Source organism: Elephas maximus, chromosome 15, assembly GCF_024166365.1.
Source record: "Elephas maximus indicus isolate mEleMax1 chromosome 15, mEleMax1 primary haplotype, whole genome shotgun sequence".
Classification (NCBI taxonomy): Eukaryota; Metazoa; Chordata; class Mammalia; order Proboscidea; family Elephantidae; genus Elephas; species Elephas maximus.
Window position 1 is genome coordinate 23,240,079 of NC_064833.1, and position 72,089 is coordinate 23,312,167.

General features: G+C 40.4%; 1 protein-coding gene across 1 annotated transcript; it reads right to left on the reverse strand.

The window, feature by feature from the left end:
- Positions 1–29,708: 29,708 nt before the first annotated feature.
- On the reverse strand, positions 29,709–58,665 carry MAL2 (mal, T cell differentiation protein 2). Its single transcript, XM_049854177.1, has 4 exons — positions 58,441–58,665; positions 40,579–40,749; positions 33,948–34,103; positions 29,709–31,626 (listed from the first exon to the last, which is right to left on the reverse strand). The coding sequence occupies exons 1-4, from the start codon at positions 58,570–58,572 to the stop codon at positions 31,555–31,557; spliced, it is 531 nt and encodes a 176-aa protein (XP_049710134.1). The 5' UTR covers positions 58,573–58,665; the 3' UTR covers positions 29,709–31,554.
- Positions 58,666–72,089: the final 13,424 nt, after the last annotated feature.

Here is a 72,089-nt window from a genome sequence, read left to right on the forward strand (position 1 = left end):
GTGGACTGGTGGGGAAAGAAGAGTAGAAACAAAAATTACACTGATGTGGACAGAAGAACAAAACACTCTCTTCTTTATGATATCAACCTCTTTTTGCTTTTTTACTACTTCTCTAACAACTCTTTTCAACCTCCTTTACTACCAACCCCGCCTCTCTGACCTTCTCAACTGGGACTCTGCCAGTCCTATGTCTTAAGCCTGTTTTCAACCAATTACTCTCTTGATAGGCAACCTCACATTTTCCACGGTTTAAAACACTACCTATATGTTTATAACTTCAAGTTTTATATCTTCTGCATCAGCTTTTTACTGAGTTGCAGAGCCCATACATTCAACTCCCCATTTGAGATTTATACTTGATTATTCCTAAATTATTTATGTCCAGAATTAATGTCATGAGCTTCTCTTAGAAACTTCATTCTCCATTACTACCTCTATCTCAATAAACGCCTCATCATGCACTCAGTTGTCCACGCTAGATCCTGGGGAATATATTTTAAATCTCTGGCTCTCTCATCTTTCACATTCAACCAATTACCAAGTCCAGATTTATTCTATCTTTTGTTGCTAGTTGCTATTGAGTCGATTCCAACTCATGGTGTCTTCTGTGTAGAGTAGAACTGTGTTCCACAGGGTTTTCAAGGCTGTGGCCTTTTGGAAGAGGATCACCAGGACTGCCTCTGGGGGGTTCGAACTGCCAATCTTTTGACTAGTAGTCAAGCACTTAACCATTTACACCACAATGGGCTCCTTATTTTATCTTTTAACATTTCCTAAATCTCTCTTTTCTCCATTCTGCTATAATTACCCAAATCTAGAATACTTTTATCTCTTGTCTGTTCTTCCACAATAATTTCTCAGATGATCTTTTCATATCCTCTACTGCCCCAACTGTAGCCCATTTTGTACATAGCCTGCCCAGTAGTCTTTAAAAATTACAAATGTGAGTATGTCACACCGCCTTTAGAAACCCTGTAATGATTTCCCAAATCTCCTCTGACCAATCCTAACAGCTACAACATGCCCCACAAGGCCTACAAGATCTTCCATAACTACTTCTTCCATCCCATTATTTTTGAATTCTTTTATACCCTTTATTTATCTTTAGCCACACTAGCATCCTCTCAGCTTTTTCAACTTTTCTGAACTTATTTATTTTTTAATTAAACATTAGATGAAGCTTTACAGAACAAACTAGCGTGTCATTAAATAATTAATATATGTATTGTTTTGTGAATTTAGTTGCCTCTTTTGGCTTTTCTTGCCTGAAATACCTTATGGATTAAACCATTTACTCAATCCAGATTAGATTTGGTCCCTAATTTTCTGTTCTTCCCCACTGATGACCTCATCACAATTTTCATTAATTATGCTATTGTTTGTCTTCTCTGCTAAATTGAAAGTTCCATAATGGCAGGGAGCCTGTCTGGATTAGTCTCCACTGTATCTCTAGTGCTTAGTTTAGTGCCTAGCACTGAATATAGAAACAAAGATTAATTGCTGAATTGTTAAATAAACGAGGACCTAAAATGATGAGAACCTAAATTCCCTCATCAAGTTGCTGTTTCAGACTATGTGGCATGTGTCCATTTAAAAGAAAATTCCACTTTTCTCCCCAGTGGGCATGGAGAATCCTACTTATACCAAGTATTAGAAGACTTTGAAAACACCGTCTCTGGTGAGAACTTATGTAAGGACATGAAGCTTCTTCTAGTAGGGCTAGAATAAGGCTCATGCTACAAGCTATAAGCTCTTTTTCTCAGAAAGCCATTTCATTATGGTAAGTTTCACTAAAAAAAAAAATTGTAACTTTGTGGACAGGAAAAAAAAATGGACAAATGTTTCAAAGAAGAGGTTCCTTCATCATTCCAAAAGCATTCCTCATACACTTTCCCATCTTATCATCATTATGAATTAATACCTGGATTCAGTCCTGTTGCAGACCGTAGACTCAGAATTTGGTGGGGATAGAGTATTTGCTCTCACATCTAACATTCAGAGAAAGGAAGAGGGGAACTAATATTTATTGATTCTTATGTGCTAGGTGCAGTGGTGCAGTGGTTAAGCACTCAGTTGCTAACCGAAAGGTCAGTAGTTTGAACCAACCAGAAGCTCCTTGGGAGAAGGATACGGCAGTCTGCTTCTGTAAAGATTATGGCCTTGGAAACCCTCTGGTGCAGTCCTACTCTGTCCTATAGGGCCACTGTGAGCTGGAATTGACTTGATGACAACAGGTAATGGACAGGCATCTGTTGGCTATTTTTTCATACGTAATCTCATTTTAATCTTCACAGAAATGAAATGAGAATTATTGTAGCTGTTTTGGGAAATTGTTGAAAGTTCGTTTAGTGTCAGGAGGGGAAAGCAGGTTTCAGTGTCTTATTGGATTGCGGATGAGCATAGATATAATGGATGCAGAGCAGGACTGGCCCATTGTTGTGTGGTTTCAAGTAGAGAAAAAACAAAGTACCCTGAGTGAAGATATGTTTCAGAGGACAGTTCAACGAGAGGGAAAGGAAACTGGAGTTTCAAGAGACTATCACTTGTATTGATATTACAACATCAAATTTGGAGGGTAAATGGAAAGCATAGTCCTGAGAAATATCCTTAAGTATGGAGAATTGAACAGAATCTCTTACTGTTTGCCAAGGTTGGTGGAGAGCTCTTAAGGGCACCAAAATCATTCAGACTTAAGTTAAATAATTTTTCAAGGCCATGCCACCAGTGAGGGATAAAACTAGAATTTGAACCCACGTCTGCAACATCAAAGCTTGTTCTATGTTTCAGGGTTGAGTTTCAATGCATGTTCATGAAGTGGGACTGTATGAGAACATTTCATTCTTTTGCTGCTCATTTGAAAATGGAGGGCAATTAAGCCCTGAGTCATTTTCTTATTGTATCTACAGAACTAATTTGTGTTTTAAAACGTCATTATTGTGGCTATTTGAGAAGAAACTAAAAAGGAGCACAAGGGGAAAGCAGGGAAACCAGTTTGTGGCTATTTGAGAAGAAACTAAAAAGGAGCACAAGGGGAAAGCAGGGAAACCAGTTTGAAGACCAGTGGAATACCGCAGGTGAAAGATAACAATGACTTGGATAAGCCTTAACAGTGGAGGTGGTGAGAAAAGGTCTAATCCTAGTGGGTTCTGAAGGTAGAGCCAATGGATTTGAAGAGGTTGTGAGAGAAAGAAAGGAGTCAAATACAAGGATTTTGGCCCGGGCAACTAGAATGAAGGTGCCATTTATTATAATATTTTCCTCTTGGAAAGCTTCCCTGAGTTTTGACACTACTAACACAACATGCAAAGATGTCACTTTGAGGACTAAGGTGCACCTGACACAAGCCATGGTGTTTTCAATTGCCTCATACGCATGTGAAATACGGACAATGAATAAGGAAGACCAAAGAAGAATTGAAGCTTTGAGTATGGTATTGGCAAAGAATATTGAATATACCATGAACTGACAGAAGAATGAACAAATCTGTCTTGGAAGAACTACGGCCAGAATGCTCCTTAGAAGCAAGGATGACGAGACTTCATCTCACGTACTTTGGACATGGTAACAAGAGGGACTAGTCCCTGGAGAAGGACATCATTCTTGGTAAAGTAGAGGGTCAACAAAAAAGAGGAAGACCCTCAGTGAGATGGATTGACACAGTGGCTGCAACGATGGGCTCAAACATAGCAAAAATTGTGAGCATGGCACAGAACTAGGCAACATTTCATTCTGTTATACATGGGGTAGCTATGAGTTGGAACCTGTTCAATGGCACCTAACAACAACAATACAACATACACTGTGCTCCTTTGATCATAAGATTTTTATTCTGAATTATTATTTTTAATTTCTTTGTTTATTTTTTTAGTCTTTATGTATTTAAGGGCAGGCCTTGGGCTTGCTTACCATTTACATATTATCCTGGAAAAGTATGCGCTCAGATAAAATAAATGATAGCTTTGGGTTAAAACCCATAAAATAAAACAAATCCCATGAGTCCATTCTGATATAAATAATTGAGTAAATAAATGAATGAGAGAAATAAGACAGTTCTTCCTTAAAGTAGAATTCCAACTAATAAATGTAGAAGGAGTGAAGGAAGTAGAAAAATTATTATTAGGCAAAAATAACAATAATAATATTTGAAGGCAAGAACCATTGATAAATGGTAAAATTAGCCGGCAAAAATATGATGAAAAGGATGTTTGTATAATTTTTTTTTTAACAGTATCTCTACTTTACCATTAATTACAGTGGGAAAAATAGTAACTTTACCGTGGAGAAACCTTGCAGACACCATCTTAACCAAGTGATCAAAGTGAACATCACAAACAATAAGACATAGCAATATAATGTACCTCCTGATGTAGTGCACTGAGAAGGCCACAGCATGACTTCTGTGGTATTCTTGCCCCAAGTGCATAAATTCAATCTAAGTAAAAGGAAATATCAGACAAATTCAAGTTGAAGGATGTTCTACAAAATAAGTGACCAGTACTCTTGAAAAATAACAAGGTATTGAAATAAAAATAAAGACTCAAGAATTGTCACAGATTATAGGAAACAAAGGAGACATGACAGTGAAATTCAATGTGTGATCCAAAATTGTATCCTGGAACAGAAAAAGGACGTAGTGGGAAAACCAATGAAATTTGAAAAAACCTCATGGGTTAGTTAATAGTGTTGTATCGATTAATTTCCTGGTTCAAATAACTGTACTGTGGTTTTGTAAGATATTAACATTAGGGGAAGTTGAGTGAATGGCATATGAGAAATTGCTCTATTATTTATGAAACTATGTTGTAAGTTTAAAATTATTTCAAAATTAAAAATGTATGTACTTGGTAAATATTAGTTAATAAATGGATAAATAAGATATTTTTGCCTTACTTTTTCAAATATATATAATCTCTTTTAGACTCTCTACATTGTAGTTTATCTCTTTCTCAGTCTAGATTTTCCACTTAACTATACTCATCTTTTTCTAAGTTTTAACCTCACTATTTCAAGCCTTGATATGCAGCAACTCATTTTTCCAATTGTTCTCTAATTTATACTGTTTAGAGAGGCCCCCTTAATTTATTTACAACCAATTTTCTGCTACATGGAGGTGCAAAGCATAACGTTTTCCTCATCCAGATACACCCAAGTTCCTACGGGCTAAATCATGAAAGCCTTAGGATTTATCTTTCTTGAGCCCTGCTTGAGAGGTTTTTAAAATAATAAAGCCAAAATTTTAATCTCCACATTAAAGTTCCCAAGAAAAAAAGTAAGTCTAGGATGGCATTCTTCCTGACCTTTTATAATGGCAACTTTCACCAAGGAAAGCAAAGTATTTTATGGTGATGAATTGTGGTAATTAGGCCTGGCAGGCTGGGGAAGTCCTGTAATGCTTGTTTTTATGAAGGGATAAAATACTGAGCCCAGAGCTTGGGTGTTTCATCCAACACTTATAACAAACTGGCAGCAGGAGAGGTGGTGAAGCCTGCCTCCTGACCTCCATTTTTCTCCCCTCATTAAGACCTCAAAGCACTTTCCTTATTTTGAGTTTACTTATGTGCAGGTCGAGAGTTCACAGGCTAATGATTCTCTGAAGTCAGAAGAGAGAAGTCTTTGCCCCCTCCTGCCTCACAGATACAGCTGAATGAGGTGTGGAGGCAAGCTATGGGTTTGTTGTTTCTCACTCTGAGTAGTTCAGTTCCTCTATTCAGAAAGTAGGCTTTCAATTCATGTTTGCAGTCCGTTTGTTCTTGTTCTCAAGGAGACAGACTATTTTTCTTTTCTCCTCTTTGGTGAAGTGCACTACATTACAGGCACCACTTCAAAGGGAATATTTGGATCAGGCTACACTGAAAATCTCTAGCAACTTGTCATAAATTAAAAAATTTTCAGTACAGTCAATATTTTTCAAATGCTAAAGATAGGAAATGTGGTGATTAAAAAAACGCAGCAAATGTATTCCCCATGGAGCACTCATGCCTCCTCCTCATTCCCAGTTGCTGGCTTATTCAAGGGAATCTTATCTTAAAAATGCTGACCGTAAGAATGAGCCAGTAGGAGCTAGTTCCAGACTGAAGAGATCAGTATCTTGTGTGGGGACCTGAGGATATATACCTGAATAGAACTACCTTTGTTCACTCCATGTTATTTGGGTAGAATGAAAACGTCTAAGAGAAAACTACATTAGTATGCCAAGGATTCTGTTTATGTTGGTTTGTTTTCACCAGACTGAATATATTGCAACCTAAAAACTAGCTACAAGGAAAATCCCCTGTAATTTTCGGATATAGGATTAACATTCTTTCCCAGAGCAAAGTGTATAGGAATGAAAAAAAGCTATAAGATAATCACAGTAAAGATGTAGTTTCTTAAATCCAGTCCAATCAGACTAGGGTGATCCTGGCTGCATAAAAATCACCCAACAATCTTGGGAAAAAATACAGATCTCTTGACCCCAAATATCTAATATCCCAATTCGGTAATTCAGATACACAACCATAAAACATATCATCCAACCATAAAAGGTATCATCATTTGGATGGTACCTTTTATGGTTGCCCCACTTATAGCCAATGCTCATGAGTTTGGCCTTTTGACCAGGAGAAGACAGGTTGTCTTTGAAGAGTTTCAGCAGGAGAGTGAAGGAATCTGATTTCTGAGTTGACAGTCTCACTCTGGCTGCAGCATAGAGACTAGACTGTAGGGGGTACAGGATTGGAGACAGGGATATCGTTTGATGGGCAAGTATAGTAATCCTGGCAAGAGCTCATGGTGGCTTGAACATGATGGTGGTAATAGGGGTGAACAGGAAGTAATGGATTCTGACAATACTAGGGATGTAGAATCGCAGTGGTGACATAGGTTGCTGCAATCATCTTTCTGTTACTCATCCTCCCCTCCATTTTCAATCCTAGATACTTTCAGTGGCAAAGAAGGGATCTCTTTTGGCTCTTCTTCAGGAAAGACAGAGTAGCAATTTTGTCTCTCTTTTCCTTTTAATGTCAAATTTGTGTACCTGTGCCATTTTGGCTCAGGTAGAAGGAACCGTTTTCTCCAAACTCTTTTCGTAGTCATCGTTTTGGTACAAGGCACTTGAACACACATCTCCAATATATAAATATCTATTTAGTAATGCATTTTATACTAATGAATTAAGCATATTTGAACATATACAAAAAATAAAAAATTTAAAAGAAGAGGTTAAAATAATTATAAATTGAAGTTCTATTTTTTTTCTTCCTACATCCCAACAAATACCATTAGGCTAGAGGACTGCACAGACTCATTTCCTGAAACATGGCATACTTCCCTCCTTGTCTACATGTTTGTTTCTGCTGAGACTTTACCTGTCAAACCTTTGTGTCCACGTTTGCTCTGTTGAGCTGAATTTCCTTCTTCTCCAAGAAATGCTTTCATTTTCTGCTCTACCTGAAGTTGACTCATTCCTTCTCTGTCTCCCCTGCCCCACTTCAATCCCTCCAGCATCCATTATCTGAACCTCCTTCCATAATATGTGATTTTGCTCTGTCCTGATATAAACATTTTTGTATGTGTGCATGACTGATCTTACAAACTAGATTGAAATCTGCTGGTTAGGACAGTTTGTCTTACATACTCTTGTATCACTCACCAAATCTGCATAAACTTCACACACATTAAGTTATTGATGGATATGGTTTTAATTACATGAGAAATATTAAGAAAATTCCCTTATTACCCTTTCTCCTGGGCTTTTCTTTGCAGTGTCTAAGTAGCTCCCTCACAGTCTCGTCATCAGAATTCCTGGTTTGAGTTCTTGGGAAAGGTTAGTGTGTGTTATGGATTGAATTGTGTCCCTCCAAAATAGCTGTCAACTCAGCTGGTTCATGATTCCCAGTATTGTGTAAATGTCCACCATCTTGCCATCTGATGTGATTTTCCTATGTGTTGTAAATCCTACCTCTATGATGTTAATGAGATGTGATTATCAGCAATTATGTTAATAAGGCAGGACTCAATCTACAAAATTAGGTTGTGTTTTAAGTCAATCTCTTTTGAGATACAAAAGAGAGAAGCAAGGAGAGAAACAGGGGGACCTTATACCACTAAAAAACAAGAGCCGGAAGACTTGTGTGTCCTTTGAACACAAAGCGTGGATGGACAAGCTTCTCTACCAGGGAAGACTGATGACAAGGACACTCCCACAGAGCTGACAGAGAAAGAAAGCCTTCCCTTGTCGCTGGCACCCTGAAGTCGGGCTTCTAGCCCCCTAGGCTGTGAGAGGGTAACTTTTTCTTTGGTAAAACCATTCATTCAGTTGTGGTATTTTTGTTATAGCAGCACTAGATAATTAAGAAGGAAACCCTGGTGGCGTAGTGGTTAAGTGCTATGGCTGCTAACCGAAAGATCAGCAGTTCAAATCCACCAGGTGCTCCTTGGAAACTCTCCGGGACAGCTCTACTCCATCCTATAGGGTCGCTATGAGTTGGAATCAACTCGACAGCAATGGGTAACGGTAAAATAATTAAGAATGGAGATATGAAATACTTATTCTGCCTGTCCTCCGAGCGGTAGTAAAGCCAAATGAAAGAATGTATTACGACTTATGATGAATTTTGTTGAGTACACATAGAGGAAATATCAGTTAACAGATATATTTTTAAATAATTGACCTCACTATGGATGATACCCAATCTGATATTTTTTCTGTTTTTCATTGCTAATGAATCACTTCTCTCGGCAATTGGTGTTTGTCCTTAAACCTAGGGGAGGGGTAACCTGTATCCTGGTTTGTCTCTAAATATATGTAAGTCCAGGGGGAAAAATCATAGCACTCATTCTAATAGCTTAGAATTCTAGATATTTGATTTCTCCTAACTTGTAGAGATAATTTAAGATTCTAATGTTATTGGTAGAACAATTGTGTATGATGTAGTCATCTTCTTAAATTAGGCTGTGGGTCATGAAGACATGGTGTATGCTGCTTTTCTTGATGAAACTGAATGGAAGCTAAACAAAGGAAAGCCCCCTTGCCCTAACCCTAGCTAGATAGCTAATATACAAGCATACTAACCTTTCCTCTCTAGAAATAATCCTTTAGGTGAAAGGGAAATATTAGCAAAATAAGATGGAAAAGGAGCATACTTGTGCAATTTCATCTTTCACTCCTTTATTCACTTATTCATCCCACAAGTGTTTGTTTTTTGCACATTATGTGGCAGGCACTCTTCTAGGCACTGGAGATATAACAGTGAATAAAACAGAAAATTATCTCTGTTCTTGAGGCACTTATACTCCAAAAGGGAGAGATAGACAAGCAAATGTAAATGAATAAGCTACACACGATCATTATAACAACATTATAAATACCAGGAGAGTGACAGGGTGATATGAGAGAGAATAATAGAATGTGGGCTATGAAAACAAAAAAAAAACCACTGCCGTCGAGGCTATGTGAGATAGTATAAGCAGGGAAAGTTCCTCTGAGAATATTGCATGAATCAATTTGCAAAGAGCCTTCTAGTCAGTGGGAATGGCTAGTGCAAAGGCCCTGAGGTAGGAAAGGGCTTTACAAGTTTAAGATACAGAAAGGGGTCTGAATCATGGCTGGATAGGGATGAGCAAGAGGAGGGTGGTATGGAGTGAAGTTGGAAAAACAGGTGGCCAAAACAGGGATGAGAAAAGAAATGGGCAGGTGATTCAGTATCTGAATAAAAAGAGTGAAATCTCCTTGTTCCTTTTCTCTTAGACTTGAAATTGCCTTGTAGCCTTTGGCTTGCGTCCCCCAGCAGTGGTATATGAGCCGTCTTCTCCAACTCAGACTTTTCTCCATTGACCTGACTCAGGAAAACCCCCTGGTTTGGAGGCCATAGGAAGTCACTGTCCATATACAAATAAGGTAAATATTCAATAAAATGGCCCAATTTAGTGTAGACAAACACATTAAATATTATTCATTCCTCATGGGGTTTTCGATAAATCCAAAACTTTCCCTTTGGTTTATAAACTCCTGTGGATTTGAAGGCACACTTGATCCGGAAGTGTTCGATTCATTTAGCTCATTACCATGTTATTCTTTTAAAGTGGCTTGAAGTTTAAGAAACCTCTTGAGACTTATTTATTTAAAAAACAACTTATTTTATTAAAAAAAAATCCTTTTAACTCTTTTTGTCATTAGGAACAGGAAATTACGATTTTATAAATACAAATAAACAGAGAAGTCCAATGTTGGAGTTCAGTTTACAACATTAAAATTTATGATTGTGTAAGATTCAATTGGCCAGATAGATTTACCCACCCATAATATAATGAAAAAAAGTCAGACTTTGGTAGAGTGAGCAATGATTCCTTTTATGTAGAGTAGAAGACTATAGTGTATTACTGAGAGGCAAGACTTTTGCTCTGCATAGTTCCTTACCTTAATTTAGCAAGAAATCAAATTGCAGAAGTTCCAGAAATAGCAGACCTTGAGAAAAAAATCATCCAATCACAAACTGACAGTACTTGAAATGACTTTATGGAAGATCACTGTATTGGTTGAGGTACTTTGGTTGCAAGTGGCAGATAATCCACGCAGACTGGCCTTAAACAAAAGAAGAAATTCATTGGCTTATATGACTGAAAAAGTCAGGGATAGAGGGCCTTTTAGACATAGGAGAATTTAGGGACTCAAATAAAATTATCAGTATTCTGTCTTTCTACTTCTCACCTTTGGTTTCTTCTCTCAGCTTCCTGTAATGGCAAGATGGCTTTAAGTAACTTGAAGCCATATGTCTGCAGAATTCATTAAAGTATAATGGAGGATAAAAAAGAAAAAAAAAGTACATGCCCCCCTCTCAGTAATTGTATTAAAACTCTTCAGATTTTGATTCATTATCTCTGAGTCATAGGTTCACTTTAGAGACATCCTTGTGTTGGAAGGGTGTGCCTCTTTCATTGATCAGGTCCCAGTTATATGTCATCCCCAAAATTAGGGGTGGAGTGAATTTTACTTGAGCCGCAGTGATAGAGATAGGAAAGTGATATTCGAGAGGAAAATTGAGGCATTAGCAGAATAAACAACAATAAGTGATGACTGGTAAAGCAAACGAAGCCAATCAAAAATGTCCACTCCGTGTCCTACTGCATCCATGCATCTAATGCTCGAATTTCTTGAATCGGGGAAGTGAAAGAGTAGCCCAGACCTAAGTCCTAGCTTTGTCATAAATTAACTCTGTGATGTGGCCAAGTCCCTTCACTTCTCTGCACTTCCATGTCCACATTTCTAAATGAAGGGGATTGAACTCAATGCTCTCTCCAAGTTTTCATCCAGCTCTGAGATGGTGATGACCCCAAGCTTGCCAAATAAGAATGGGAAGATCCTCCTGGCCTGGGAGTTCCTGGAAAAGGAAACGGAAGCAGGCCCAGGTGCAGAGGAGAAAACGGAGCCAGCAGAACGAAGGGCCACAGAGCAAAGGAAGCAAAGAGAGTGCTCGGGGGAGTAAGGTCAACTCCAGGACAGGACATCGCTCTGAGAACTGAGGAGCACCCTCCAGTCTCTGCTGACTGCTTTGCAAGTGAGTACACTGGAGTGGTGGTGATAGGTGCCACAGAGAGGGATAAATAGACTCTTGTCTGGTGCAATAAGCTGGTTTTGGTCAGAACGTTTCCCACTCAAAATAAATATTATATATGGCACCAATCAGCAGTGCCTAACTCACAAAGACAAAATATGTGTATATATATATATACATTTTTTTTTCCCCTGAGGTGTTTTAAGTGCTATAATTCTACACATCAATAATTGCTCATCTAAAATCCTTGAAGGTATACGTGTTTTGGAATTCAAAGCTTTGGGGATTTTTAAAGGCCAATACAGAACATATACCATATATTAGCAATAGTGAGGTACTAGGCAGTGCCTTGTATTCATATACATCAGCACTTCTGTAGTAAAACATATGGATGTTCACACTGATAGATAGATAAAGGCTACGAATCACCTCCATCAGTTTTGGTAAAATGAAAGTTTTTAAAAAAAAAAACTCAGTTTTCAGACCTTTTCTGAATTTTGGAGCTGTGAATAAAGAGCTGTGGACCTGTAGATACCAGAGTTGATTGAGATCATTTTGGATAATGAAAAGAGGTGGAATTTAGAAAGGCAATAAATAAATTCAATTTTTTTTCTTGGTCAGAATTTAGCTCCTTACCTTTTGTCTTCCATGCCTAGTCTATAGGCAGTATTCACTAACCATTTGTGAAATTAGTATTTCCCTTAGCTGTATTCTCATCTCATTGTCTCAAAGAATAGTCCAAATAATCTACAGGATAACCACATCAAGTTCATGAATGGCTTCTGCAGCATTGATTGGTTCATCACTCTCTCTGGGTCTCTCTTTCATTGACTTCACCAAGCCTAGCTGTATCTAAATCTCTGGATGATCCTTCTTGATTTTTTTCTTGGGCTCCTTTTTCTCCACCTACACCTTATGTGCTGGTGTTACTTGATCCTTTGCAAATTTTTCACTGGTGAGCTAATAGATTCCCTAGGTATCTACTACATAACCTGTATGCTCATATCTCCAAAACCTGGATGGATCTAGCTCAGACGGATCTTCTAAAATCAGGACCCATAGCTGACAAGATGTTTCCAGACTCAAATGTGCCAAAGAGTCTCAACTTGAACTTATTACTCCCACTCATTCCTCCCACCTACACAAATACAGCCTGTCTTCATGAAAGTTACCACCATCCATTCAGGTACCCAAGACAGAACCCTGAGGATTATTACCAAAAACAAACCAAAACCTATTGCGGTGGAATTGATTCCAACTCACAGTGACCCAATGGGACAGAGTAGAGCTGCCCCATAGAGTTTCCAAGATCTTGAACTTGCCAGTCACTTCCAATCATGTGAGTGATTTCCTTAAAGTTTCTCTCTCTCTCTCTATAGATGACTAATGTGCACCTGCCTCAAGCCATGGTCTTTTCAATCACCTCATATGCGTGTGAAAGCAGGACAGTGAAAAAGGAAGATAGAAAAAGAACTGATGCATTCGAATTGTGGTGTTGGCAAAGAATTTTGAATATACTGTGAATGGCCAAAAGAACAAACAAATCAGTGTTAGAAGAAATACAACCAGAATGCCCTTTTGAAGCAAGTATGGCAAGACTGGCTCGCTTGCTTCAGACACTTGCTGGGAAAGACAAATCTCTAGAAAAGGACATCATGTTTGGTAAAGTAGAGGCTCAGTGAAAATGAAGGGGAAACCTTCAATGAGATGGTTGGCACAATAGGCACAACAATGGACTACAAACATAGCAGAACCACGAAGATGATGCAGGACTGGGCAACATTTTGTTCTGATATACAAAAGGTTGCCATGAGTCAGAGCCGAATCAGCAAGCAACAACAACATATATATATATGTATCTTACTGGTTCTGTTTCTCTAGAGAACTGTGATCTAGAAAAATCTGTTCACCACCTCCACTCTGATCTCATTTTCTCATTATCTCCCTGTGAAAGCCTTTAGCTCATGCAAAAGTGCTCTCCTTAAGCCTTCTCTTTCTTATCTCTACTGGTTTGATGACAATCCCAATCTCACAAGGTTGTCATGAAGATTAAATAAAACAATACATGAAAACCTCCTGGCATACTGCCTCACATACTGTTATCCCTTCATATCACAGTGATGCACTATTAAAAATACACATTACACCTTTCTGACACTCTAATTAAAGATTCCTCCATCACCATTAATTACCCCTGTGTCTGCAATGCCCCAGTACCATCCTTTGGTCCTTAGGATTCCCTGAGACCGAAGAGTATGCTAACCAACACGTGAACGCCAGACATTCATATTGGAAAACTACATATGTGTCTATAACTTAATTCTTTGCAACAAATAATTTCAGTTTTTATCATCTAAATGATGGCGTGAACTTATAGTCCTTAGTCTTGCTGAGTTTTGCTATGACTTCCAACAGTTAAGCAGCCATTGAAAGGTTTTATCAGCTCTGAGGTAGAAGAATATATTATTATTCTTATTATTTTAGCTGCCAGGGTCTCTTTATTTGACATAGAATTTGCAAAGAACTTTGGTTATCCTCAAGTACCGTGGGGTATTAGAAATCCAGTGTACTTTGTACTGTTGAAGGTGGCCAGTGGATGGTACACGAGTCACTGGGGCACTTGCTGCAAACAAGGAGTGGTATATTTGTTGAATCCCTATAAAGATGGTGTTGTGTGGCAGAAAGAATACTGGATAAGGAGTCTGGAAATGTGGTTTCTGAGATCTGTTTAGAGTTAATGGTGTGATTCATTAGCATCAGTTTATTTCTCTGTAGAATGGGAATAATATCTGTCTTCTTAGAAGACTGTTGTAAGTAACAAATTATATTTGTGAAAGTGCTTTAAGTTGATAGTTTTATTTCTGCATGCAATTTACACATACAAAATGTTGTGTGACATACAAAGTACCCAAGAAAGATTTACATTATGCTGGTAACATTTGCTGAAAACACTGCTTCTTTAAAAACCAAACTAGGTGCCTTCGTAAGAGGTAACTTTATACACACTCAGAGTTAACTGCAACCAGGGTAATGAGCACATTTTTTGCTATTATTTCATATTACTTTCGATGCTGGTATTCCAGAAAGGAAAAATAAATAGAAGAAAGGGGTTTTACATCAAAGAGGAAATTTGAGAAACACGACAATTTTTGAGGTGAATGAAAATAAAATTTGAATTTTGCCTCTTAATATTTAAAACTGGATAAGAATCATTTTTATTTGGCCTAATAACTGTCGTATCAGAACATAGTGAAGTCTCTGTTAATCTGAAGGGAAGTCAGTGGCTACCAGTTGTCTTGAGTTGACTCTAACTCATATATGTCAGGATAGAACTGTGCTCCATAAGGTTTTCAAAGGCTAATTTTTTAGAAGTAGATCAGCAGGACTTTCTTCCAAGGTGCCTCTGGGCGGACTCAAGCCTCCAACCTTTCGGTTATCAGCGGAGCATATTAACTGTTTGCATCACTCAGGAGCTCCAGTACTTGGCTACCAAAAAATCAAACCCATTGCTGTTGAGTCAGTTCCGACTCACAGCAACTCTATAGGACAGCGTAGAACTGCCCCAAGGCTGTGATCTTTATGGAAGCAGACCGCCACATCTTTTCCCTGCGGAGCAGCTGGTGGGTCGGAACCACCAACCTTTCTGTTAGCAGCCGAGTGCTTAACCACTGTGCCCCAGGGCTCCAGTACCTGGCTAGTTTGGTCAAAAACAACAGCAGCAGCAGCAGCAGCTTCTGCTTCAATTCATACTGCTTAGTAAGAATGGAGCAGTGCTCATCTTCCAGATGGGGAAAAAAACTGACACAGAAATTAAGAAAGTTGCCAGGAACTTCATACCTGAGCCAAAACATGAAACAAGTTCCACCTGGTTTCAAACCCTGCGCTCTTTTCCCTGCACCACCCGGCAAAGCTAGCTGTGAGGATTACTGTGACTTCAATGAAAAAGGCAAAGAGAAAACCCGAAGTTATATTACAAGATGTAGCACATTTTCTTCTCATTTTGCTTACTGCATGAGTTGTGCGATAATCTTAGCTGTGCGTTGTTAATAACTAAATCATCGCTAGGGTTTTAAGGGGAGACTTTAACCTTGGTAGAAACAGAAGCAAAGTTTTGCAACCACAGCTCAGTGAATACGTCTCAAAATAGTATTTTGATTAACAGTGAAAGATATTAAAAGGTGTTGAAAAGACAAGTTCTAATTGTAACAGAGTGAGTGTCTCAAGGGCATGAAAGGCACTGATGTCTTTGGTCCTATCTCTTCCCAGGGGAAACAGGCATTCTGACTGCATTTATTGCTATCTGTGCTTTTAATGATTAAGCCTTATAGTTTTAATGATTAAGCTTTAGTTAGTGGATGTGGTAGTGTCTTAAAAGAGGCCACGGTTCCCAGCTCCTTCTTAGAACAGCATGTTACATATGGCCTCAAACTTTGGATTTACACATTACCCTGAGGAAAAAGACTCAAGAGTACGTCATATTACCGTGGAAAGTCTTTCTGAAGTTTCCCACCCTTGAGCAGCTGCCTACAGAATCTCTAAAATGTATTCTGATTGCCCTCTCCTGGTTGGATAGAAGAACAGCTAAAAGAGCGATTCTGACTGAGTTTTACCATTGCATGTTCTTTGCCAAATTGGAATTTACTAGAAAAGGAAATGACCAAGTGATCGAAAGAGAAAAATTCTCAATTGTGACTTCCTAGGGGAAATATAAACCCAGACTAAACGGGTTCCACGAAAAAGCATTCCAATATTGGAGTAAAATTTTGCTTTGGAATCATTCGATCAGTAGCATTGTCCCACAGCTATTTACTCTGAGTGACCAGAGCTCATCTGAGTCCTGGACAGGTTTGGCTCCGGGCCTATAAGCTGTAGGACCAGACTCACTGGAGGCTGGGAACATCGGTGTTGCATTTGTTTGTTTTGTTTTGTTTTACCAGTTATACGCTTCATCACTTAGTGCCGTTTGTACTATCCCAATGGCAGATACAAAGGCAGACAGCAGGCTGAGGTCGGAAAACAGAAGTAGCTGGAGATCCAGGTGTCATGGATTGAATTGTGTCCCCCCAAAATATCTGTCAACTTGGCTAGGTGATGATTCCTAGTATTGTATGATTGTCTACCATTTTGTCATCTGATGTGATTTCCCTGTGTGTTGTAAATCCTATCACTGTGATGTTAATGAGATGGTTTAGTGGCAGTTATATTGATTAGATAGTGTTTTAAGCCAATCTCTTTTGAGATCTAAAAGACAGAATCAAGCAGATAGACATGGGGACCTCATACCACCAAGAAAGCAGCACTGGGAGCAAAGTGTGCCCTTTGGACCCAGGGCTCCTGCATGGAGAAGCTCCTACTACAGGGGAAGATTGATGAGAAGGACCTTCCTCCAGGGCCAACAGAGACAGCAAGCCTTCCCCTGGAGCTGATGCCCTAAATTTGGACTTGTAAACCTACTAGACTGAGAGAATAAATTTCTCTTTGTTAAAGCCATCCACTTGTGGCATTTCTGATATAGCAGCACTAGATAACCAAGAAACCATGTTCTGTTTTTCAATGTACAAACACTCTGGCATTTCTCTAGCATTTATAGACCAAATTCACACCTGTGATAAAATCTAAAACGTATATATCTACTCAAATCTTTCCCTCTGGTTCAGAGTTGTGACCTTTACAAAGGCTTCATGCACTACAAGTCAGCTCCCAGATTTGTTTGGCTTTCACCTAGCATCATTTCTAGAGTCTGAGTAAAGACTTGGCACATGATCGTACTGTATAATGCACTTGCTCTTGAATGTGTTAGCAAGGATTGAAAAGGAAGCAGGCCTTCTGGCCACTCTTCGTTTTAGAAAGAAAAAGGGATGGGTTGCCAGTTTGGAATGCCAAGTCTTAGAACACCCAGCAGCCAATCAATTGGGGAACTATTAGAGTGAGCTGGAAGAAAGAGGAAGGAAAGTGAATATAATGGGCTAAATAGCTTCTCCCCCTCCCAAAATTCATGTACGCCTAGGACCTCAGAATGTGGCCTTATTTGGAAATTGGTTCTTTAAAATTAGTTAAAATGAGGCCATACTGGTTTAGGGTGAGTCCTACATCCAATTACTGGTGTTTTTATAAGGAGAGACACAGAGAAATACTGTCACAGGGAAGACTGACATGTGAAGATGGAGGCAAAAATTGGAGTGATGCAGCTACAATCCAAGGAACGTCAAGGACTGCTGGCAACCACAGAAGCTAGGAAGAGGCAAGATTCTTCCCTAGAGACTTCTGATGAAGCATGACCCAGATAACACCTTGATTTTGTCCTTTTAACCTTCAGAACTGTGAAATAATAAATTTCTGTCACTTTAAGCTGCCCGGTTTGTGGTAATTTCTTTGGTAGCCCTAGTAAAGTAATATAGTGGGCTTAGTAAGGATGACGGGCTACCTTTGATTGCCTGAGGACAAATTGTTGTACCTCCTTGACATGAGGCACTAGAATTCTCAGACTAAAGTGATACAGCCCAGTTGTGCTGTAAGTCAAATATGGGCATTTAGCCAAAATCCATTGGTGACACCTAGAGAAAAAACTCCAAAACTCATAGTCCTTGAGGCTGAGAAAAATTCTAGGGGCAAGAAATAGAAACCATGAGAAAATAGCTGGTCAGGTGCAATTTGGATTGGAGTTGTTTCGAGCTTCTCAGGGCTAAGCCCAAACTCCTTAGCAAGATACAGAAGGGCCTTCATCACCGTCCCAGCTAACATCTCCAGCATTGTTCCATCTCATACTCCGTGCTACAACTTCACTGAACCATTTTGCTTCCTGAACACATCATCTCTTTTTCTGTTGGGCCTTTACGAAAGTGGTTCCCTCTGTCTGGAAGGCTCTTTTCCTTATTTTCTTTATTGACTCTTAACTTTCAGATCCTTCAAGTCTCATATATACACGTATGTAAAATCTCACTTCCACCTAGAGGCATTTTGACACCTCTTTCCTCCAAAACCAGGCTAGTCAGTCTTAACCTGGGCTTCCATAGCATCCTATGCTTATCTCTAAAATTAACTTCAACTTCTTCTATCTTAATTGTATGTGTACTTGTAGGTCTCCCACATAACAAGGCTGTGTTCTTTATGGGCAGGTGAGGAGTCTTGTTCACCCTTACAGGCCCTTCTCTTGTACAATACTTTGCTTGCCCTAGGAGTCCCTCAGAACTTCCACTTGAGATATTCATTTGGTGGAGGTTTCACTTAAGTGGTGAGGTCACCCTTCAGGCATTGTCTCAGGAGAATGTCAAGATTCTACAACCTCTCAACTATAACCATAGAATTCTCATTTTCTTTCTTTCTTTTTTGGTTAAATCTCCACCAATGTATAATTTGGTGTTATTTGTATACAGCAGCTGCCCTGAAGCAAGCTGCCATTTAGCTTTAAATATAAACCAATGATATAGTTAAGCATGGTATATTCCAAAGATACTTGTGCCAAATATGTGATAGCTGAAAGCAGAGAAGTGGACAACATGAGGGGCTTTGACTCACCTGGGGCTTGAAACTTCCTGGAGGCTCTCACATTCCTTGTCCCACATACTCTCACTAGCCCTTTAGAGGATGGGACTGTATTTTCCGGTTTTGTGGAGAAGAACATGATTGCATTGTAGTTTTCCCAGGTTGATCCAGTGAATAAGAGGGTGCCAGAGTTGACAATTTCAAAAATTCTTTAACCTGGACCTCTCATCTGAACTACAAACTTTACATATCCAACTACCTTCTCAACATGGATGTCTAAGGAATCTCAAACTGCCAAACAAAGCTGACAGGCCCAAAACCTAATTCCTGGTTCTGCTCCAAACTACTGTGGTCTTTTGTAAAGCAGTAAATGACAACACCTTTTTTGACGTTAGTCTTGTTCCTTCTCTTTTACTCACACTCTGCACCCAACCCATCAACACATCCTGTTGATTTTACCATCACAACATATCTGACTCCAACCTTTTGTCACCACCGCCACTGGGCCACTGTGGTCTGACTCATCTCTCGCCTAGTTTATTGCAATAGCCTTTTTTTGTTTTTTAAATTTTTATTGTGCTTTAAGTAAAAGTTTACAAATCAAGTCAGTCTCTCATACAAAAATTTATAAACACCTTGCTATATACTCCTAATTGCTCTCCCCCTAATGAGACAGCACACTCCTTCCCTCCACTCTCTATTTTCATGTCCATTCAGCCATCTTCTGACCCCCTCTGCTCTTTCATCTCCCCTCCAGAAAGGAGATGGCAACATAGTCTCCTGTGTCTACTTGATCCAAGAAGCTCATTCTTCACCAGTATCACTTTCTATCCCATGATCCAGTCCAATCCCTGTCTGAAGCGTGGGCTTTGGGAATGGTTCCTATCCTGGGCTAACAGAAGGACTGGGGACCATGACCTCTGGGGTCATTCTAGTCTCAGTCAGACCATTAAGTCTGGTCTTTTTACAAGAATTTGGGGTCTGCATTCTACTGCCCTCCTGCTCCCTCAGGGGTTCTCTGTTGTGTTCCCTGTCAGGGCAGTTATTTGTTGTAGCCGGGCACCATCTAGTTCTTCTGGTCTCAGACTGATGTAGTCTCTGGTTTATGTGGTCCTTTCTGTCTCTTGGGCTCATAATTATCTTGTGTCTTTGGTGTTCTTCATTCTCCTTTGCTCCAGGTAGATTGAGACCCATTAATGCATCTTAGATGGCTGCTTGCTAGCATTTAAGACCCCACAAGCCACTCTCCAAAGTCGGATGCAGAATGTTTTCTTAATAGATTTTATCATGCCAAGTGACTTGAATGTCCCCTGAAACCATGGTCCCCAAACCCCTGGCCCTGCTACTCTGGCCTCTGAAGCATTCAGTTTATTCAGGAAACTTCTTTGTGCAATCGCCTTTTAATTGGTGGTCCTACTTCTGGCCTTGTCCCTCTTCAGTCTATTCTCAACCGAACAGCCTGCATTATCCTGTTAAAACACAAGTCATGTCATGCCATACCTCTGCTCAAAACCTTAAAATGGCTTCTCAAGTCAGAAGAAAATTCATTTGATTACAAAATTCTATACGAGCTGCAGAAGCCCTGGTGGCGCAGTAATTAAGAGCTATAGCTGCAAAACAAAAAGCCAGCAGTTCGAATCCACCAGCTGCTCCTTGGAAATCCTCTGGGGAAATTCTACTCTGTATAGGGTTGCTATGAGCCAGAATCAACTCGGCAGCAATGGGTTTGGTTCTGGCTTTTTTATATGCGCTGCAAGGAGCCCTGGTGGTGCAGTGGTTAAGCACTTGGCTGCTAACTGAAAGGTCAGCATTTCGAACCCACCAGCAGCTCTGCAGGAGAATGTGTGGCACTCAGCTTCTGTAAAGATTACAGCCTTGGAAACCCTTTGGGGCAGGTCTACTCTGTCCTATAGGGTCATTATGAGTTGGAACTGACTCAATGGCAACAGCAACAGGTTTTTATATATATAAAAGTATAAAACCTGCTGCTCCCAGCACTGCTTCTGATCTCACTCATTCTCTTGCTCACTTCTCTCTAGATACATTACCCTTCTTGCTGAACCTTGATCACGTCAGGCATGCTCTCACCTCAGTCCTTTGAATGTGTCCTTTCTGCCTGGAAGGTTTTCCCCCTTGACTCCTACATGACTTCCTCCCTCACCGTCAGGGTTCTGCTTATTGATCCTAAGTTAGGCCTCCCCAACTCAAGTTTTCAGAATTGCAACCCCTCTTCCCCTGGCACCCCTACTCCCTTTACCTTGTTTTGCTTTCCTCCCTGGCTCTTATCAGGATATAACAACTTATATATGTGCTTTGTATTTGATTATTGCTGCTCTCCTCACATCAAAATGCAAGCCCTATGAGGACAGGGTCACTATGAGTCAGAATTGGCTTGAAGGCACTGGGTTTTTTATGAGGACAGGGGTATTTTTTTTTTCCACTGCTGTCTCTGTAGTCCCTAGAAACGCGGCTGACATACAACCCTAACCAAACCTGTTGTTCTCGAATTGATTCCAACTCATAGCAACCCTATAAGACAGAGTAGAACTGCCCCATAGGGATTCCAAGGTGTGGCTGCTGGATTCAAACTGCCGACCTTTTGGTTAGCAGCTGAGCTCTTAACCACTTCAATAAATATTTGTTGAAAAATAGATGACAGGGAGGTCTCTTGAATCAAAGTCTAGTAATTCTTCCATTGTACACAAATTAGAAAAAAACTAGTGAGAAATAAATGATAAACTATGAAACTTAAAAAATGAGCAAGTACACTCAGCACACTAACAATTTATTTGCATTTCTCAAAATTAACCACCATAAACTATCTTAACATTTTAAATACCCATGTCAGACTTACTTGAAATGACTAAAGATTCAAAAGAGACCAAGAGGAAAAAAAAAAAAAGGAAACTAGAAAAAACAGGCAGAAGGTTTTTTTCTGATTTATCAAGAGTACTCACTATTAAAATATAAAATAAACAAAGACCATTTAGGACTGAATGGTTCTAGGTTACATGGAGTTGTCCAAAAGAGAGTCAAGCTAATTTGTGAAAGAACTTTTTTTTTTACATTTAGAAACCAAATCCATTCAAATCTCTTTAGGTTTAAAAAACGCTAGAATTAGTTACTGGAATCTTAGTAAATTCTGCCATGATACTCTGAGTGAAATAGCTCTTTTTGGGGTTCATGGCAGTCAAAATTATATACATACAAGGTGTTAAAATTTTGTAACAATAGTCCATGGAACTGATAAGAAGCACAAGCACCTTATTGGGTAAATATAATCACTCTAACAGGGGTATACCACAAGGAACAAAACACTGTGGTCAATGTGATGGTGAAGCCATTTCAAGTACAGAGGGATCAGCACATTAAATAACAAACAACAAATAACCTAGAGATCTTTATGTTTAGGGGGAGGATAATGAGAAACTGAAGGTGGTTAAAAATAGTTAAAACTAATTGTAACAGCCTGAGGGCCTGTTTGGTAGCTGCTGAAGAAGATCTATCTTCTGCAGTAGGTGAGAAACACAGCTAAAGGGCACAGTCAAGATCTGATGATTTACAGAACTTAACAGGTGGTTGAATGCTCAGTCAAGGCAAATCTGTAATGATCTAGTCAGATCCCTGGTTGGTAAAGGTTGGGACCTTGAAACATGAGATGGGGGCATTTGAGTGGCTCTCCCCAGGGACTGTGGCTCTCCAAGGTCTCCTGAACTCCAGAAAAGCTTCAGAGGTGGCTTATACCCCCCTATTAGGGGCTAGTACTTTTTCACTTTAAGTGGCCTCTTCCCCAGGAGGAAACAGGAGTTTCTCTTCAGGACATGTCCCCACATCTTACCTGGCTGCTACAGCTGAAATCCTGTGATAGCCCTGCTAAGTACACACTGGGGCTGATAAGGGAAGAAAAAGATCACACCCCAAAGGAGTTGCAAAAATTAACTAGCAGGTACTAGCAGAAGACAGGCAGTACCAATGGGATTGTATTTTAGGGATCCTTGATCAAAAATCAAGTAGACTAGAACATAAGGCTGGACGAGCAAGAATTCATTAACCCTAGAGGATAGGGGAAACCCAGGGGGTGTTGTGGTTAGTGCTACGGCTGCTAACCAAGAGGTCGGCAGTTAGAGTCTGCCAGGCGCTCCTTGGAAACCCTATGGTGCAGTTCTACTCTGTCCTATAGGGTCGCTATGAGTCGGAATAGACTTGATGGCACCAGGTTGGGTTTTTTTTTTTTTTTTTTTTAAGAGGATGGTGCAAACTCCCAGCTGAATTGCCAAGGAAGACAGTTGAAGAAAGAATTTAAAAACTCAAGGAAGTGGGCATGTTGGGATGGATAGATTATCTGACTTGCTAAAATATTATATTCCATGGGAAGGCCTGGCAGGCACATAATCCACCAAGGCTATCAGAAGTGCACTGCTGACAGGGTTCCCAGCATCACTTAGAAGTCTGATGGCTCTCCTCTAAAGGCCAGGACTGATGGTAGGAGAGACATCAACAGAGCTCGACTCATCAAAAGTAATGAAAATGATGGGTCCCTGAGGCAACCGCTTGTAGACGGTAATAATTAACCATGGAAATCCAGGGGGCTGCACTTAGGGAGAGGTAGCCAAGGAACTTTGATCCACAGGGATTTAATGTGGATCATCAATAGAGCATGGCATCCAAGGGGCAAAAACAGGTATATCACCAACAACAGTGCTGCTTAATACATTCCACCAAAGAGAAGGCAAGAATGGATGAGCAGGGAACTGCTGGTAATTGCTCACAAGTTCTTACCCAGCTCCCAAATCTATACCAATTTTCAGACCTGGAACCTACTGACCCAGAACATTAATTAATCTTATTTAACTTTTCCATCAAACCAGCAAAGAGAGAAATCAGTTTCCAGACCTCTGAGTCATTCCTGAAACCTCCAAAATGGAGTATGTGCACTTTAAGAAATCTGCAAGATGATCTATCGCGTAGGGTGACAGAGGAAAATATTTTAATTGTATTTTATGATCTAAAAAACAAAATGCTTTGCTAATAGTTAAAATAGTTTGACAGTAGTTCATATAGTTTACATATATAAATAGGGTATGTATACTCAAAAATTGGGTGTGTTATCAAAGTTTAGTGACAACCGTTAAAACTGCCTAAAAGTAACAAATCTTTGGTCAATCACAGTTAAATATTTTTATATAGCTATGTACATACATAATGAGGTTATTCACCTACTCTAAAATTTCCACACAAATTTTTTGGTGTATTCACCAAGATGGCATATTTAACAATCAATAACATACATAATTTTCAATGAAAAGGGAGTGTGGCTCAGTAGACTTCTGATGCATCAGAAATTCATTGCATTAGCTAAACTATACACTGACTCAGGATATCAGGTATATTAGAAGAATTCGATAAAACTGCAGATAGGAAAGTCAATAATATCTTTCATCTTGAAGATCTCGCATACATATTTAACGATAAAGCTTGGAGATGGGAGATATGAAAACACAAAATACCCCATTGGCTCAACAGCAACTAAGAACAACATTGTACAGATACCTCTACCAGTTGTTAGGCTGAGAACAATGCCTATCCTAATTCCTCACCAAAACCATTAGCCAAGCCTTCCACTCTTACTATAATTATAGATAAATGACAGCCTTTGACAGCTAGTTTTTAGTTCTAGCTAAGCTTTGAGAATCAATAGCCATGAAAAAGTTGGAATAAAAGGTCTGTTGAGGTTATTTGGGATGCCTGATTTTTATGTGCACATCTCTGCTATAGTGGACTGATTATATAGCACTTTTACTACAGACATATATTTAACTACTAGAGAACCTGAAAAGTTAGCATTTATCCTAAATTTATCCAGAGTTAGGTTAAAAACACCTAAATCATTTTATACTAGGAATTTTTAAATGTTAAAAAGGTCAATTTTTATGGGACACATTAACTGGAAAACAAGAGGAAGGTATTGCCGTTAATATTCATTGATTTAATTCAACAAATATTCATTCTGTGACTGCTATTTGCTATGCCTTATTCTAGGCATTTTGCTATGATGCTGGAAGCTATGCCACTAGTATTTCAAATATCAGAAGAGTCACCCATAATGGACAGGTTTCAGTGGAGCTTCTAGATTAAGACAGATTAGGAAGAAAGGTCTGGGGCTCCACTTATGAAAATTAGCCAATAAAAACCCTATGGATCACCCCAGACCTTCTGCTGGCCCAGGACAGGAACCATTCCCGAAGCCAACTCTTCAGACAGGGATTGGACTGGACAATGGGTTGGAGAGGGATGCTGGTGAGAAGTGAGCTTCTTGGATCAGGTGGACACTTGAGACTATGTTGGCAACTCCTGCCTGGAGGGGAGATGAGAGGGTAGAAGTGGTTATAAGCTGGTGAAATAGACATGAAAAGAGAGAGTGGAGGGAGAGAGTAGGCTGTCTCATTAGGGGAGAGTAATTGGGAATGTGTAGCAAGGTGTATATAAGTTTTTGTGTGAGAGACTGGCTTGATTTGTAAAGTTTCACTTAAAGCACAATAAAAATTACAGAAAAAAAAAAAAAAAAAAAACACCCTATGGACCAAACAGAATATTGTCCCATATAGGTCTATGCAAAGGAGTCCTGATGATGCAGTGGTTAAGCGATCCGGTGTTAACTGAAAGGCCAGTGGTTTGAACCCACCAGCCACTCCGCGCAAGACGTGGCTGTCTGCTTCCGTAGAGATTGGTGGTTGTTAGGCGCTGTCGAGTTGATTTCAACTCATAGGTTGTGTCACAGCAATGGGTCAATACAAGTTCTTTCTGTAGCGCTCTTCTCTCTGGTGCTTCCATGGCTTGCTTCCTTACTTTGCTGGATCTTTGCTCGGTGGTAACCTTTGCAGTGTGGCCTTCCTTAAAAATGCTACTTAAAATTGAGTCCTACACCAACACTCCCTGGTCTCCTTTCCTGCTATATTTTTTCCTACGGCATTTAAGTCCATACAACATAGCATGTCGTTGTTAGATGCCGTTGAGTTGGTTCCGACTAATGGCAACCCCCCGTACAACAGAACAAAACACTGCCCAGTCGCGCGCCATCCTCACAATTGTAGTTATGCTTGAGTCCATTGTTGCAGCCACTGTATCACTCTATCTCATTGATCGCAGACCCTCTACTTTACCAAGCATGATGTAATTCTCCAGGGACTGGTCCCTCCTGATAACATGTCCAAAGTACGTGAGATGAAGTCTCATCATCCTTTCTTCTAAATCCGTAAAGATTACAGCCTTTGAAACTTTATGGGGGCAGTTCTCCTCTGTCCTATAGGGTCATTACAAATCAGAATTGACTCGATGGCAACAGGTTTACTGGGTTATAGGACCAGGCAGCATTTTGTTCTGTTACACATGTGATCATCGTGAGATAGGAGCCACATCAATAGCAGTTAGCAATTCTAGGCATCAAGGACAAAACAGTGAGCAAAGCACATGATTCCTCTCCACAAAACTTAAGATTCTAGTGGAGAAGATGACAAACAAAACAAATAAATAAAACATATGGCCAAGTGGCCAGAAGAGATTGATATTTGTACCCATTCCAAAGAAAGGTTACCCAACAGAATGTGGAAATTATAAAACAATATCATTAATATCACATGCAAGTAAAATTTTGCTGGAGATCATTCAAAAGTGGCTGCAGCAGTATATGGACAGGGAACTGCCAGAACTTCAAGCTGGATTCAGAAGAGGGCATGGAACAAGGGATATCATCGCTGATGCTAGGTGGATCTTGGCTGAAAGCAGAGAATAACTGAAAAATGTTTACCTCGGTTTTATTGACTATGCAAAGGCATTTGACTTTGTGGATCATAACGAATTCTGGATAACACTTCGAAGAATGGAAATACCAGAACACTTAATTGTGCTCATGAGGAACCTGTACTTAGACCAAGAGGCAGTCATTCGAACAGAGTAAGGGAACAGTGCACGGTTTAAAGTCAGGAAAAGTGTGCATCAGGATTGTATCCATTCACCATACTTGTTCAATCTGTATGCTGAGCAAAATAATCCAAGAAGCTGGACTACATGAAGAAGAGTGTGGCATCAAGACTTGTGGAAGACTCGTTAACAATCAGATGACACAACCTTGCTTGCTGAAAGAGTATTTGAAGCACTTACTGATGAAGATCAAACACCAAAGCCTTCAGTATGGATTACACATCAACATAAGGAAAATAAAAATCCTCACAACTGGACCAATAAGCAACATCATGATAAACAAAGATTGAAGTTGTCAAGGGTTTCATTTTACTGGGATCCAAAATCAAAGCACACGGAAGCAGCAGTCAAGAAATCAAATGACACATTGCATTGGGCAAATCTGCTGCAAAATCCCCCTTTAAAGTGTCAAAAAGCAAAGATATCACATTAAGGACTAAGTTGCCCCTGAACTAAGCCATGGTGTTTTCAGTAACCTCATATGCATGTGAAAGCTGGACAATGAATAAAGAAGACTGAAGAATTGATGCCTTTGAATTATGGTGTTGGTGAAGATTATTGAATACGCCATGGACGGCCAGAAGAATGAACAAATCTGTCTTGGAAGAAGTACAGTTAGAATGCTCCTTAGAAGATTGGTAAGAGTATGTCTCACTTACTTTGGACATGTTACCAGGAAGGATCAGTTCCTGGAGAAGGACATCATGCTTGGTAGAAGATCAGCGAAAATGAGGAAGACGGACTGACACAGTGGCTACAACAATGGACTCAAGCATAACAATTGTGAGGATGGCGCAGTACTGGGCAGTGTTTCGTTCCGATGTACATGGGGTTGCTATTAACTGGAACCAACTCCATGGCACCTAACAACATGCTATGTCATATGGTTGAGTCAATTCTGACTCACAGAGACCCTCCAAGACTGAGCAGGAGTGCCTGCTGGATTTGAACTGCCAGCCTTTTGGTCAGCAGCCATAGCTCTTAACCATTATGCCACCAGGGTTTCCATAAATGCCATAGTGAAAAATATAGCAGGAAAGGAGAACAAGGTGTATTGGTGTAGGATTCAAGTTTAAGTAGCATCTCCAAGAAGGCCACACTGCATAGGTTACCACTGAGCAAAGATCAAGCAGGGTGAGGAAGCAAGCCATGAAAGCATTCGAGAGAAGAGCACTCCAGAGAGAACTTGTATTGACCCATTGCTGGGGCACAGCCTAAACTGTACAAACAAAATGCTCTTCCTAAAAAGCTCAACTGTCAAAACACTGAAAAGTGTGTATGTTTTAAAGATGATCACCTCCCTCCTCCCCAAGTCTGGACTCTTTTCCCCATAATATCTTAAGTTGCTACTTGAAATGCTGGCTCAGTTAGCAAACTTGAAGTATGATGTTAAGGAGAGAACCTACAAGATGATGACTTAGAATTTCAGATTCCGGCATATACAGAGGTCGAAATTCATAGCCACATGTAAAGACTAGAGGATCCTTCTGAAGTCAGTTCCAGGAATGATCAAGAAGCTGGGCCAAGTCAAGAGAGGGCTGATTTGACATAAAGCAACAGAGACTATACTGAAGCCTCATGGTCTACGCCATAATTAACTACTATCTGAAAACGTAGTCCAGAGAAATATTAAAGCAGCCAAGCCCTCTGGGACCTTTGCACACTTCAGCTGTCTCACCTTTTTCCCCACCATGCAGGTTTGGTCAAAATTCTTACAGCTAAGCTCATGAGTCCTTGGTTGGTTATGTTTAAACAAAACCAAAAAGTTCTAAAAGATGACAACTACTACAAACAATTATGCTATTGAACATCCTGCCAAAAACTTTCTCGGGGAAAAAAGGGTCACAACAAGGTTCCATGATTTTTGGTATAGAAAATATGTAAAGTTTGGGGGAACTGAGGCAAACACAGCAACTAAGAACCGGGATTTTGGAGTCACACTGCCAGGGGTTAAACTGTAGCTTCACCACTTGCTAGGTATGTGATTCTGGGCATTTCCTAAGGTCTGTGTTTCAGTTCCCCCATCTTTAAAACAGGGTAACAGTATTTACCCTATAGGCTTGTTATGGGGGATTAAATTAGCTAATATTTAATAGATGTTTAGAACAGTGCCTGGCACATATTAAGCATTTTTTTTTTAAAAAACAGAATAGAATGCTCATTTAACCTTTCTTTGGAATACTCATTCTAAAGACTTACCTCTTTCATCTTCGCCAAAGAAAAAAAGATTTCTGACATTAAGTGGGTAGGCTTCTTTTAGACAGAAATGTTTAAAGCAGAATTCTTTTATGTAAGTCTAGAAATTCTAAATCTGTTATGTTTATATCACATTTTTAACTGAATTTCAAAGTGAATTGTATAAAAAAATAGGTGACTAAAAAATTATCAAATTAATACTTTATTAGAGTCATAACACTTATAAAATAAATTTCCTTCCAGCATGGAGTAACCAGATTTTAAAACCAACACGTTCTCATTTTTATAGCTAACATATATAAAGAAATTCTTAAATGCCACATTTTTTGTTCAAGTGCTTTGTCACTCAATTCACAAATCTAGAATGCAATTAATCTACAAATCTAAGTATTCACAGTTAGATGAGTTTTAGGCTTGGTTCTTAATGATCTGGAAGCAATCTGTTTACAAATGTGCCACCAAAGCATTTTAATAAAATCATCTAATGCCACCAAGCATGGATCTGTTATATCTTGGTAATGAAAAAAAAAAAAAAAAATCTCACAACTAAATCTAGCAGCCTAATGTTAAATAATTTCAACTAGAATGGACTATACACTCTTATGGCACATTTATGACTTTATAATATATAATTCCTAATGCAGATTTAGTGTGTGGTATGGAGCTAGAAACACCAAGAAAGTAGGATATTGTAGAAAAGATACGGCGTGAGAACAGAGTCATTAAGACTGATTTCGTCAAGTCACATATGGAAACCCATCTCTTGCCTTTAAAATCACATCACAAATAAAACTATAGCATGACTCTCCTTTCTGGGGGATTATTATTATAACCGGCGTGTGAATAATGCTACTCATTCATGGTGGTTCTATGTTCCATGAAGTCTGATAGCCCAACTTATTCATGGCACTCTTTGCGATTGTTTTAGCCATAAAGCAAAGGGTTGAAAGACCACAACAATCAAAAAGCCCTTTTTTCCCAGAGGCAGCCCTCCTGGGGCAAGGAGCATGTAAGTACCTTGCTTTGACAGAGTGGAGGGCACTGGGGCTGACTACCTTGTACTCCCATTCAAGCCATTTTGGCACCTTTCTATAACCAGGGTCTCTGCAGGTGTATTAAAATACTTTGTGTTATTCAGCCAGAGCCTGTGTTTGTGCTAGCTGCTCTTTTTTAAAAACGATTTTATGTATCTGTCACTAATGCAAAGGCAATGCAGATGTCTAGGCTATTATGAAAATATGTAAGAACCTATATTTAATACTCTATTCAAATTTAACTTAGAAAGTATTGCAAAATATTCAGAAGTAAAAAGTTAACTCTTCAGAAGTTCTATTTGAAAAAGCCTTGCATATCCATACACAGGTATTTGTATATTCATGCACAGAGCAAGCAACTGCACACTGAAGCATAAATAAGTCCAAAGTAAGACATAAGGAGCTAGATACCAGTTCCAGTAGTGATTAATGGTCTCTGGGCATTTAGTTTTAAGGATGCTCAATGAGAGTCTTGCCCTGTTGTTAGGAGACTATTAGTTAGATCAAGTGACTAGTTTTCCCTGTACCCAAGACTGTGCTTGAAATTGCTTGAGAAACTAGGTGCTCCTCCAAAGGTATTTAACCACTCAACAAAAAGGTAATGTGATTATTGCATAATGAAACCAATTATTAGGTGGCCTGTTGAATTGGTTATATAACTTTCATGATCAGTTCAATAAAATATAGAACACATAACTAGGGTTTTACATCGTAGGTCAGCAAACTATGGCCCATAGGCCAGATCCAGCCCGCTGCCTAATTTTATAAATAAAGTTTTATTGGATCACAGCCATGCTCATTTGTTTATGTGATGTCTATGGCTGCTCTCAAGCTACAATGGTAGAGCTGAGTAGTTGTGACAGAGACTGTACGGTCTTCAAAGCTTGAAATACTTACCATCTGGCCCTTTATAGAAAATGTGTGACGATCCCTGTCTTACACAAAAAGATTCAGTGGGAGCCCATTTGAAATGTGGTTTAAGGGAGTTTTGGTTACCTATTACTTTTAAGGTATAGGTGTCTCAACAACCAAACAGAATGAAGAATATCTGCTTATTGTATGGATATAAAGAGTAATTTTCTTAAAACAAAAAACACCACAGATGCAGAATTAAAAAGTGAGATGAAAGGCCATTTCTCTGTTTAACATAATAAAATTAAGATTCTATCCTTGAAATGAACCAAAACATGCACTTAGATTCTCTTTATATATTAAAAACAAAAAAACAAACTTGTGTAATGCTGTTACATCTGGACAAAACAGTATCCAAATGGATGAGACATATGAAGTACATAAATGAAAGTAACACACAGGCGGTTAGTCTCGAAGGAGTGTTACGGTCGCCATCTTCGTAAAGCCAGACCCAAGCTGCAACCATAACAAGCTGTGGTCACAAAGGCAAAAATCTAAGAAAAAAGAAACAGAAACTCACATCAGATCTATAACACTAAGAAAACCATCATCCTAAGGAACAACTATTTGAAGACTGACCCACCTACGTGAAGATATTTCAACACTTACAGAAATGTTTCATAGTCACCTTTTTTTGATAGCCTGATAGTGTTTCATCCCCTCTTCTCACAACATCACCCTTCCTTTAAATATTCTAACCTCCAATAATTTTCTCATTTGTGGATAGCCTTATGCTGAACATTTGTTCACATACTGGGCCCACTTGTTAGTTTTTGCAAAAAACCTGGCAACTGTATTAAGAAACTCAGTATGTGGTACGGGCTTATACAGTGACCTCACAGCCAATGAAGGTTAACAACTACCCAAACTTGAGGACGTATCAAATCATTTCTGTGACAATAGAAAGTGATTTCACACTGAACAAAGAAGACCCATTGTCTCTCTCCCTCACCGTGTGGGAGATGGTCCTCACGCATGGGTCTGTGCTCTGCCCTGCACTACTGTCCTAAGTATTCAACGAGGATTTCTTTAGCACCAACTGTGCCCAGCACTCCATTTGGTGCATATAAACAGATCTATTGTCCTTGCTGTTTTGGGGTTTATGATCCATAGAAGAATACAAGACCATGTGGTTATATTTGGTAAAACATTACGATTCAGTACAGGGATTGTTAACCAGGAAACTACACTCTGGGAAGGAATACCTGATTCATCTACAGACAAGGGAACATTTCACAGTTTACTATTCTGTTACTGTCCACACCCTTTTTCTGCTGGTCATCTCCCTGACAGGTCTCTAGTTTAGAAGCTGTCCCCTGAAAGAGGATGATCACTTTTGACATCTATTATTAGTGAAAAGGAAGTTTCTACTTTCTCAGGTATGTTAAAATAAAAAGAAAAATGAGGAACTTTTAATATAGTGTTATAAATGAACGGCTCATACATTTACGTGCTATTAAAACTCAAACTAGAGATTCATTTAGACTGGAGTGTATGGATGAAATGGGACTCAATTTAGAACTTAAAGCATATATGGGTTTACAGAAGCAGCTTTACTGGGACAGAGAAAAAAATGCAGCTTTACTGGGACAGGTGAAAAGAAAGCTATCAGGGACAAAGTCACAGAAGAGGGACAGCCAGGACAGTCACATCATGGAGAACACTGACTGCTGGGCCCTTAGGGGAAAGGGATGCAGGTGAGAACAATGACATTTGACATCTTAAAAATTATCTGTAAAAAACAGGAATGTCATTTCTTTAAGTTACCTATATCAATGCAAAACTGCAAACTCAAACACAGTTCAAACAATTGTCCCATAGAAAGAATTTCACCTGTGTATCATCTATTAATGGCTGGCTTATTGGCCTCCTCTACTTGGCTGCACTTTCCTCACTGGCAGGAACTGAAACTAATTCACCCTTGTCCCCAAAGTCCAGGAAATTACCTGGCACACAGTAGGCCCTCAATAAGTATTCATGGAATTAAAATGAATTACAAGTAGGTGTTGAACAATGAAGGACACAGCGAGAAACACACCTCCCTTACAATGTCTGAAGTTACGAGCACAATGAATTGTTTTCACAAAGTAGTCTTCGCCATGCCAGGTCTGACTCCGAAGTCCACTTACTGTCCTCTCTATCAAAACGCCTCTCTATTGGTATAGCGACATTACAACCCAGAATATTGCGCTGCCTGTGTAAATGCCCATGTAGGAAACAATGTCAGCCACAGGAATTGTTCTTATTCTGCCCAGAAGAATCTGCTAGGCTGAACTGAACTTACCAGGGGTGAGAATTATAAAGATACACCTATACAGAAAGCTAACAATTCTGTCGAATTAACATTGCCAATTTGTAAATTGGCCCTCCAATGCCTTCAAACTGGCTGTGATCCTGCATGGGTGTCAACCTCTTTGTGCCTCAGTTTCATGATCTATAAAATGGGAGGTAGTAACAGCACTTTGCTCACAGGCTAATTGCACAGGTAGAAAGCAACGATATGTTTAATGGTAGTGGCTATAATTACTGTTGCCTAAGGAGTTTCTGGGCACTGGGTTTTTTTTTTTTTTTTAAGGGGTTTCTTGGAGCCCTGGTGGCGTAGTGGTTGAGTTCGGCTGCTAACCAAAAGGTCGGCAATTCAAATTCACCAGCTGCTCCTTGGAAATCCTAACGGGCAGTTCTACTCTGTCCTACAGGGTCCCTATGAGTGGGAACTGACTCAATGGCACCTAACAACAACAACAAAAAAGGAGTTTCTTGGAGACCTTGGCAATGGAGGGGGAGTGAGGGTAGGCTGCACTCATTGGACACTTACTGTGGCTGCCACGTTTATGTTATACTCGTTATCAGTCAGAAGTGGCTCTGTAGTTGTGGTTGTGTTACAACGCAAATAGTGCAGGGATGTGGCTGCTGCTTCCAATAAAAAGGCTCCAAAGTAGAAGACAAACACAGTAAAGTGGTAAGCAAAATCCTGAAAGAGGAGGAGAAAGAAAGAAATCTACAATTAAAAATACTATGCTTTTTTATTTTTTATCTTAAACAATAAAGTTTAGGTTCAGGAAGATCAGAACATTTACTCAAACAATCTTAACTTTACATTTGCCATTTATTTTGGCTTCTTTAGCAGTGTCAGGCTATTAGAATCCAAGTGAAAATCAACCAGCCCATCTTAATTAGCATAGTAGCAAGCCTTCTGATATACTGAATTAAACAAAACCACACCAGTTGCCGCGGAACTGATTCCGACCCATGGGGACCCCATGTGTGTCAGAGTAGAACTGTGCTCCACAGGGCTTCTACTGAGTTTTCAGAAGCAGACCACCAGGCCTTTCTTCCAAGGTGCCTCCAACCTTCTGGTTAGTAGCTGAGCATGTTAACTAGTTGTACCACCCAGGGACTCCTGAATTTTATAATTCGGTTCGGGTTGAGGTGCCATAGGGGTCAATATCACATTCATATAAAAAAGAAGTAAGGTATGCTGTCCTTGAAATTCCAGTAAAATAGTTTAAATTACATCTTTTTATTAAGTTATATATAATGAACATAATACATATTTTATAGTTATTTTATTTTTGAGCAATTATTATTTTTATCCATTAGATTGTCATGCCATACACTGAAAGATAGAGCTGGCCTGTTACGTCATAGAATTCACTGGCATATACTGACAAAAAGTATAGAAACCTTTCTTCCAAAGCTCAGTTGTTTATTAGGTTTTTTTGTATGCTGCTGGCATTACTGTGAAGCATAGCTCTATTAAAATTTATACTGTCTTACCTGAATTAATATGCCATCAACACACTCCTGTTTGTGTTAACAACTCCCATATATGAGACACTTTACATATGTTATTACCCTTACAATGGCCATTTCTGATCCCTATTTTACAAACAAGTAAAAATCTTCCTCCTTTTCAGTTAAGTGGCTGTCCCCAAGTCATACAACGAATAACCTTAAGGGGGAGGACTCAAATCCACATAGGTCTGCCTAGCTCCAAAGTCCAATTTCTCTCCTCTCTATCAAATTGCTTCTATCATTGATATAGTACTATCACAACACAGATCACCACCCTGCCTTTATAAATGCCCTCATAGCAAATGATGTCATTCACAGGAATTGTTCTATTATGTCTAGAATACTCTGCTAGGCTGAGCTGAACTAACCAGGGGTGAGAACTACAAAGACACACTGCTAACAAAATTCTTTCTACTTAACGTTGCTCATTTGTAAATTGAATGACCAATGCTTTAAAAAAAACTTAGGAAAAGTGGTGCATGGTGGCCACATGCCTAATCTATAGGAGAAATGCTCAAATACATGCTGTGGTCATTCAACAGATGGCAACTGACGAAGGTCAAAATCCACGTTCAAATGTCACTACTTTTAGGGATTAAAAATGATACGGCTCGGTCTTAATTAGCAATAATGATTAAGGGAAAATACGTCTGGGATCATTAAGCACTCATTTCATTTACTGACGTGGATCCTCAGAAATAGCTTATTTTATCTTCAAAGGGAATGGAAAAGCTCTGTCACAAGGCCTGCAACTCTTGGTATGATGTGGCCCTTGGCTTCCTCACCAGCCTCACCTGAGGCTGCCCTCATACCTCTTTGAACAACAGCCACTTTGGCCTCATTTTGGTCACGAGGAGACCTGGTGGCACAGTGGTTAAGTGCTCGGCTAACCAAAAGGTTGGCAGTTCAAACCCACCCAGAGGCTCCGTGAGAGAAAGAAGTGATGATCTGCTCTGGTAACAATTACAGCTTAGAAAACCCTATAGAGCAGTTCTACTCTGTCATATGAGGTCTCCAAGAGTCCAGAGTCACTGTATGGCACCTAACAACAACAGAAAGCACTCTGTATCTTAAAGCTCATACCCTTTACTCGTGGTATTGTCTCTGTCTGAAAAGGCTCTTCCCACCACCAATTACAGCCTGTCTACCCCCACACCTTTGTATTCCTGCCCAATTTTGCTCTTCTTTTCAGGAGTCTTAGAATGGAATTGTGGGTCTGAAGACTTTCCTGGTCCAATCTTGTTTCTCAGGTGTTGCCACCCAAGAAACTTCTTGCACTCCAAACGTGGATCCGTTACTCTAGGACAGTGGTTCTCACGTATTAGTGCACATCACTATCGCCTGGAGAACTTGTGGAACCACAGGGTCCCATCCTCAGAGTTTTTGATGGAGTCATTTGCATGGAATTTGCATTTCTAATAAGTTGCCAGGTGAAACTGATGCTGCTGGTCTGGGACCCTTTGTGAACCACTGTCCTAAGCCCTTGGCACCCTCTCATTAACAGATGACGCCATTCCCTTTCTTGGTGCCCTTCACACGCTCTTGATTCTCTGCCAATCTGCTCAATGCCCACACGCCCCAGAGCGCTGCCCCACTTGTTTTCATCTTTTCCTTGGTCCACCACAACCTCAAGCCATAGCATGTTTTATTCACCAACATATGACTATCCCCTACATTCTTATCTTCAGCCCACACTTTGTTCCTCAGCGTCAGAACTGAACTTTCACTAAATAAAAAAGAAAGAAGGAAAGAAAGAAAGAAAAACAACTGTGTTGTAGACTGGAGAATCCTGCTTTGCATAAAGAAAGGGCAAGAGCCACTTTGAGTTTCAGGATTTTTATTTGTAAACTCGAGGACAGTAACACTTGTTTTTCAATAAAGAACTGTTGTAAATATCAAATGAGTAAATAAACGTGAGGGAACAGCAAATATGGCTCAGGACGTTTAAGATACTAAATGAGTGATGTCCATAATACTCAAGGAGGAATCACAATCAAATACGTACCAGCCACATTCTAGAGAATGCAGGGAAATGTGTTTAATTGTACACATAAAGAATTTTTTTCTTTAGATCTTTTTTTCTAAACTATATCCTGCCTTAACCCCCTCCTAAAGACAGTATGTAAATATGGCATCTCTTGTTTCAAGTTAGGCAAAATGATATTCTTTCTTCTCCACAGAAAGCCAATAAAAGAAAAAAATTTTAAACCAAAATCTGCTTCTTTTTACAAACTTGGAATGGAGCAAATTTTTAGCATTTAATGTATATTATGAGTCGAAATCAACTCGATGAGAATGGGGTTTGTTTTTTTTTTTTTTTTTTTGGTTTTGGTATTGCATATTATTTCGCCATTTATACTAAAGCTAAAAAGCTTGGGGAAAATATTGAAGAGACTCATCAGGAATGTTAATTTAATCTCATGATCAATGTAACTTACATGCAATACTGTAGTCAATTTCCCAAAACAAGTAATTTTAGAAGATAAATTATCAAAATGCACTCTAGTTTTCTTCATGCATGGCATACAGGCAGCATTAAATTATCATCACAGGGGAAAACAATTCTGAGCAATGTGTCTCAGTTCTGGAATGTAGCAATTAAAAACTGTTACCATTCTGTGACAACTCTGATATGCCTGGCTCAGAAATTTTCCTGGCTGAGCTTAAAAGGTGTATCATATTGCAAAACCTATTAGTAAGCCGTGTAGTCAAAGATGACTGATTATGTAGAAAATCACAAAAAGAGAAAAATAATTCCCAAACTATTATTTCCGAATAAGGAGGGCATTTAAGTAAAATCCTTGAAAGCAAGAGTTGGCTCTTTGAAAGTATGGCCACCCTGTGGGGTGTACCACAAAGTGACAACCACTGCCCTGTGTAGAGTGTGTCGCTAGTACCATTTTTTCTCATAAGAGTGGACTTGTTGTCATTAGCTGCTGTCAAGTCAATTTCTGAGTCCTGGCAACTCCATGTGTGTAGAGCGTTTTCAAGGCTGTGACCTTTTGGAAGCAGATCACCAGGCCTGTCTTCCAAGGTGCCTCTGGGTGGGTTTCAACCACCAACCTTCTGGCTAGTAGTCAAGCATCAAGTGTACCCAAGGACAAGGGTAGAATACCCCAGGTGAAAAACCACAGGATAGTCTTTGCAGATGACCTACAGAACCGACAGGTAGCCCTCCCCAATTTCAATTGTCCCTTTTTCTCATGTGGTGGTTTAATAAAAACAAGAAAACTCTTACGTTTTATTATCAGGACATTAGATTAAAAAAACCATACCACGCCCGTTGCCATCGAGTTGATTCCAACTCATAGCAACCCTATAGGACAGAGTAGAACTGCCCCATAGGATTTCCAAGGAGTGCTGGGTGGATTCAAATTGCTGACGTTTTGATTAGCAGCTGTAGCTCTCAAACACTATCCCATCAGGGTTTCCAGACATTAGATAGAATGCTAAAAATTGGGGGTAATGCAAATTTAGGCAAATTAATAACTGAATAAGGATATTAATTACTGTACTCAACATCAGAGATAAGACTCAATATAAGCAAAAGGAAAAAAAAGATGGTATAAACACAAAGGTCTAATCAGACTGGGAGTGATAGTCAAAGTATAAATATTGGTTAAAGATGTACATCAAGCAACTACAAAGAATACTGGACATCACAAGATCCTAGAGACTCCCTGCTTTACCAGGTGCTCCCTTTAGCTTCTGGGATTACTGGAAGGTCCAGGAAGGTCCGAAGAAAAGGACCAGGTTGGCGGATGGGCACAGCACTTGGGGGGATGAGGTGAGCTGGACAGTGACTATGTATAACTAAGTATAAAAGTACCCACAGGGCTATGTTGGTATGTACTGGCTTAATATTATCTTTGGCCCTGATACTAAAAGACCCTGGTGGCCCTGAATAATACAAAGGGCTAACTGACCAAGTCCTTCATACATTACTATGGAAAAGCCGGGCATTTAGAAAGCAGAGGTTAAGCACCTCTCTGTAACTTTTGATCTTCAATATCTGGCCAGTTATTAGGAATATTTTCTCATCATCAATAAGAAATATACGCAGAAGTGTAGAAACACACTCTATTAGCAACCTAACAAATAGAAGCATTCTCAAAGGTTCATATTGCATTGCAAGGCGTACACAAGGAATTAAAATGATTATGGAAAGTTTACTATACACCAGACATAAAACTAAGCATTTTATACATACATTATTTCCATTCTTCTTTAACAGCAGCCAGTGAAAGTATTATTACCACCATTTTACAGAGGGAAGAAATTGAAATTCAGAGAGGTTGAACATTTTGCCCAAGGCTACACAGCTATTAAGCAAATCAAAGCCTGTGCTTGTAACCAGTGTAAAACACAGCCTCCTTGCCTTCATAGTAACTCACTCTGTCTGCACCCTGGGCTGATTTGAAGGGAAGCCACATTCACTAGACTTTACTGTTGATAACATTCAGGATTACAGTTCTTCTACTTGTGATCTATAAATAAGACCAGAACAGATATTCCCTCTAACATCTGTTCCAAAGCAATCTTCCTGCTGAATAAAATGCTATCATTCTTGAAAGAAATACATTAAAGCCTGACTAAAGGCCTCATTTGGAAATCCCGGTGGTGTAGTGGTTAAGCGCTACGGCTGCTAACCAAAAGGCTGGTAGTTTGAATCCACCAGGCGCTCCTTGGAAACCCTGTTGGGCAGTTCTATAGGCTCGCTATGAGTCAGAATCAACTCGATGGCAACGTGTTTTTGGAATTCAAGTTCTGATTCAAGTTTTTAAAAACCAAAGTGTTGTCAGAACATAACAGGCGTTCTTCATAACCTTCGCTAAAGCCCTCTTCACCATCAGTGGGAGTTCACGCTTTCCTGGATCATTCAGAAACAGTCACGGAGAATGAGTGATCACAAGCTTGAGAAAGAGACCCACTACATTACACTGCAAAAGGAAAACAGTCTCCTAACTTTAAAAACATGTGGATTGAAGATTTATTTCTTGAGTATTTGCACAATCTGAAGAACGTAATCCATGTCACTGAACTGTGAATGCAGAAATTGTTGAGGTGGTATATGTTTTGTTATGTATATTATCAACACAACAAAAAATGGTAAAAAAAAAAAAAAAACTAAATAAAAAGAAAATTTATTTCCTGACACCCATCAATTCTTGTTAATTTATCTGACAGGAATTGATAATAAATATAAAATATTCCCTTTTCTAAATATTTGGAGAGCAGAAGATATCATTACTTGTTTTCTGAAGAGATTATTTGTATATTAAATATCTGACACAGAAAGCAATGGAAAATTTCAAGGTATGTGTTACAACAGTCACCTCCCAAAGACACGGGTTCAATAGATCAATAAGTGTAATGCAATTCATTTGTTGCAGAAAATAAAACAGTCTCTGACTAAAGGTCACCTAATTCATAAAGGTGTAGCTCAGTGCTATCAGCATGAGGATTTCAAACTGGGATCCTGCTGCCCTGTAATGCAGCCACAAAGCAACACCTCAGACCCTGTGGCCTGACCTTCTTTCTCCCACTAGAAAAAAAAAATAAATCAGAACACAAAATCAAGCATTTCAGAACAGAATGAGATATTTATAAATTTCCCACATTTTCCTGGAGCAGACTTAAAAATCCCTTACCAGGAAGTTCCAGTTGGCATTAATCCGAGTCACCATGCCAGACACGAACACGCCCAGGAAAAGGAGGGAAAAGAAAAATGCTGCCACGGACACAAACATGACCCATCCTTGTAGCAGAGGTAGAGGAACATTGGAGGAGGCGACCAAAATCCACACAAGTCCCCCAAACACCTGAAAAAAATGAGACAGAGAGTGATAGGTTTGATTAAAAGAGATCGTTTGTGCAACAGAATTAAAACACACTTTTATCAACCATATCGCTCCCTTTTATCTCCCCCAGACCTCTGCACACATTCCTGAACCCCCACCCATCATTTTCTTTTTCATCATCTGAGCTACCTTCTTCCCTCAGGTGTAAGACCTGTCCTTCTACTTAAGAGTCCTAATCCTACTCCATGCCTGTGTCTCTACATCTTCCTCCATGTTGGAGCTCCTCCTCAGCCCATGAACACGCCAAGCATTCTTTCAAATTCTAAAACATCTTCCCTTGACCCTGTAGCCACTCTAACTACTGCCCTCTCTAGGTATTTTCCTTTACAGCCAGTCAGTTTTAGAAATTCTTTTATACTTGGTTTCTACTTCCTGTCCTTGAAGTTGTTCTTCAAACCACTGTAAACTGGCTTCTATTCTCTTCACTTCTCAGGGAGTTTATTAGTAAAGATCAGCTATCACCTTCTAACTTACCACATCCAATGGTCATTTCGCATTCCTTATCATGACTTATTTGCAGCATTTTACATGCTTGCCTATATTATGATAATAACAGCCATAGCTCCTTTAAGTAACTGTAAACAAACTCTACCATCATTTATTGAGTATCTCTTACATGCTAGGATGAGAATAGGTACTTTAGATATTCATTGATCTAATATTCAATGAATACCTATAATAGGCCAGGCACTATGCCGGGTGCTGGATAGAGTCTAGACATAGTCTCTATAACTGAGAACTCACAGTGATCAGAGGAAAGAGACAATTAAGCAAGTGATTAAGATGCTGCTTGATAATGTGAAACTTGAGCAAGTGACAGCAGGTTCCCCATGCACCAAGTAGGAACAGCGAGAGGTGCACGCTATAGACTGAGCAGAAACTGTCTTGAAGGTGATAGTCAATGAGATGAACTTCACTCAAAGAAAACAGGAGGCCACAAAATCAGGTTGACCAGAACAAGCATGATCAGATTTACATTGACAAGTATCTCTCCAGCCAGAGAGTTAAAATGGACTGGAGAAGAAAGAATGGAGGGCTGAGGGACCACACAGGTGACTATTCCAACAGCAGAGTGTGAACTATACTCAGGGCAGTGATGGCAGAGAGAAGTGAGTGGATTCTGTGAGAAATTTAGAAGTAGGCATTATGGTAGTCAGGAACAGGTCAAATGTAGGACATGACAGAAAAATAACAGACAAGGAAAGTACCCAGATTTCTGACTAAGGCAACCAGGAATGTGTTAGAAAACACAGGGGGAGAAATGGTTGGGGGCGTGAACAGATGAGTTCTATGGATCTAATGTCAACGGTCTCCTCCTTTGCATGGACATGTCAGATCCTTTAGATCACACCAGTCTTTTTCATCTTTGTCTTTAGGCGCTAAGTCCCTTACATTTTGCATTCAAGAAGAAGAATCATCCAAAGTTCAAAGACAAAGCTATTTCACATCTCGGGGCTTGACACATGCTGAGCCCACAACGTCACCTCCTGCCATATTTAAGAAAGTCTCATTCACGGCTTGTCTTAGTTATCTAGTGCTGCTATAACAGAAATACCACAAATGGATCGCTTTAACAAACAGAAATTTATTTTCTCACAGTTTAGGAGGCTAGATGTCTGAATTCAAGATGCCAGCTCTAGGGGAAGGCTTTCTATCAGCTCTGGAGGAAGACGCTTGTCTCTTCTTAACTTCTGCTCCTGGGTGATCTTTATGTGGGCTGGCATCTCTCTTCCCCCATCTCTGCTTCTCTCACTTGCCTGTTTAATCCCTTTTATATCTCAGGGGATTGACTCAAGATCACCCTACACTAATCCTGTCTCATTCACATAACAAAGACAACTCATTCTCAAATGGGATTATAACAACAAGCTTAGAAGCTAGATTGACAGCACATATTTTGGGGGAACACAATTCAATCTATAACATTCCACCCTTTGGCTCCCCAAAATTCATGTCCTTGCCACATGCAAAACATATTCAGCCCATCACATCACCCCAAAAGTCTTAAATCAATTCCAGGTCCAAAATATCATCTTCAGAATCATCTAAATCAAATATAGGTGAGACTTTAGGCATATTCCATCTTGGGGCAAAATTCCTCTTCATCTGTGAACCTGTGAAATCTAGACTACAAGTTATCTCTCTTCAAAGAACAATGATGGAACAGGCACAGGGTAGACATTCCCATTACAAACGAGAGAAACTGGAAGAAAAGAAGGGATAACGGGCACCAAGCAAGTCCAAATCCCAGAAGAACAATTTACATGAGCTCTCAAGGCTTAAAAATAATCCTTTCTTCTCTGAAACCATCTAGGCAATGGCCTGCCCTCCAGACTCTGGGTGTTGGCCAGGCCCTCTGGGTTCTGGGTGGAGGTCCCTCAGCCCTGGGCTTCAGCTCTGTCTTTCAGGCCCTCTGGGACAGCAACTCTGTTCCCTTGGCTTTGAGTGTCCCCATTCCCCCAGTCCATCTGATTAGTGACCCTACCCTCTTGGCCCCAGCAGGCCCCATTCTTCTGCCTCTTGGGTATGATAGCCCTGCTTCCTCAGCTTTAGGTGGCAGTCCCATTCCTCTGGCACACCTTCACAGCAGCTCCACACTCCAAAACTGAGTTGGCAAAGATCCAACTCTTTGAAACCTAGGAGGCTGTGACCCCACCCTTTGAGATCCAGGAGACCACGGCCCCACTCTTTGAAACCAAGAAGACCTTGCTTTCCATACTCCTTCCAACAGTTCTGCTGATCTCTAAGCTGCTCCAGGGATGGTCCTTTTCTTTTCTTGGAGGACAACAGATTTAGCTCCTTTGGCCTGTTTCCTGTCTGCAGAATTCCAAGAGGCAGACAATGTCCTTTCCTTTCATTCTTTCTCTGTCCCCTGTCTAAGCTATTGGGTTTTCTGCTGTGGTAGATGGTTAGATACATCAGTCACAGGCTTAATCTATTTAACAAAAGATTGTGTCACCATGTCCTTGCTGAAAATTCTAGGACACATGTCCTTAGTTTGTACAACAGAATTTTCCAAATCTTTAAGTTTTGTTTTCATTTTGCACAGTTCATTTTTAAGTCCATTTCTTCCATGCTGCTCCTTTAAGATCTTGGTTAGAAATCTCCTCAACCGGATATCCAAGTTCATCACTTACAAGTTCTACCTTCTACCAAACATTTGAACATAATTCGGACAAGTTCTTTGCCACTGCACAAAAAGCATCACCCTTCCTCCATTGTCTAATCACATGTTCATCATTTTCTTCTAAAGCCTCACCAGAATCACATTTAATGTCCGCGCTTCCAGCGACATTCTGCTGATGGTGTCATACGTAGTCCCTAAGACAAGACAGACTCTCCTTATAGCTCTCTTCGCTTCCTTTTGAGCCCTCATCAGAACTGCCTCTGACATCCATAATCCTACTAACAGTCCCTTCAAGGTAATCTAGGCTTTTACTATTAGGCACCTTAAAACTCTTGCAGATGCTACCCATTACCCAATTCCAAAACTACTTCCATATTTTAGGTGTTTGTCAGAGCAGCACCCCCATGTCTGTTTTAGTTATCTAGTGCTGCTGTAACAGAAATACTGCAAGTGGATGGCTTGAACAAACAAATTTATTTTCTCACAGTTTAGGTGGCTAGAAGTCCAAATTCAGGACATCAGCTCTAGGGTTAGGCTTTCTCTCTGTTAGCTCTGTTTCTTCTGAGCCTCTGCTCCTGGGCAATCTTCATGTGGCTTGGCATCTCTCATTCCTCATCTCTGCTTGTCTCGTTTGATTGTTTCATCTCTTTTATAACTCGAAAGAAACTGACTCAAGATGCATCCTACACTAATCCTTCCCATAGCATAACAAGATAACCCACTCCCAAATAGGATTAGAACCATAGGCACAGAGGCTATGATTTTTTGAGGACACATTTTAATCCATAACATAGCTCATCCACGATATCACGTCATCCAAAAAGTTGTTCCTGAGTTCCACCTAGCTCAGTTGCTCCTCCCTCTCCTGGGATATGTAGATATGTTACACTGATGAAACACACTATGATTTGATCCCATGGCTTTCAGTCTATCTGCACTATTAGGCCTTCTTGGTGACATATTGCCTTATATGTCTCTGTATCTGAAGCCATGTATTAATTCACACAATAGTCCTTTCCTACCAGTCAGGCACAAAGCCAGATTTAGCAACACAAAAAACTAGGCTACACACCTGCAATGAAGGCATCTACAGGCAAGTGGTAATGTCTCTCTCCTACCCAGAAAAGTTGTACAGGCAATATGTTAGAAACATATTGTGCATCTGGCACAGAGAGGGCTCGCAAATATTTGCTTAGAGAACAAATAAACTCCAAGTGCCCGTATGAGTCTCCTCTGATGGTTGGAAGTGTTTAAGCTCCAAATGTAAAAAGAAAAAAAAAAAAAAGTAATCCTCTGTTTCTTGCTGTTTAAGTAACTAGACAGCATCTAAATGGAACAAGTCACTAAAAGAAAAAAAATCACAAGATTTAATTCAAATCTCAAAAAAAGTACCACCAGCCATGCAATTTTTTTACTTTAAAGAAACATTTTTTAAAGCACCATAAATTTTTACTTGAACGTCTATAACTAAAGCACCAGTCTAATAAATTTATCATTGTGGTGGTATATCTCAAGTCCCAATTTCAAATAAAAAATTAACAGTCAACCCATAAAGTTCTATGAAATTAATATAAATGATAAATATTAATGCATATGAAACATTTAACCACAACTTTATCAGTGGCTATGAAAGAAATAAACTTGCTCCTGGTAAAAGGTTCTCTACACTTTCATACTGTTTATTTAATAAATATTTGAAGGTGATAAGAATGTCTTCAACAGGCCAATTTTTCCTTTTTTTCCCAGCCTCTTCTTTTGGATAGTCTTTCTTTACTTTCCCACTACGAGTAGCTTATATTAATTTTAATACAGTTCAAAGAATATACATCATTATTAAAAAGTCAGAGTTCAAGGATCATTTACCAAGAGCCTCTGTACAGATACGTTGTTGCTTGCCACGGAGTGGATTCTGACTCATGGATATAAAGGGTAATAAAGAACAACTGGCCACTTGTTTAGAAGGGGGAAGCAGACTGAAATAGATATGCATAATAATGGGATAGAGGGATAAACCCACACCCCTAAAGAAGGGCCAATATGATTCTTTGGAATTAAAACATTTAACAGACCTGGACTGGACATCAATTGGGCCAGTCCTTAACCTACTGCAGGAACTACAGAGTACTCAACAACAACAACAACAAAAAGACAAGGTTCTGTCTTCAGGAGCGCCAAATAAGGGAGAAACAGAAACCATTAAATCTGCTTCAGGCAGCAGATTGTGGTGACTGCTATAAAAAGAGCTCAACACAGTGTGTTCGAAGAGACTGGGAGGGGGAGACAAATATGACGGGAGGATGGAGAAAGGTATGCAGAGGAGGCAGGTTTTGAAGTAACCTTTCAAGACAGACCAGGGCTTTGGCAATGATGCTACAATGTGAAACAGTACAGATTAACTGTTCTTGTGGTACTCAAAATTACAGCCCTTCCAAACACCTCAAAGGCTTGGAAAGGAAACTAAGTGTTTACATGAAGAAAGAACAGATTCGCCTCCCTATCTGTGGTGTGTGTGTTGCATGGAAGGGAACAGGGGATGGAGGAGGGGCATAAGTATGTCCCCGCTCTCGCTCTCTTTCTCACATGGATGTAAACACTGTATCCCTGGAACAGAGATGCTGTGAAAGCCAGATTTAAGTCCTGCTCACCAGGGTCACTTTGGAAGATAGAGGAGGAGCCAGCGAATATACCCAGTCCACGTGGGAGATCACTTCCTTGTTACAAGAGTGTCACACAGGTGGATATGTTACCAGGGCTTGGTGCAGTTACTTCTTCCCTACTTCATGGTTTCCTTTTGCCAAAAGCTACCTCTTCTCCTGAGTTCTCCAACCTGGTCTCAACTTCCACTACCGGGATTTTAATAACATTACTGATAAACACTATATTCACTTCAACTAATTCTGGGCTTTTGAAGGCTGTCATGGTTTAGTGGTAGAATTCTTGCTTTCTGTGCAGGAGACCGGGTTCGACTCCCAGCCAATGTAGCCACCACCCATCTGTCAGTGGAGGCTTGCCTATTCCCATGATATATATAGAACAGGCTTCAGTGGAGCTTCCAGAATAAGACAGGCTAGGAAAAAAGGCCTAGAGATCTACTTTAGAAATCAGCCAATGAAAACCCTATGGATTACAACAGTCCAACCCCATTGTACGTGAGGTTGCTATGAGTCTGGGGCCAACTCTATAGCAGCCAAAAACAATAATAATAATAATTTGGGGCTTTAGTAAGCTCCAAGTATTTACTAGACATTGCAATTATCAGCATTCCTGTTTTAGTAGATACAGGTACTTATAGGGCCCTGCTTTTAGAGGTGAAAAGCAGAGCAGAAAAATGGTTAAACTGTTTCAAAATCCACAGGAGAATGGTTGTGAAATGTAGCAACTGCAGTGTGTACACTCTGTGGGGAAGGGCAGAATGCCACATCGCGCTCACGCTCTTCTCATCTTGGATCTGAATTGGCATTTGACCTCCTGTCTGTCACTGCCTTCCGTCACTCTCTGGGGTCCTAAAATCTGATAATGATGTATCAAACCACCAGGTGCATCTCATTCTGAAAATTTTCAAGAATGAAGTCAGGGCTCCTGACCCCCCATCTCAAGCTCTAACTAAAAAGACTACCTTACCTTCAGGTAATGCAAAGGTGAAAATCTTCTAACACTAAGTATCAGCCTTCCCCTGTGACTCAGTTAACCCTTATCTTCTTAGCCGAACTTTAGGTGTACCTGGTACAGGTTACAGGTACTCAAATACGTTCTGAGCTAGAGTTATTAAATTACTACACATTCCTAAAACAACTAATCTCCTTTGTGATTTGATGCATTATTTATTATTTTACTTTGGCCTCTGACAGCCAGAAGGGCGGGTGACTTGGCTGAATCTCTCCCATAAGAAAGCTGAGGAAGCGATCACTGCAAATCACATTGAATGTAACCCTCAGAGCTGGAGCTGTAACACATTTTTACTAGGGACTGTGGACTGGTAAAGATACGTAGCCTCGCGGGAAAACGCGGCACTGAGCAAGCAGCAACTCTTGCACTTCTGACAGACCTCAACTTGCCTCCTATTTGGACTGTCCTCTGCCGTTCCCAAAGGATTTCTGCCAATACCGCTTTTCTTGTCTAGTGTCACTTATTTCCTAATAATGTCCACTTAAAGATGCCCTCCAATGTCTTAGTTAATAATTTTCAAACCACCTTCATTTTCCTATATCCTTATTATTGCACTAAGTAAACAGGCTCATTCCTATTCTGACCTATTTGCAGTTAACATTTAGAATGAGAACAGGGAAAGGTGAGTGAATCTGGAGGTGTAAAAGACAGGTGAGACTACCCCTAAGGAAAAATGCTGCGTTACCTAAAACTCTGTACAGAACAAACCACCCCCTCTTTTCAATTCTACTATTCACATATTGGTCATTGCATTACTCTAAAGCAGTGAGAATGAACAAACCAAAATCAGCCAACGAAAACCCTATAGTTTCCCCTTCGAGGGGAAAAATATAATGCAAGTCTTCCAGTCTGGCTTATTGAGTTAGTGGTTAGTTTGGGTAAAAGTTTGAAATTGGTAACAGAAATATTAAGATTCATTAACATCTCAGCGCTGCTCTAATAGCTTCATTTGTACTAATTTAATCCTTACAAACCCTGATACATAATCACTATTATTCCCATGTTATAGATAAATTAATTGAAGCACAGAGCCATTAATAATGTGCCCTATGGTACACGGTTAATAAATATTAGACCTGGGATTCGAATCTGGCAAATTGGCTTCAAGAGCCTATGTTCTTAACATCATGCTATTCAGTATCCTTCAGGGTTTAGTGTTCATTCTAGATCAGGGTTGTTATCCTTCTTCCACGGACTGGCTTGGAAGTAGCGGTGGGGGAGTTGTTGAGTGCCTGAAATCCTATCAAATTGGGTAAGCAGCTGCATATGCATTTTTGAGGACAGGGTCCACAGCTTTCATCTGAATCACAAAGGCATTTGTGGCCTTCCAAAGTTCAGAACAGTTATCTCCCCAACCCCCTCCTATTTTAATGGATGCTTATTCATTAGTTATCTGCACAGCAATTAACATGAAGAGTTACCAAAGTGTTTACTATGCTCAGACAACTTACCATTTAAGGAACAGACTAAGTACAATTAGCTCCATCTCATATACAATTTGTATTCCAAAAGATTAAAAAAGAAAAACTAGGAACAGTCTTTAGTGAACAGATACAATATCATGACTAGTACATGTGTTTATAACCAAAAATAAACCAAACTTGTTGCTGTCGGGTCAATTCCAATTTATAGATACCCTATAGGAGAGAGTAGAACTGCCCCATAGGGTTTCCTAGGAGTGGCTTGTGGATTCGAACTGCCGTCCTTTTGGTTAGCAGCCTGAGCTCTTAACCACTGTACCATCAAGGCTCCTGTGCTTATAAAGCAGTCCATAAAAATCTAAATTCATTCACAATGTCACTGTAGCCTAGTGTACTAATACTAGAGAATAATGGTGCCCATCTCTCCGAGCTCACTTTCTCCCCTACCAACGACCATTTTCTTACCACCCTCTTTGCACTTTGGTTTCCCTCCCTCCTCCCTTGTGTAGAGAATCAATCACACTTGTCCATGCTTCTGTCTAGCAAGCCGTCATCAAAGCTTTTGCTGGATAACTAAACTCCCAGCATTTCTTCCAGATAGGCTTCACTGACTGTTTGTCAGCTGCATGTCTCCTTTACAGTGCTTGCAACAACTGGATTGAAATCATGGGTTCATGTGCCTGTATCCCCCACTGGATTGTGAAGTCACAGTTGGCAACATTGCCTTAAACATCTCTGTGTGGTCAAACTAGAGCAGGTAGTTACTGCTACAGAAGGTGTTTAACTGCATCCACCTTGTAACGAACGGAAATCAACTAGTGTGTCCAATGATGGTTCTAGAAGAAAATGCTCCAGAAGTCCAGTCTGGGATGTTGGAAACACACTGCTCATTTCCTGCTACATGGGGGCGTTTGAAAATAGGCATGAAGACTAGTGAAGCAGAACATATACTGGCAACTCTCACCACCTAAGGCAAGATCTCAGGAGCCTGGGGCAAAAAAGTTATGGGAAAGCTACTACCTCTTGCCAGTATAGCTCATGTCACCCCATTTTCAGTCTTCTTTAGGCCCAGCTTACCTACTCTACAAAAACTGCTGCTGGTAATTTTGACCAGCATAGTGCTGCTCCTGGATCTCATCTTCGCCCTTCTGCTTCCTTCCATCCCTCCCCATTTACCCTCTCGCCATCCTGATTTCCATCCCAGCTGTTCCTGGACTAGCCCTGGTACAAGTTCTGAATTAGGGGCACAAGTCAGCAAGGTTTATTATCAGAGAATGGAAACCAAGACAAGTTCCAGGAAGCAAAGAGAAGTGATGTATATAGAAGAGTTCTATGTACAAAATACACTAACGCAAAAAATGTTTTGCCTTTCAGCCTTACATTCGAAAGCTTTAAAAATATGTTTGAGGATGCTCGCCGTCTGACCCAAACTTCCATTTTAGTTTCTTAAACAGTTGATGTTAATATTAAATTAGAAAGTGCGTTATTAAAAAGGAGACGTTATGTCCCTGCCTCATTTTTATTCTGATTTCTACTTTCCCTTGATTTTAAAATCTCAATTTTTACAATTTTTTTTCATGTTTGTACGTAACTAGTTACTACCCAGGTAAAATGTTTATGCACACCATTGCCTTGATACTGGCAACAACTGTACACATCACTGCCTCTTTCTTTTTATCTTCCTCCTTCCAAAAGCTATTATATGAAAGTTAGGAATTGTGCATACTGTGACTATGAAAGCCTTCCAAAATTGGAGACATGAAATTCAGGCCATTGGAACTCTCATCCATTGTTTGTGAGAACTGAAAACGGTATAGCCACTGTGGAAAACAGTTTAGTAGTTCCTCAAAAAGTCAAACATAGGATTATCGTGTGACCCAGCAATTGCACTTGTAGGTATATACCCAAGAGACCCGAAAACATATGTCCAAACAAAAACTTGTACACAAATGTTCATATCAACGTTATTCATAATAGCCAAAATGTGGAAGCAACCCAAATATCCACCATTTGATGAATACATAATAAAAACATGGTGCCGAAATCAACTGAATGGCAATTTTTTTTTTTTTTTGGTATATCCTATGATGGATGATGGAATATTATTCAGCCATAAGAAGGAAAATATTGATACATGCTACAACATGGATGAACCATGTAAACATTTATGTAAAGAGAAAAAAGACAGACATAAAGGGTCACATACTGGATGATCCCACTTAAATGAAATGTTCAGAATAGGCAAATCCATAGAATGAGAAAGCAAATTAGTAGCTATCAGGGCTGGGGAGAGTGGAGAGAGAGAAGTGACTGTTCAATGAGTGTGAGGTTCTTCGTAGGGTGATGAAAACGTTCTGGAGTTAGATAGTAGTGAGTTAGATAGCAGTATTGGTTGCACGACATGTCAATGTACTAAAGACCACTGAGCTGTAAACCTTAAAATGCTTCAAACTGTGACTGTTACATGAATTTTACCTTATTTAAAAAAAAAATTATGTCAGATTGTAGATACTTCAAGAACAATTGAGACATCTTAAGAGTTGGGCAAGACTTAAGAAGTCATTGCCTTCAAAGGTGCCCACCTCCACTCCAGCTAGTTTCTCTACAATATTTTCACACACTGTTCAGCTTGTCCTACAGAACAATCAAACAGCATTTGTTAAGTACCACATGTGGATGCTATTGGATATGCCAACATGGTTTCTGTCCTCCAGCACTACACAATCTTTCTGTTCACCCATGTCAACGCAGATACGCCACGTCCACAGCTCCTACCACCAGGTACAGTAGTTCTCTCTGGCTCCACAAATCTCCTCTCCTTGACCTTTTCGTTTGGAGCTCAAGATCAATGTTTTCAGCAACTTGGTTTAAAGTTTTTCTTATTCCAGTCCTTAATATTTCTTACAGGGCTGCCAATGAGGGCAAAAGATTATTGAAAATAATCTTTGGCAGGCGCATTGGCTTGTTTTCTCTTATGAAGTTTTAAAGGCTCTTTTCATGTGGATGGAAATTTTTAACTCAAAGGCAAAGGAAAAATCTTACTTATAGTATAAAATGCTTTTAACAAGACAAACATGTCCACAGGTAGACCCTCTTCATCAAGCAAGCACACAATATCCCTCAGGATCATAATCTATTTTCTAAGCAAGAAAACTCTACACACCTGAACATTTAAGTTAGTCAGCCTAGGGCCAAATCTTGGGTAGAAAATAAGCCGAAATCTCCTCCTCCTCCACAGCCTCTCTCACCATCATCCTTTCATTAATATTTGTTTTGCTGGCATAATTCCTCTGAGTTACATTTTTATATTTAAGTTTGGTTTAGTGCCATTTTGGAAACCCTGGTGGCATAGTGGTTAAGTGCTACGGCTGCTAACCAAAAGGTCGGCAGTTTGAATCCGCCAGGCACTCCTTGGAAACTCTACGGGGCAGTTCTACCCTGTTCTATAGGTCACCATGAGTCGGAATTGACTCGACGGCAACAGGTTTTTTTTTTTTTTTTTTTGGTTTTTAGTATCATTTTGGGAGATATCGAACGTTCCATACTTGGTTGATGTTAAGGATTAAATTGTGTCCCCCCAAAATATATGTTGGAATCCTAACCCCTATACCTATGGATGTAATACCCCCAGTGCCGTCGAGTCGATTCCGACTCATAGCGACCCTATAGGACAGAGTAGAACTGACCATTAGAGTTTCCAAGGAGTGCCTGGCGGATTTGAACTGCCGACCCTTTGGTTATGCTCTTTGAAAATAGGGTCCTCTTTGTTATGTTAATGAGGTCATTATCATCGTAGGATGTATGTCCTAAACCTAATCACTTCTGAGTCATAAAAAGAGCAGATTAGACACAGGAGCAAGCACACACTGGGGAAGACAGATGCAACCAAGGAAAGCCCAGGCTACCAACAAGCAAGGGTCCGACATGGCCAAGTCCCTGATTTGACTGTTAGCTTCCAGAACTGTGAGAAAAAAAAAATTCTGTTCTTTAAAGCCACCCACGTATGGTAATTGTGTTACAGCAGCGCTAGCTAATACAGTTTACCTCCTAATCCTCAAAGATGGCGCTTTCTTCCTATCCCTGTCCTCCGCCTGCTCCCACCACATAAAGAATAAACTCCAATGACTTGGTCTATCGTTGCTCATCAAATCACAACCTGAAGCCTATCTCTTTTCTTCCTCCTTCTCCTGCCACCTGCCTACCAGTTATGTCAAACCACTGACAGCTGGCACACTTTTTCTCATCACGCTCCTTCTTGTGTCTGGGATCTGCACATGCCCTTGATTCTACTTGGAATCCTCTCTCCCACTTTTTCTGTCTACCGAACTTGTACTCATTAATGAAGGCTAAACTCAAACATCACCTACCACTGAAGCTGCCTGTGCTGGTCTCCCCAGTAGCCAGACGTAGTCTACCCCATATCTCCAAAATAATTTTCATACACCTATTTTCGCACTTAAAACACAATGTTGTAGTTATTTCTTCCCTTTCTGCTCTGCCATACATTAATTTAAGGGAAGGAGCTATGTTAACCATCATATTCCCAGAGCACGAAATAAAGCCTAACACATAAATAGGTTCTTAATTTGTTACACAAAAATTACTGTGGAACCCAAAACACTGTAGTTAGAAGCATGTGATTATCTCCCATAAAGAGAAATGTGAATGAAGAACTTGAAGAACATAAGACAGTTTCCTAAACCGTGAAACACACTGAATTCAATAGTGACCTTTATTCTTTTTTGTGTCTAACACTGTTACATCCAATCTTTCTTGCGGATTTTTCAAGATAAGCCCACTGAGGGCAGGGACCTGAAATATCTTGCTCAGCCTAATAGTATATGCTGCAATGCCATTTTCTTACAGTTCCTCTGTCCTCTGTTGAGTACCTCATACCCATGCTCAGCTATTAATCCATGATAATGAAACATTTCTGTCTTTTCTGGAAGCAAGCCCATTTCCAGCACAACTCCTTCCACAGTATTTCATGATGTACCTGCCTGGGAAATGCTTTAGCTGTTCCATGCTTAACTCTTTCTTCCCTGAATGGTAGTTATTTTTATGTATATCCCTCAGCTAGGTTATGCATTCTTTCAGACAAATGAGGGTCTAAACATCTTTGTTTCCAAGAGAGTATTTTGAACACAGTAAAAACCAAACTCGTTGCCATCAAGTAGGCTCTGACTCATAACGACCCTTTAGCACAGAGCAGGATTTCCAAGGAGCAGCTGGTGGATTCGAACTGCCGACCTTTTGGTTAGCAGCCAAGCTCCTAACTGCTGTGCCACCAGGGCTCCTTGCACACAGTAGGTACTCAATAAACACCTGGTGAATGACTTAGAAAACATTAATTTAGCAAACATTAAGAGACTGAAAATGCTAACTTTTGAAACTGATGTTTTTCATCCTAAACTAAAAGGCTTCACTTTGCAGAACAAACTTAGTATTAAAATCTTCATGGCATGTGTTAACATGCATTGGGAAGTCGAGTGGAGGCCAAAAACCAAAGGACTGACAATTTAGGTTTCCAAGAGAGGAACAAAATTATCTCAAAAAATTTCATATGCATGTGAGGCTGTAGTATTCTTCACCTATGAAACCACTGCTATAAATTGACCTGGTGTGAGTAACCCGCTGCCACCGAGTCAATTTCGACTCACAGCGCCCCTACAGGACAGAGTAGAATTGTCCCATAGGCTTTCTAAAGCGTGGCTGGCATATTTAACTGCCAATCTTTTCGTTAGCAACGCCGGCCGGGCTCCTGGTGTGATTAGGCCAGCACTATTCATATCTTTTGTATTATCTCCCTAATACTCATTTTACATAAAATTGACTTACATCTAAAGAGATTGTGGATAGCGTACAATCAGGGGCATTGGAATTGAATTTTTTTGGCAAGGTTAACTGGTTATTATATGGTCCCTGGGTGGTGCAAAAGGTTAATCACTCCGCTACTAGCCAAAGGTTGGTGGTTTGAATCTACCCAGAGGCATGTTGGAAGACAGGCCTGGCAATCTGCGTCTACAATGTTGGAGCCCTGAAAACCCTACAGAGCACAGTTCTACTCTGCACAAATGTGGTCACCATGAGTAGGAATCGACTCGATGGCAACTAACAACAACAACTGGTTATTGCGAGTACTCAAGTCCAAGATCACAGCCTCATTAGCTTAGTCAAGTATTGTTAGCCCAGTCCACCTTTGTCAGGATAGTTTTCACATGTTACATTCCAGAAGGCTACAGGATATAAACGGGAAAACCTTGACAACAAATGGATTTGAAAAGAAGGTCAAAATTAAGGAGGAGTTTGGGGATATCCAGGCACACTGGCAGAGGCTAAAATAATAGATCCCCAGAAAGGAGAACATTCAGAGTTCAGGACTGTGCCTGGGGAATCCTCACATTTAATCTACAGGGTGAGCAGTTTCTGAAGAGGAGCCATGGGGAGCCAAACATTTCAAAGGAATGGGAAAACTAGAGGGAAAACTGAGAAAGCCAGGACCAAAGGGGCTTCAAAAGTGTTTGCTTAGTTCACAGCTGTACGCCTACTAAATGTCGGCATTCTACTGTTTAGGATACTCTCCACCCTCTTAAAACATATAATCCAATACCTTTAAGCAATCTGGAAGAGTAAGAGACATGCTTCAGTGTGGCTTCTTGCTTCGTCAAGGTCACTAGCTTCACTAGAACACTGGCCCTCTTAGGGGAAGTGTGGGGGGAGGTAGATATTCAGATAGAAAAGGTAATAGAGGCCTCAGATTGAAACCTATCCAGATGTTTGGCCAGATGTTTTCATAAAAGTGAAAAGCAAACTGAAATGGCCTTTGGAAGCAATGCTGCTGTATCTAGATAAGAGTCCTAGGTGTGTTTCAGGTGGGGCTTTGAACTGCTTCTGTTAGGTTCGAACCCCTGCTGAGAATCTGCATTTCTAACAAGTTCCCGAGCAATCCTAATACTGCTGATTAGGGACCAATTCCGAGAACCACTAGCATAGCAGTGTTCTCAAAACTTATTCTATATAAGAATCACCTGAGGGATATTGTCAAAATGTAGATTCCGATTCAGTATACCTACCGGAGAAATCCAAATTCTCAGCAGGGGGCCGGACTGGGAAATTAATGGGTTTGAAGCTCTGGTCTCAGGGGAAAGAAGCCAGAGGAAATGAAGAGATAAGGAGAATGGACTGGATACTTCTGGGACACTGGGATCCCTCCTAGGATGGGGAGTGGAAAGCAGCTTTAGCACATGACAGAGTTCACCTTTGCAAGAGAAGAGCTGTCTTCTCTATAGAGTCTTGATGAAGAGCTCCATCTATGGTTCGAGCCATGGCTGTGAATCAGAATCTCCAGGGGAGCTTTCAAAAAAAAAAAGCCTAGCTGACTCTGGGCACACCCCCAGGGACTCTTATTAAATTAGTCTGGGGCTGGCAACTGTATTTTTAAAAACTGTTCAAGTGATTAGGTACAGGGGCAGTCGAGAATCAACCACTAGGCTAGATCAAAAAGAAATATGGGCACCCAGGGGAAGAGAAAGTTGAATGAGCCACCTTCCAGTTTTTCCCCTCAGAGTTAGGCACTGTTATCAAAAGTGTGACATGACCATAGGTGGCTCTTGGTTGGATGGCACGTGGATAAGCCTTCTTTATTCATATATCTATATCTAGATGTAAATATAGATAAGCTGTGGATACACGAATACAGATTTAATATGTAGAAATATACATATTTGAATATGTACTAAAAATATAATCAGCATATCTAATTTGAGATTTCATGTATATTAACACTTAGAATGAGGATAAGGTGGGTACCGTAGAGTCTATTTAAGTGAACATTATGTAAATTCTAGCACACTGGAATGCGGATATGGCAGACACTTATAAAAGAAGTATGCAAACAGCTGGAGTTTGGGGAACAACAGGACTAAGGCAGCCTCCATTCCCACCACTATTGAGTACATTCCGACTCATAGGGACCCTGCAGGACAGAGTAGACCCTATAAGACAGAGTAGTAGGTTTCCAAGGTGCTGCTGGCGGATTCAAGCGGCCGAGCTCTTAAAATTTTTCATCACAGATCTTGCTATTTTTTTAGCTTGTCTCCCTCCCCAAGCAGCTCAGCCAGCCGAATGACATCGCCCTGCTCTCGCTCACCTGGATGTCATCAGAAGCATTTAGATGCTTCTGATCTGGGCTCAAACTCAAAGCAGCCTTTCTTAGACTCACAGTCAGGTTGCCATTACTGATGACTTAGCCTGTAACTCATATGTGTCTCCTTTTGCAGATTCAAATCTGAGCTAAACTTAACATACGATGCCTCAGCCATCTAAGCATAGTAGGGCAGGAAACCAATGCTCACCAGGTGTTCCAGCCCCACAGCCCAAAAGTGAAACCGAAGCGACCCAAATCCAGGTTATGCAAACCCAAAGGAGGGGGTGAAGGGAGAGATGAAAACTCCCAAACGGAGCAAACAAAACCAGCCTGCAGGAAAGGCAGACTCCCTAACATTTCACTATTTGCCATTCTCAAGGCATGATGCAAGCTCGTTGCCCAATTTTTATTTGCACACTTCCCCCTTGTCCACAATAAGCTTCAAAAGCGTCCAGCTCTACAAAATTACTTAAAAAAAAAGTTTCTATCTAGTCTAAAGAGGTTGCATGACAGCCCTGGTGACCCCATCTCTACCTGGGCGAAACTGTGTGCTTAGACAAGGAAGAAGGCGCAACAGCCGGCAGCGAGGAACTTGACAGCCCCGTTTCCACCTTTCCTCCACCATTCTCATGCCCACTTGGTTAGGGAACTGTCAAGTGCATGTACATACCTCACCTTTCTCCCTGCCCTGCGTCCTGAACCCGCGCCTCTCCCCAACCCAAAGGGCACTAAAAATTGCAAGGAAAAATTTTAAAAAAGACACGTCCAGGTCTTCTGCCCTCTCTTTCCTCTTCCTGGTGCCTCTCGTCCCCTCTATCCGATCCTGGCAGCCTCTGGTCACCCAGTCATCGACTACAACTTCTCACCACCCAACAAAATGGCAGGTTAGCAACAGGCGAGGTCAAGAGCGCCTGCTCTGACTCTAGCCAAGCGTGGCCCCTGGCCAAGCCGCCGTGGGTCTCTGACGGCGCCCCCAAGTCCAAACACCCCTTTGCCCTAGAAGCCCCCAATCCTCGGCCTCAACAGGCCGCCAGCTCCCTCTCTCAAGGCCATTCCTGCCAGCGGCGGAGGAGCAGGTGCCAGCGTAACAGGTGCCAGGCGAGAGGGCCCGGGTGACTGCGCCGCCGCCAGGTTCCGGCTGCGCTGGACACGGCGAGGACCTGGGGGGAGGACGCAGGGAAGGCCACATGGAGGGGAGGGAAGCTCGGGGAGGTAGAGGGAGCCAAGACACAAGGATGCCGCGCCTGTCCCCGCTCCCCCGGTGCGCCCCGCACCGAGGCTGCCCCACTTACAATCTCCAGGCAGACGAAGGCGCCGGAGTAGGTTCGCAGGATGTCAAAGCCGACGGGCAGAGTGACCCGGGGCGAAGGGAAGGACGCGGCGGGGTTCGGGGGCGGCGGGACTGACGCTCCGCCGGCCGACATGCTGCAGCTACCACTTCTGCGTCTCCGCGAGCCGTCTCCGCCGCCTCCCGCCTCCGCCGGCCGGGCTCCCGCCGCCGCCGCCGCCGCCGCCGCCGCCGCCGCTCGGGTCCGCGGGGTCCGGGCGCGCCGCGCGGGAGGGGGCGTGGCCGCGCGGGGCTGCGACTCGCGGCGGCCCCGCCCCGTCACGTGGGCCCAGGTGAGCGCGCCTCCGCCCCGGCGCCCGCGCGGTCACGTGCACAGGTGTGGCCGTCGCCTGGCACAATTCTCAGTGCTAGGTTCTTGTTTCCCTCTCCCCCGTGGGCCACCACCCTGCGCTCCCTGGAGCCTCTGAAGGCCGCCTGGTCTTTATTTTCTCTTCTGTCCGTTCTCTTGGTTCCACCTGTTCTCTTCCACCTGTCCTCCATCCAACTTTTACAGTCCCTTCTCCTTTCCTCAATTCAACGGTAGGACTGGTTGTGGGTCTGTGACTCAGAAGGTAAAATTGAAGTCACCAGCCACACCTAAAAAGTAGGGTGAATGCGTTTTATATGAGGCCATGGGGGGAGGGTTTAAAACGCCACTGAGGCAACGTGGCACGTTGGAGTCCGATGCCTCACAGCTCTAACACCTAGCTTTGGATCCCCGAAGGTAACTAGCTGTTTTGCTCGCCTTTGGTATCCTTTTCTGTGAAGTGGGGATGAAGGTCCCTACCTCAAAGAACGTGTGGATTGGATGATATAACATGAGAAAAGAGCTTAGCAAAGACAGTTGTTGTCAGTTGCTGTCCAGTGCCCCAGACTCATGGGGACGCCTTAAATATTATCTGATGACAAGCAGAATTGCCCTCCCAGTGGACCTGGAAGGTGGAGCTGAAGCCCAGGGCCCAGGGGCCTCTACCCAGAATCCAGAGAGCATGGCCAACACCAGAGTGTGGAGGACGGGGCCACTGCCTAGATGGTCTCAAGAACAGAGGATTATTTTCAAGCCTTAGAGAGCTCATGTAAATTGTTCTGCTGGGTTTTGGACTTGCTTGGCGCTGGTTATCCCTTCTTTCCCTCCAATTTCTCCCATATGTACTGGAAATGTCTATCTTGTGCCTGTTCCACCATTGTACTTTAGAAACAGATAACTTGTATCCTAGATATCACAGGTTCACAGATAAAGAGGAATTTTGCTATAGGGTGGAATTTGGAATTGGAGTCGACTTAAGAATTTGGGGATGATATGATGGGGTGAAAGAGTTTTACATATTGCAAGGATATGATTTTGGGGGGCCAAAGGGTGGAATGTCATGGATTGAATTGTGTTGCCCAGAACTTACCTGTCTTTATGGTTGGTTGTTTTTTAAACACTTAAAAGCATTTTTTTTTTTAATGGGGTCTATATATGGTTTCACCACCTGTCTGTCAGCTTGTTGTACGGTGGTGACTTATGTGTTGCTATGATGCTGGAAGCTATGCCACTGGTGTATCAAATAGCAGTGCCCATGGTCACCCATGGTGGACAGGTTTTAGTGGAGCTTCCAGACTAAGACAAACTAGGAAGAAAGGCCTGGCAATCTACTTCTGAAAACTAACCAATGAAAACTATGGATCACAACAGAACATTGTCTGATGTAGTGCTGGAAGATGGGCTCCCTACTTCGGAAGGTACTCGAAATACACAGTGGCTGCCACAATGGATTTGAGCACACCAACTGTGGTGAAGATGGCACAGGACTAGGCAATGATTCGTTCTGTTGTACATGGGGTTGCCATGCGTTGGAGTGCACTCGACAGCAACTAACAACAACATGTAATTTTTATCATTGACGTTAATATCAAAGTCTTCTAAGTGAAATAAAGGCGATGAGATTAATTTTCACAAGGATCAGCTGAAGATGAACAAAACTGCACACACCAGCACACGCATATAGACAAGGTTGGACAAAATGTTAACAAACAGCATCAGACATCGTATTGAATCCTGATCTTGTCTGTCAGATTTAGCCTTTCAGAAACTGTGTTTAGCTCTATGCTCTGGTCAGCAGGTTTTAGTCACTCTACGTCTTTATTATTTTAATAATCGAAACTCATAGGTGTGGTGGTGGCATCAGGGTAAAAACTACGAAACAGGGTGTGGGTGAAACCTTTTGTATGTACCTCCTATTTTCTCCACCTCTTAGTCATTCCTTTTTAAGAGTTAATGTGTGGCATTTCGTAGGACATTTAAAGTTTTCTGCATTGATTTGTTTGATCAAAGAACTCCCTCAGTGTTCAAACACTGATTGGCAGGGAGTGGTCTTTCTGGTTTTTTTTGTTTTTTTCTGCTTAAGAGTTCTCATTAAGCACTTAAAAAACTTTCAAAGGGAAGACCTCTTCAAAGAATTCATCATGGAGATGCTCAGCAACTATAATGGGCCCAAAAAGTTTTAGTGAATAAACCTAAAATGACCTTGTAGTTCCCAGAAGTACTAATTACTCAGAAGAGCCTCAGTTGTGCATGCTTAAGAAATTGCCATCAAGGGGAAAATGGAATCTCTTCCAGCTCACTCCTTGCTATCTCATGTATCCTGAACTATCCCTGCTTTCCCTCCTCTACTTGCTCCCACAATGCCTGCTGGAAAAAAGATGGCCATGGAGGCCTCATCTATTGTAATATGTGCTTGAAAATGAACACTCTCCTAGAATGACATGCCCATCTTGTGGTCATTACCAAAACCTGTTTTCCTTTGACAATGCAATTTTCATTCTAATAAAGGCATTACCTCCAGAATCAAAGGAAGAAAAACACCCTCCCCTGCACACCACCACTGTCTGTTTCTCCACACAATTGACCATGAGCTCTTAATAGTTTCAGCTTTTTCCTCTTTCCCCATCCCATTTCTGTAGTTTACTGACCTCCAGAGTGACTCTTACCCTGCTCACCACTTCCTTTGGATCCCAATTTTGGGGATGTCAACATATATGTTTCTGACCCTTTCAACAATCTTGCCTCATGACCACTTGCTACCTTGAACCAGTTAAAATCACATGTGGACCCACCTTATTACTTGGAATGTTGCCACTGCCATTCCCTTAACACTGCCATTCTCTCTAATGACTGGCTCCTACACTTCTGTCTCTCCTTCATTCCCAGCCTATTGGCCTCTAGCCTTTCACCCCCTGTTTATTCTCTCATTGTCTCATTTTTGGTTTTTCTGGCTTCCCTATACAGCCTGTGCTCACTGGGAGGCATTTCAGTGATGCTTATATTAGTCCCACATATTGCCTCTTATCTCATCTTGTATTTTACTATAAATCTGTCCTCATAGCTGGAGTTCAACTTACATCTACATCTTCCCTCTCTGATTCTACTCTCAGACTGCCCAGGGTTGGTGAAAGAATGTCATAACCAAGACTCATGGGTCCACTATGAACTCGTGTTGTTCAATCTAGGTTGTCATTTTTCTCTGCCCCTCATTTCTCTCAGTTACCATCGAATGGCTTCTCTCACTTTCCACATCTTTGTGCTTGGCACAAGTGGAAAATAAGTTAAATTAATGAAAACAATTCTAGACCCTGCCAACCTTTCCTTCTTTCTCTTTACTGAGAAGTTCTAGGACATCTAACCAGTAGTCCTTATTTCATTGAAAGCACCACCGTCTATCCAGATACCCAGGACAAACACCTGGGTGTTTCCTTTGCTAGCTTCTCGTCATGCCACATATTTAATAAGGTACCAGGTTCTGGCAGTTCTACCATTTTATTCTCTAGGATATATCCAGTTCTCGTCATTCCAACTGCTCTTACTCTGTATCAGGGTCCTATTCCTTCTCCCAGTGAATACTAAACAGTCTTGTTTCCTTCCCTTTTACCGGTAGTCCCTGACTTACCATGGGATTCCATTCCTATGACTCCATCATAAGTTGGTTCTGACTTAAATCAAATACCTCTATCTCTCTCTTTTTAGTTTTCATTATTATTGCCTTTTATTATCAGTATAAGAAGCCCTGATGGTGAGTGGTTAAAGCGCTCGGCTGCTAACCGAAAGGTTGGTGGTTTGAGCCCACCAGCCACTCCGTGGGAGAAAGATATGGCAGACTGCTTCCATAAAGATTTTCAGCTTTGGAAACACTATGGGGAAGTTCTGCTCTGTTCAATAGTGCTGCTATGAGTTGGAATTGACTTGATGGCAGTGGGTTTGGTTTTGGGTATTATTAGTATCTCTATAAATCAGATCTTTGTCTTTGGGGGTTGAAAACATTACATATAAACATCTGCAAGTGAACATCTGAGAATGATAACATGAGCAAATTACTCACTGCAACATTGTATGTAGTACAAAAACATGGTCGTAAGTGTGGTTCCTCGTAACTCGAATACATCATAAGTCAGGGACTACCTGTATTCTCTACACTGCCATCAGAATGATTTTTAACAGACAAAATTGATTATAGTCTCTCCTCTACTTAAAACTCCTCTAAGATTCCCTGCTTTTCTAAGGATCAAATCCAAATATGCTGGAATGCATTCAAGTTATTCTGTGGTGTGCCTTCTGATAAGTTCTGCCACCTCACCAGACCTATTGATCCACTTACAGTTCCAGTAACTCTTGCCTCCAGACCTTTACACATTTGCTCCCTCTAGGGAACATCCTTTCTTCTTATGATTCCCCCAGCCTGTACCTATTTACTGGATAATTCCTTCCAGTCATAGGGGCAATTCTATCCAGTAGGCTTTCTCTGTCCGTTCAAGACTATGTAAGGCCCCTTCCCATCCCCCCAATGTGTTTCTATAATTCACTGTACTTACTCCACACAGAAGCACTTATCTCATGGAATTGAAATTGTAATTTTCCTTGTCTCACATCTTTTAACTAGTGTGGTGTAACGGGCTATTAAATTGAAAAGTTTAGTGGAAGCACCAGGAGATGATACTCAGATACCAATGTGAGCTGTGAATCAGACCCCCAGAAATTTTTAAATGGGCTCATGAAGAACCTGTTAGACAATCTATAAATTCCCCACTTCTATCAAGAGTATGAAAAACTCAGGAATGAAAGGATTTGGAAAGGAGATTTCTTTAGAGAAAGCTGTGTTGGGAATCACATCTCACTATCCCCTCCTTTCTACTTCATTGCAGGAAGTAGCTGTGTTTTATTCATATTACACAACAGGAGCTCAAGTAATACCAGCTGACTTAATGAACTCTGCATCTAAATTTCTCTGCATCATCAGCATTCCTTTCCTCCTTTCTTCCTGTTTCATAAAAAGTGTCTCTTTCCCTATCCAAAGTTGAGCCCAAACTTAGTTTTTTATTATTTCCAGTTTGTGCTTCCTTTAAGAAATCAATCCATTAATTTTTCTTTCTCTCTTTTCAATTTTCAGTTTCAACTCAATCTTTCCCACTCTGAGAATATGTACAAGTTTCTCTTAACATTATTGACATAAACATCTGACTTCTTCCCAAAATAGAGTAACCAGGGCTGGATTTATCCTCCTACCTGAAATAACTAAAATCTCAGACAAAATATGTGAATCATTGATTTTTGAATGCTACATATCAGGCAATGCAGGACAATGATCCGTCAGGGATGAGAAAGAAACAACATGAGTCCTATGCTTTACGTGGCTTGGAGAGAGACTTCAGGCTACAGCACAAAACCCTGTGGAGGCCAGAAGTTTCCCTGAGGTGAGGTGGTGAATCTGTGAATTTTAGGACGTCAAGGGAGCTAGAGTTAACAGAGTATTGGAGAAAAAGAACTGCCTGCAGAGAGAGCCAGAGGTCAGCTAAGAAACCCCCCTTAAGTCTTTAACTAAATGTTAATAAATGCATGTGGGTAAAATAATTTACTCAAGGCCACGAAAGAGACATTTCAAAGGGTCAGTGGAACAATCTCAGGAGCTTGTATAAGGACAGTAATAGTTTATGTTTCCACTAGCCAGTGTGAAAAATCTCCTAATTGATGGAGCATTAGGTAGAGTACAGGAGCCCTGGTGATGCGGTGGTTAAAGAACTCGGCTGCTAACTGAAAGATCAGTGGTTTGAACCCAACAGCTGCTCTGCAGGAGAAAGATGTGACAAACTGCTTCCATAAAGATTTACAGTCTTGAAAACTCTATGGGGCAGTTTACTCTGTCCTATAGGGTCTCTATGAGTCAGAATCAACTTGACAGCAATGAGTTTGGTTTGGGGGATAGAGTACTCAGAAAGGTATTGCTTTAGTATTGGGGCAAAGTCATCCTTGGACTATAGACTGTTCTGGTCCTGCCTTTAAAAACATTACTAAAAGTCCCCAAATGCTCAAACTGCTTCCAAATAATGCAACTGAATGATGGAACAACGCTCAGAAATATTTATGGGAGTACAAAAATGTCTAGCATACAACAAGGTAAAGTTAACAATAAACTGGCACCCAATAAAAAATTACCAGGTATTCAAATAAGCAGAAAAATATGATCTGTAATGAAGATAATAATTAATCACTGCAAACAGACTCAGAAATAAAAGAAATGAACCAATTAGTAGAAAGAACATTAAGGTAGTTATTATAAATATTTTCCATATGGTCAAAAAGACAGTAAAGATTGAGCATGTCATTTAGAAATAGGAAGATTAAAAAAGACCAAATTGAAGTTCTTAGTATGGAAACTACAATGCCTGAGATGAAAAATATCCCGCAGAGGCTTAATGGCAGAGTATACACTTCAGAAGAAAGATTAGTGAACTTGGGGCATAGCATTAGAACCTAAAATGAAACAGAGAGAAAAAAGACCTAGTAATAATATAATAATAATGAATACAGCCTTGAGTGAGTAGTGAGAAACCCTCAAGTATCTTCATCTATGTTTACTCGTAGTCTTAGAAGAAGAGAGGGAGGGAGAGACAGAAAAAGCATTTGAATAAGTAATGGCTGCATGATTTACAAATTTTATGAATATTATATCCACAGATCTAGTAAACTCAGTAGAACCCAAGGATTAGAAACATGAAAAAATATACATCAAAATACACCTTAATCAAGTTTCTTCAAAGCAGTGATGAAGAGAAAATCTTTAAAATAATCAGCAAAACAAGACATACTACCTAGAGAAACAAGATAAGAATGACAACAGACTTTTTGTAGGAAACAATGCCAGCTGTAAGAGAGTAGAATGACATTTTTTTAAGAAGGGTGGAGGGAGGGATAAAAAAAAAAACACTGTCAACCTAAAATTCTATATCCAACAAAAACATCTTTCCCAAAAATGAATGTGAAATATATCCTTTTTCAGACATAGAAAAGCTGAAAAATTTGATTGTAGCAGAGCACTACAGGAAACGGCAAAGGAAATCTTTTAGGCAGAAAGAAATTGATGCCCATTAGAAATCTACATCAACACAAAGGAATGAAAATGGCTAGAAATGATAAATACAAAATGCTTGAAAAATTGTCTTTAAAACTTTTAAAATGGTTGTTTAAAGCAAAAATAATCAGTGTTTTTAAAGGATTTATAATATATGTGAAAATATATTTATAATATATGTAAAAAGGTCATAAAAGGTAAACTCACTTTAAATATAAAGATACAAATAGGTTAAAAGTTGTTGTTGCTGGGTACTGTTGAGTTGATCTGGGCTCATAGCGACCCCATGTAACAGAGTAGAACTGCCCCTAGGGTTTTCTTGACTGTAATCTTTATAGGATCATATCACCAGGTCTTCCTCTTGTAGAGCCACTGGGTGAGTTCAAACTGCCAACCTTTCTGTTAGTAGTTGAGTCCCTAACCATTGTGCCATCAGGGATCCCTAGCTTAAAAGTGAAACAATGTAGCTTAACTAGTAAAGAATGTCTGCCTTGAACTTTGTGTTCTTTTAAGAGCTATGTATATGGGATCAAATTGACAACAGCAACTGGGAAGACTGAATAGGAAACTCAGGGTGGGAAGCACTGAGTTTATATTAATTGAGGAGGAACAACTCAGAAAAGGAGGATGAGAATGGTTGCACAACTTGAAGAATGTAATCAATGTCACTGAATTGTGCATGCAGAAATTGTTGAATTGATGTATATTCTGCTGTGTATGTTCTTAACAACAAAAATAAAATAAATTATAAAAAAAGATTAAATAATCATCTAGCATTAAAATGATTGCAGATAAACTGTATATTAAATTACTGAAAAAGTAAAACAATATAAATAGATACAGCATGATTTAAAAAAGCTTGAGGGGCTATATTAATATCAGATTAAACATACTCCCTACCATCTATATGACAGTTTGTCATACTGTGGAGGCTGTCATGTTGCTGCGCTGCTGGAAGCTATACCACCAGTATTTTAAATATCAGCAGTGTCACCCATGATAGAAAGGTTTCAGTGGAGCTTTCAGACTAAAACAGAGAAGGAAGAAAGGCCTGGTGATCTATTTCCAAAAATTAGCCCATGAAAACTTCATGAATCACAACAGAACGTTGTTTGACTCACTTGCTTTCGGGAGGAGGACATCATATGTGGTGAAATAGAGGGCTAGCAAGCAAAAGGGAGACCCTCGGTGAGATGCATTGGCACAACAGCCTCAATAACAGAATCAAACATGCTAGCAATCATGAGGATGTTGTAGGACTGGGCAACATTTCATTCTGTTGTATAGAAGGTCACCATGAGTTGGAGTGAAGTCAATGGCAGCAATTTAGCTATCTATCCAGATTTCAATGCCAAGAAACTTATCAGAAATAGAGGGTCACTTCATAATGATAAAGAGGTCAATTTATCAAGAAGATCTAAAACTCTTAAAATTTTATGCACCTTATAACAGAGTTTTAAAGATAAATACTGCAAAAATGATAGAATAAAAAGCCCAAGCCCATTGCCATTGAGTCAATTCCAACCCATAGCAACCCTATAGGACAGAGTAGAACTGCCCCATAGGGTTTCCAAGGAGTGGCTGGTGGATTGAACTTCTTACCTTTTGGTTAGCAGCTGTATCACTTAACCATTATGCCACCAGGGCTAAGAGAAATCTGCAATTAGAATCAGAGATCTCATCAACCCTCTCTCAATAATTCATAGAGGGGGCTTCCAGCCAACATGGCACTGTAGATGGAAGCACCATGCTGTCCCTCCACAGCAAAGACCTGAAAAACTAAGTAAAATAGAGACAAACATCAGTCCTTGAACCCTAAGTGTCAAATGAAGAGATAAAGAACTTAGCCAAGCACCAAATGGAATAAAAAACTGATAGAGAAAAGAAAGCAGGAGAGATACATGCAGAGGCTCCCCATCAGCTAACACAGCACAGATTCACCATCTTGGATTCCTGTTGGAGATTGGTGGACAGGAAGTATGGGAAAGCAGCTTCACAGAGCTCCCAGCAGGAAATGAAACACCTGGTGAGCAGCGATACATGCTTTCCCACCCTCCATTCTTCTTCTCCCTGCTTGACCTCCCCAGCTTCATAGCTGGCTGCAGTCACTCAGTTGGCTGAGAAGTGCAGAGTCCATGCCACCTGGATTCACCCCACCCACATTGGAGATTGGCAGACAGGGAGTATGAAAAAAAGCAGTTTACAGGAGCTCCCACCAGGACACAGAGCATCTGGTAACCAGCAATATACACTTTCCCACCCCCCAACCTTCCCCTGCTCCCAGCTGCTCAGCCTCCTCTGCTTCCCACCAGTTGCAGTCTCTTGGCTGAGAGGCACTGGCTTCGGCCCCTTGCGGCTTAAATTTGCCCCGAACACACTGACTGGCTCCCAGAGTGCCATTTGTCTGTTGCTGATGTTGCTTTTTTCTGATTCTTTTGGTTTCTTCCATGCCTCTCACCACCTCCCCCTCCTTTCTCGAACACCTGGCTCCATGTGCCATCTTTGCTTCTTCTTGAACGTCTGTGAAGCACTGCTCTACTGGGGAATAGCTTCCCTGGCCCACTGTCAAGCTGGTGGAATCCCGGGGCTTTATTTTTTTTTGCTTTTTTTTTGTTGTTTTCTTTTTCTTCTTGAGGCTTGGGAGCCCCTTCTAGCCAGGTTGTACTGTTTGGATTGGGAGATACTTCTCTGGTTGGTGAAGCCGCATTGGTGGGATCCCTGGAGACATTTTTTTTTTCTTCTCCTTTTTTCTTTTTTCCTTTCTTCATTTCTCAGTTTCTCATCTCTCTATACTTACCTTCTCTTCCTGTCTCCTGAATACCTGGCTCTGTGTGACATCTCTACCCCTTCTAGCCAGGCTGTACTGTGTAACCTGGGAGCCACATTCCCAGTTTTCGCAGCCACACCAGTGGGGTCCCTGGAGGCTTTTCTTTTCTTCTTTTTTATGTATTTATTTTTCTTTTTCCCTTTTGTTTTTCTCCATTTCTCAGTTTCTCATCTCTCCACTCTAATGGCAAGCTCCCTTAGCACTTTTTTGTTTGTTTGCTTGTTTGTTTTTGGCTCCTGTTTCTCCTCTCTCCTCTTTCCCATACCCATCTTAGCTCCACACATCACAACCTTCCCCATCCTATCTGCCTATCTGCACTGTGCACTAAACATCACACCCCCAAGCAGCACAGGCATGGCCTACCGGAGCCTGCCCTGCACTGACTCCCAGCCAGCCCTGTTGGCCATAGTACATGCCACGAACAACCTGTTCCAGCCCCTCCCCTTCAGGTGAACCTGCCCTGCTGCACCATAGCTGAGCAACTGGCCCTGCCCATTGGACAAGGAGGTAGAAAGTATTGTGCTCACAGATGAGCAAACAACAAAGAATGTACAGCTCACTTGCTAAGATATAATCAACTAAAACAAAAAAGCAGTATCAAACAAACAAATATACAATTAATAAATGAAGAAAATAACTATTGAATGTTCCAAAGACAGCAGACAGTATCAAAACATAAAAAAAAAAAAAGGACAGGATGGTTCCAGTAGGTGTCCAAAATAAAACACCAGGTGACTTTCCAGTAGAAGAAGAGGCACTAAAACTACCTGATAGGGAATTCAAATCTTTAATATTCAGAGCTATGCAATAGTTGAAGTAAAAAACAGACAAAAATGAAGAAAAATAGACAAATTCATGGAAAAGGCAGACAAAAAATGGAAGAACTCAGGAAAATAATATAGGAACAAAATGCCAAAATAAATTCACAACTAGAAATCATACAAAAACAACAACTGGAAACCCAAAAGATGAACAACAAGATTTCAGAAATGGACAGTGGCATAAAAGGGCTGAGGAGCAGGTTAGAAACAATGGAAGACAGGATCAGCAAAGCTGAAGACAAACACTTGGATACAACTCTGTTTGAGGAAAAATCAGAAAAAAGAATGAAGAAAACCCAATAATTATGTAGGGTATAATCAAAAGCAAAAATTTGCAGGTGATCAGATTTCCAGACCAGGGGAAGAAAATGGAAAACACAGAGAGGATCATTGAAGAATTGCTGACAGAAAACTTCCCTAATATCATGAAAATTGAAAAGCTGATGATCCAAGAAGCTCAATGAACCCCATATAAAATAGACCCCAAAAGAAAATCACCAAGGCATATTATAGTCACACTTGCAAAAACTAAAACCAAAAAAAGAATGCTGAGAGCAGCTTGAGAAAAATGAAAAGTCACATATAGAGGAAAAACAATAAGACTAAGCTCTGATTATTCGGGAGAAACCATGTAGTCAAGAAAGCAATGGGATGACACACATAAAACCTTGAAAGAAAAGAATTGCCAGTCAAGGATAATATATCCTGCAAAACTCTCATTCAAATATGATGGTGAAATTAGGACATTTCCAGATAAACAGAAATTAAGGGAATATGTAAAAACCAAACCAAACTTAAAAGAATTATTAAAGGGAGTTCTTTGGTCTGAGAACAAAGAATATCAGATCACAGCCTGAAGTTAGGATGCGAGATTGCACCAGCCAGATAGCAACTTAGGAAATGAACTCTCAAGGACTATCCAAAACCAAAAGAATTACAACAGGGAACCAGAGAGGTTAATCTGTAAATGACAACAACGTCAGAACAACAAAAGAGGGAATAAAGGGTGTAGGTATAGAGCTTTCTACTGGAGAGGAAGGCAAGGCAATACTAGGTAATAATAGACTGATTTGAACTTAGGAAGATAAGGGTAAATTTCAAGGTAACTACAAAGAAGGTTAACAAACCTACTCGTCAAAATAAAGAAGAAAAACATAAAGCCTCAGTAAAAACAAAATCTACAAAAACAAAAGAAATGGAAAAAAATTCCACAAGCAAAGGAATTCAGCACAGGTGAGTAAAAGGAACAAAGAAAATGTCTGCACCACAAAAAAAAAAAAAAAAAAAGCACTACAAAATGACAGCAATAAACTCACACTTATCAATAATTACACTGAATGCAAATGGCCTAAATGTACCCATAAAGAGACACAGAGTGACAGAATGGATTAAAAAAACAAAACAAAACAATCCATCAATATGCTCTCTATAAGAGACACACCTTAGAAACAAAGATGTAAATTTATTAAAAATCAAAATATGGAAAAAATATATCAAGCAAACTGCTACCAAAAAAGAGCTGGAATGATAATACTAATCTCAGATAAAATAGACTTTAAAACAAAATCCACCATAAAAGACAAAAAAGGCCACTATATAATGATTAAAGGGAATACCCATCATGATGACAACCATAATAAACATCTATGTACCCAATGACAGGGCTCCAAAATACATAAAGCAAACTCTAACAGCACTGAAAAGAGAAATTAACAGTTCTGCAGTAATAGTAGGAGACGTCAACACACCACTCTTTGTAGAGGACAGAACACCTAGAAAGAAACTCAGCAAAGACCCAGAAGAGTTAAAGGGCACAGTCAGCCAACTTGACCTCATAGACATATATAGATCGCTTCACCCAACAACTGCAAAGTACACATTCTTTTCCACCACACACCGCTCTATTCTCCAAAATAGAGCTCATTTTAGGCCACAGAACAACCCTCAACAAAATCCAAAACATTGAGGTAATCAAAGTATCTTCTCTGACCACAATACCATCAAGGTAGAAATTAACAACAGGAAGAGCAAGGAAAAAATCAATTACATGGAAGCTGAATGATACCCTGCTTAAAAACCAGTAGTAATAGAAGAAATTACAGATGGAATCAAACAGGAATGAAAACACATCATACCAAAACCTTTGAGACACAGCAAAGGCAGTCTTTGAAGTCAATCTATACCAATAGATGCACACATCAAAAAAGAAGAAAGGGACAAAATCAAAACATTAGCTATGCAACTTGAACAAATAGAAAGAGAACAGCAAAAGAAGCCCACAGTCACCAGAAGAAAGGAAATAATAAAGATCAGAACAGAAATAAATGAGACAGAGAATAGGAAAACAAAAGAAAGAAACAATAAAACCAAAAGTTGGTTCTTTGAAAGAATCAACAAAATTGACAAACCACTGTCAAAACTGACAAAAGAATAACAGGAGAGGATGCAAATAACCCAAATGAAATGGGGGACGTTACAATAGACCCAAGTGAAATAAAAGGGATCACTACAGAGTATTATGAAAAAATATACTCCAATAAATTTGAAAACCTAGAGGAAATAGACACATTTCTAGAAACACAAT

Coding starts and splice junctions, on each gene's coding strand:
- MAL2 (XM_049854177.1), bottom strand. CDS start 58,572: ATGTCGGCCGGCGGAGCGTCAGTCCCGCCGCCCCCGAACCCCGCCGCG. Junction 34,104..40,578: donor ATGCCAACTGGAACTTCCTG/GTAAGGGATTTT, acceptor CTCCTCTTTCAG/GATTTTGCTTACCACTTTAC. Junction 31,627..33,947: donor ACATAAACGTGGCAGCCACA/GTAAGTGTCCAA, acceptor CTTTTTTCTTAG/ATTTTTGCCTTTGTGACCAC.